We start from the raw sequence: 72,089 nt of genomic DNA, 5'->3' as shown, positions 1-72,089 counted from the left end.
TAGTCTAAATTAATATTATATCTAAAGTCAATGTGAGTGAGTGAGTCCTGGTAAGAGTCATGTAGGAGGTCTGCGAAACCCTGGGGTTTGCTCTAAGGAGAAGTGGGGTCATCATACCTCCCACTGGATTACTCGTCCTGTGGGGCGAGCACCCACAAATACCCTTCCCTATTGCCATCCCTAATCTCAATTCAAGGTCGCTCAAGAGTCCAAGCCAACTATTTGAGGGCCAAACAATTTGTTTATTAGTTAGGAATATATGGGAGCATCAGGGAAGAAGTGTTACAGTGTGATGTATGCAAAAGGTGCAAAAATGTGCATGTGCAATATCCTAACCTTCTCCATCCCCTACCAACACCACAACACTTTTGGAGTCACATTACTATGGATTTCATAGAAGAGTTGCCCAAGTCAAAAAATAAAGATACTATCATTGTAATAGTGGGTAGGTACATCTAGTACTCCCACTTCTTTAGCCTTGCCCATCTTTTTACTGTTGTCATAATGGCCAGAATCTTTTTGGCACTCTATGGACTTAAGCCATCACAACTGGCTCTAGGGCCATATTTGCAAACCAATACGGCTGCTGTGAAAGACTATTTGTAGCAAAAGAAGAAGTTAGACATTCTGCTCAAACAAAACCTAGAATTGGCACACCAAAGAATGAAGATGTATGTAGACAGGAAAAGGAGTGAAAGGGAGTTTGCTGTAGGGGATTGGGTGTATCTGAGACTACAGCCTTACAAGGAGAATATAGTGGCTATGAGGGGGATGACACAAACTTTTTTACTAAGTATTATGGACCATACCAAGTTCTAAGCGAAATTGGGAAGGTAGCTTATAGATTGAGACGGCCAGATCAGTCCTTAATTCATCCAGTTTTCCATGTCTCTTTACTAAAATGCAACTTGAGTAAGCATGTTGTTCCTATCACACAACTCCTAATTACTGATGGAGCTGGAAGAATGAGGGTGGAGCCTATTGCAGTGATGGATAGAAGGATGGTGAAGAGGAAAAATGTTGTAGTTGTGCAATGGTTAGTGCAATTGTGGAATTTATCACCTGAAGAAGCCATAGGGGAAGATGCTGAGTACATTGAGACAATTTTTTTCAAATTTCCAATCTTGAGGACAAGATCTTGCTAAGGGGGAGGCATTGTCATGGTGAACAGGTCAAAATGGAACCTCGGAACTGGAAGACAGAGATTGGGAGAAGGCATGAAGGTTGGAGGCTAGTTTCCTAAAGGTGTGAGTTTGAACCCTTGTTTAGAAGCACGCTTTTGTGGATCAGAAGAAAGAGTACAAGTAGCAGCTAGAACTTTTTGTTTTGTCATTTATGGAAACACATCCTCATTCAATTAGTTAATGGGGAAGGAAGTTAGAGCTACATAGAGCCTACGAGCTCACATTTTTTCATCCAGATTTAAGTTGTATTTTGTTAAATATAGAGTTTGCTTAATAAAGTGAATTCCTTCTTCATTTCTCTTGAAGTTTCCTTCATAATTTTCTTCACCTTTTGATCTTACGTAATTTTCTATTTCTCTGTGTTTCCTGAATTGATTAATGAGAATTTGAGCTTCCAGTTTAATCATTTCACTATTACATCAATTCATTTGGTAGTTGCTTACATGATTTCCATTCTCCTAGCCTGTACCATTACACGATTATTCTTTCAAAACCATTTCTAGGCAGTCAAATACCCCTCACCCCCTCCCGACATCCTCATGGTAACTTTCCAGAATACATTAACATCTAAGACAAAATGGCAAAATCTAGATCTTAGATAGTGGAATTAGCCCGATCTACTTAGTGGAAACAATCAGTTGAGAAGAGAAAAACAAGAACACTATCTAGTAAGGACGAGCAAGACCTGTGGACGAGTTAAGGAGAGTGCGCAAGGAGGAAACAACGGAGATGGTGGTAGTTTTGTGGAGTCGTTGTAGGGATGGTGGCAGCGGCAGGTGCACAAAGTCTTTGGCCGAAGAGATAGGTGGTGTGGTTGATGGTAGGTAGAATTAGTCATGAGCTACTTTTGCACTTGAAAATATATGAAATTACTTATTTTCTTGAGGAAAAATTTTCACAAGAAAATTTTTTTACACCCAATCAAAGATACCATCAATATCTATTTTTTTTCCTTTCTTTAATTAAAAGAATTCGGGTTTTGTTATGTAGTAGAAAAATGGATATGGATTTTTCTCCATTGATATTTCTATTATTTATATCTAAATCACCTTAACTTGTACGAAATCATCCACCTGTGTCATTAATTTTCTCTATCTAGATCAACATACTAAAAAATATGATTTGTTTAGAACATTTTGGCATCCAATTTACATGAAACATTTGAACGGTGAAAAATGGGTCAAAATTGTGAAAAAAATTGTAATGATTAATCAGATGATGAAACTTTGTCAATTTTGTACCAAATTTTATGTATAACTAACACAAGTAATAGAATATTTTATAAACAATGCTATTAATTTTTTAAAGTAATTATTAAATTAATTTTGTGGGGATGTAATAGAGAGAATTCTATTCCTGTAGAGAAGACTAGTCCAATATCCTTTTTTATTTTAAGGCAACGGCCCTAGCATAATTTGTCTAAGGGGATCATGCAAATGAATTTAGGGTCACATCGTTGTACCTAGTGTAATTCATTGCAAATTAAGTTGTACAAAGTGTGACAATTGACAAATATGCGATAATTAACTCAACAAATTGCCACAAGGATTTGATAGCTAACTCATGTGACGTTCTTGGACCAACTTTTGGGCTATTTGGACAAGACGACCTTAGCGGGCGACGGTGACCACCTCACTTTTCTCTTGTAGTAATGAAAATAGAAAACAAATTTAAATTTTGGTGGACTTTTACATTAGGAATTGTGATCAACTATATTTTTTAAAGTTAGTTTCTTTTTCGTGCATATTCACAGGCACTTTTTGATATTCTATAATTTTTTTGAACAAAAATTATTTAAAAAAATTAAAATGTTATTTTATAAATTTTAATATGCTAATTGTAAGACAAACATTAAAATTAAACATATTGAAAAAGTAAACATATTGAAATTGATTAATTTATAACAACTTAATAATTAGTTTCAGTCGAATCTTATCCCATTATTGAATTATGTTTACTCTAATTAATGATGGCATGTCAACATATGAATGAAGGAGATATGTTAGAAAATAAGTGCAATTAAATATTTGATTCTTTCACAATTAAAAATAATGTTAGAAGCAAAGTAATAGATGATGGACTTATTATTTGTTCAAATTATTTAAAATTAAAAGAGTCATTTGGTAGAATTTTTACAACCACATGTTTATGTGAATACTACTTTGGCCTAAATTGAATTTGAATGGAGCGAGCATAAAAATTAATAGAATATTTTAGGAAAGAATGACTATTTATACAATCTAAATGGACTTGTTTTTAATTTAAATAGACTTGTACGAGTAATGCTAAAATTGTGTAGTGTGGATTCATTAAAAATTGAAAATCGCCAAAACTTTAGAATTAGAAATAAATAATCAAGTATAATAATAGAGATAGAGTGAACATAATTGAAGAAAATTAAGAAAATAAAAAATTATGAGTTGATTGATTAAAAAAATCAAGAAAGATATAATTAATGTAAATGTATAAAGTAGGGAATTAATAAATTGAGATTTACTACAAATAAAGAAGTACAGAATGATAAAAAGAAAAGTTTGTCCATATTTTAGAAATGGTAATAAATAATCAATGTAAACATATATAAAGTAGGGAATTAACAAATTGAAATTTACTATAAATAAGAAGTATAGAATAACAGGAAAAAAATGAAAATTTTCCATATTTTAGTAATGGTTAAAAAATACAGCAACTCAACAACTTAATAGAATAGGAAGTGAATAGCAAAAATCTCCTTCTAAGTAAACCACTCTCTAAGTAGTGGCTTTCTCTCTCTAGTTTGAGATTCTCTCCCCAAGGTGGGAGCTTTCTAAAATTTCAAACTTTCAAAAAAACAATTGCGCTCTTAAATTCAGCAAACAACACTATCACCACTGTGAGATCCAAGAACATTAATCCTTGGGCTTGTACATCAGAATCATCGGGAGAAAAACTCTAGGTTCCTTCTGGTATACGAATTTCTTTCAGAAACGAGTATGCAGAGGGAATAGTTGGAGCTTCGCCAGAAAATCCAAGAAACAGAGGAAGTGGACTAACCTGAAACAATTCAGATGACCATCTAGTGCGGCTAGTTGCAGGATTTGCAGGCCCGAAAGCAGGGAAGAAACAAAGGCTACTAAATAGGCGGTAAACATGCTAGTTTACAGCTATGACCCATAATATTGTGTAGTTCTCATGAGCTAGGAGGTTCTTAAACCGTTAACCTTGTTTGCTTCTGTGTTTCTTTTAGTATTTGCTCTATTCTTCTTTTATTCGCTTTTTATAAGTTTTTTCTCCCTTGTTAGCTTGTGGCCTTTCTGATTAGCTGTTGGGTAGTGTCCTTTATGAACTGAAGTTTGTTTGGTGTTAAATTGTCTTGCTGTCCTAGTTATATTAGTTTAGGTGTGTTTGGATCTGTGACGTTTGTCTGTGTTTAACGAAAGAATCCCCTAAGTATTCGGACTGCAAGTCATGGAGGACGACCTGGCAGAAATAGTTCAAAGATTTGCACTGTCTTTGTCAGAAATGCAGGGGGCTGTATTAGAGGTAAAGGATGCTGATTGTGGAATACTAGAGTGCCAGAATAGTCTGATTGGACGAATTAAGGGGGAAAAAGTAGCAAATTTCACAGGAGTAAAGAAGTTTGTGACAACGGCATGGGGGTACCCAAAGGAGCTGAGGATAACAGAACTGGGACCAAACTTGTTCCAGTTTCTTATCCCGAGAGTGGAAGAAAGAGAAAAAATCCTAAACGGTGGCCCGTGGATCATGGATAATCAGATCCTGGTTCTTAGATCATGGAGAGCAGGGATTGAAGAGGATGAAGAAGCTTTTAACTTAGCTCCTTTATGGGTACAGGTATGGAATTTGCCGATACACTGGATTGCCAAGGAAGTGGGAAGGAAAATTGGGAGTATATTTGCAGAAGTAAAGGAGGTAATCATACCACAAGGGGGAGGAAAAGAAGGGAAACATTTGAAATTGTGGGTTACAGTGGATTTAAGCCAACCCCTGCCTAGAGGAACAGCTATGAAACTAGAGGGGGGATATAAATGGCTACAGTTTAAATATGAAAGAAGCCCGGATTTCTGCTACCACTGTGGACTGATTGGTCATAGTGAGAGAAGCTGCAAGACACAAATTATACTAAGTAGAGGACAGAGTGAGAACCAATATGGTCCTTGGATGAGAGCAGGGGGAGGGAAACTGTCGCCTCAAAAGGAAAGTACCTACTCTCACAGTAAGGGTAATGATAAACAACATTGGCTCTATAGGAATGGAGAACTCATCCCTAAGTTCCAAAGCCCCCCAGAACCACAGAAGGAACTCATAGGGAAGTATCTGGCAGCAAGTAACAGGGAACATAGAGAAGAAGGAGACAGGAATAAAGAACCTTCGACATCACGGGTGCTTCCAGAGTGGAACAGTGGTAAAGAAGATGGAGAAAAGCAGATGATGGGGAAAGGTCAATTGAGTTGGGAGCAGGAAGAGGATGAAGGGATGCTAACGGATTCTGTTGACAATCAAGTGGAACAACTGTTGAACATTCCATTAACGCAGAAGCCAGGGAATGTAGTGATGCAGGAGAAAACAAACGAAGGGTCTAACACTGACCTGCTACTGGGGAACAAAAATAAAGATACAGAACACATGCAGGTAGATTCAGGAACAAAAGAGACAGGTGAGGCACAGAAATCAAAAGGAACAGGGAGGAACAAACGAGGAATAAAAGTGCATTACAGAAAAAGACAACCTTTGAGGGATATCACAGAACAACAGAATGAGCCTCAAGAACTGGGAAAAAGGAAATTTCAGTTGAGGGATGAAGAAATGGAAGAGTACTCAGATCAGGAACAGACAGGTAAGAGGATAAGATGTGAAAATGCAAATGACCATAGTGGATCACAAGGGGAAGGGATGGGGATCAGCCTTAACTGGTCCTCCAGTGTTCCATGAAGATAATGGCGTGGAATTGTCAAGGAGCAGGGAGCCCCTTGACAGTTCCCCAACTGAGGGAGTTTAAAAAGCTCCTCTCCCCTGACATGATCATGATGAGTGAGACCAAGAATAAGGAAAACATGATGCAAAAAATAAAGAAAAAATTGGGTATGGAGAATAGCTATGTAGTAGACGCAGTCAATAAGGCTGGCGGAATGGCATTATTTTGGACTGATGCAGTTCATATAAAGGAACTTCAGCATACTGATTTCACCATCGAAGCTTTGATAGAAGACGATGAAACAAGGGTGAATTGGAGGATAATAGCAATCTATGCTAGTTGTGATAGACATGTGAGGAAACAACAATGGACCATTGTAACTGAGAGAAAAAGACTTTGGGGTGAGAAAGTGATGATTATAGGAGACTTCAATGATATAAGGTGTAAGGAGGAAAAATGGGGTGGAAGGAACAGGGAAGAATGGATTTATAGAGACTTCAGAGAATTCATCAACAGGAACAACTTGGTGGACATAGGATTTGAAGGAGTACCATGGACATGGAGGAATAGTTGGGATGAAGATGTGGAAATAAAAGAAAGACTAAACAGAGGCTTATGCTCCCCTGAGTGGCTCGAGGTGTTCCAAAATGCAAAATGCACACATGTGGAAAATTGGGCATCAGACCATAGTATACTGCTGCTAGACACATGCCCAGCAAACAGAAGGAGAAAAAAAAGATTCTTTTTTGATAAAAGATGGGTGCAATATGAAGATGGATACCAGGTAGTCAAAGAGGCATGGAAAACTCAATGTGAAGGATCCAGGATGTTTAAAGTTACAAAGAAAATCACAAATTGCAGGATATGTCTTTTGAAATGGCACAAAAACAAGATTGGGAATACCAAAAAAAAGATAGATGAGATCAAATGCAAATTAGAAGGAAAAAGGAGGCAGGAGAGGAAGTTATCCAAGGAGGATGTGAGGTCATTGAAGAAACAATTGAAAGAGGCATACCAGGAAGAAGAAAAATTCTGGAGTCAAAAGGCAAGATTGCAATGGCTGAGGGAGGGGGACAAGAACTCTAAATACTTTCATGCAGTTGTTAATGGAAGAAGAAGAGCTAATAGAATGAACCAACTGCAGAAAGAGGATGGGAGCTGGACAGAATCAGAGGAAGCAGTGGGACAGGAAATAGCCAAATATTATAGACAGTTATTCACTGCATCAAAGACACCAACAAGAAAGAACAGCATTCAGGAGATACTTGAGGGGATTCCAACTAAAATCACAGACCAAATGAACAGCATCCTTATCAGACTTGTGGATGAATATGAGATTAGGACAGCTGTGTTTTCAATGAATCCCAATAAAGCTCCGGGTAGTGATGGAATGTCATCCCTTTTTTACCAAACTTATTGGGAAATCATTAAAAATGACATTGTTGAGGCTATACAAGCTTTTTTTCATTCAGGACACATGCTAAAATCCATTAACCATACTCTGGTGTCTTTGATTCCCAAAATCCCCATTCCTATTGGCTTAATGCATTATAGGCCTATTAGTTTGTGTTCTGTTTTATACAAAATCATCTCAAAAATCCTAGTCAATCGCCTTAAACCTGTGTTAGACATGTGCATAAGCAAAAACCAATCAGCTTTTGTGGCAGGCAGACAAATTCTGGATAATGTTATCCTAGCTCATGAGTTTCTTCACAATCTGAAAAATAAAAGGAAAGGGCAGATGGGATGCATGGCTGTAAAATTAGATATGTCTAAAGCCTATGATAGGGTCGAATGGGATTATTTGAGAGCTATGATGAGAAAGATGGGCTTCTGTGAAACTTGGATAAAGTGGATAATGAAATGCATTACTACTGTGTCTTACTCTTTCAGTGTTAATGGAGAAGCAAGAGAGCTCGTAAAGCCAGAAAGAGGGCTAAGGCAAGGTGACCCTCTGTCACCTTACCTGTTTCTAATCTGCTCAGAAGGATTCTCAAGTCTGCTAAGGAGAGCAGAGGCAAATCAAAAAATGAAAGGCATGAAGATCAGCAAATATGGACCTGCACTAACTCATCTTTTTTTTGCAGATGATTCACTGATATTGAGCAAAGCAGGGCAACAGGAGGCCAATGAATTGAGGACAATTTTAGAAAAGTACGAGGCAGCCTCAGGCCAGCTAATCAACCTAGAGAAATCCTCAGTTTTTTTCAGCAAAAATACTGATCAGAAAACAATGGATTCAATAAAAAGGGAGCTGGGAAAGATACAGGCAGTAAGTCAAGGGAAATATCTTGGATTGCCTATGATTGTCACAAGGACCAAAGAGCAAATATTTAGTTTCATAAAGGACAAGATCAGAAAGAAAATGGACCACTGGAAGACAAAATTGCTCAGCCAAGCTGGGAAAGAAACCTTGATGAAAGCAGTGACATTGGCTACTCCTACGTATGCTATGTCCTGTTATAAACTCCCTAGGAAGCTCTGCAAGGACATTAGCACCATGATGGCAAGATGTTGGTGGGGACAAAAAGAAATGAAGGACAAGCAACATTGGATAGCATGGGATAAATTCACCAGGAGCAAGGCAGAAGGTGGGATGGGATTCAAGGATATTCAAATGTTCAATAAAGCTTTGCTGGCAAAACAGGTATGGAGAATAATGACACAACCAAATCTGTTGGTAAGTAAAGTATTGAAGGAGAAATACTTCCCAGGAGGGTCTGTGCTAGAAGGAAAAGTGCCAAAGAATGCATCCTGGATTTGGCAAAGTCTTATGAGTGCCAGAGAGGTGATCAAGGATGGCTGTCAAAAGAAAGTGGGAAACGGAAAAGGCACTAACATCTGGGATGATAAATGGATTAACAATGGTAGAGATGGAAGGATAAGGACACAGAAACCAGAGGGCAGTGAATTGAAAAAAGTCTCACAACTCATGGCCCAACACAGGTGGAACAGAAATCTGATTTACAAGGTGTTTCACAAGGAAGATGCAGAACACATTTTGAGCATTCCAATAAGTTGGTCTGACCAGGAAGATAGCATGATATGGAAGCACAACAACAATGGTCAATACACAGTGGCAAATGGATACAAAATCCTGCAACAAAAGGAAATGGACAAAAAGGAAAAACGAAGCAGAGAGGAAGGATGCAGCTATCAACAAACAAACAAGGAACTGTGGGAAGCTCTATGGAAGATGCCTATCAAACACAAAATGAAAATATTTGTGTGGAAATGCATCAACAATGGACTACCAGTCAAGGCTCAGATTTTCAACAGAACAAAAAAAGGAGAACCAGTATGCTGTGGGTGTGGAGAGAGTATGGAGACCATCGAACATGTACTACTGCAGTGCAAGAAAGCAAAAGAAATATGGAAATTTGCACTGGTACAGTGGGATGGACTTCAAGACCAAACTGGATGCTTCAAACAGTGGTGGACTATGATGATGAATGCAAGAGCTAGGAACGAAGGGGATGATCGCATAGCCTTAACAGTTAATGTGCTATGGCAGATTTGGAAAGCGAGAAATGCAAGAGTTTTCAACTCATTGCAAAAGGAGCCTTTTAAAGTAAGTGAAAAGGCAACTGCAGAATGGAAGGAGTACCTGGATGCAGTTCAACACAATCAGAGGAGGAGCACAGCAGAAACAAGAAGGCAACAGGAAAGTGGACAAGAGGAACAAGCAGACACGGAGGCGGTAACTCTGAAGCTTGCAATCCAACATCAGAAAGGAAATAGTTCCTTTGGCATTGGCATCACAGCCTTGAATGCTGCAAACCAAGGAATAGCAGCCTGGTCACTAAGAGAGAGATCATCAGGGAACAAAGATCAAGACCTGGCAGAGGCAGTGAGATTATGCATGGTCAAGGCAGCAAGGAAAGAATGGAGGAAAATCAACATAAGGTTTGAAAATAAAAACATGATGGCACAGTTCCAAAGAGGGAAAGCATGGAATATAGCGTTAGATGTCATTTTAGAGGATGTCAAGCAAATGTCATTATGGTTTCGAATGTGCTCTTTTGGAAGATTGAATGAAGACAATGATAGCTTATGCTATAGCTTGAGCAAAATTGCTCTGTTGAATTTTTGTGATTTGGAGTGGAATTATGCCACTTTGTAGTGCTAAATGCACTCTTGTAAAGATAGGAGCCTTTGCTCCAAAAGTGTAAAACTTTCTCAAGTTATAAAATTCTATCGTTTCGGAAAAAAAAAAAAAAGGAAGTGAATAGCAAAGTCATGCATGTATGTATGTATGTATGTATGCCTTATGAAGGTGTAGGAAAAACTAGCATTAATGTGGCATATTTGTTCAAATTTTAGTAATAGTACTAAATAATCAAACCAATATTAGAAATAAAGAATATGATTGAAAATGATTAGAAATGGAAAGATATGGGTTGATTGATAAAAAAAAATAAAGAAGTTACAATAAATACAAATTTATAGAACGAAGGTCATTAATAGATTTGTTGAAATGACTATAAATACGAAACTATGCTCTAAATAAGGATGAAAAATGGAAGGAAATTAATTGTTACTAAAAATATAGAAGAAGAATAAAAAAATAAAAATACCACTTTGTAATTGATTCTTCTTATTCTTCTAATGTATACTTTGAAACATTTAGAGTCAATCCTCATCAACATAATTGTTTCGCTATGCGCAATGCATTGTGCCCCTCCTAGCATAACAAAAAAGGGTGAAAAGACAAAGGGGTGAGGGATCAGGTGGCGGGCTATTGATATCACGTGATCTAGAATAATTTATTTTTTTTAAATTTCAATTGGACAGATGCATTTAGATAATGCGATTGCCTACTTTAAAATCATATAGATGTGTGTGTAAAATAAAATAATGTTCAGTTTCAATTTTCATAGGTTGTTGAATTGGCTACTCTAACCTTCTGCCTAGTGTACGGTGTATTTTTCGCCACGTAGACGTCTTTAATGTTTGTGGCTCCATTTAGATTAGGTGTTGCGTGGATGTTTTCAAAAGCTTTACTGTAGTAATATATGTGAAAAATTTTTACTGTAATTGTTTTTGAGGATATATTTTAAAGTGTTTTTGAGGATATATTTTAGGGTATTTTTAGGATTTAAAATTTTAGTGCGGTGTTTTTAAAAATTTAAAAAGTTTCACTACCACCCACTACCGCCGCCAACCCGCCACCACCATTACCCCTTCCCTTCCCTCCCCCTTTCTCTCTCACGCCTCTCCCTTTTCCTCTTCTCATCCCCTTCTTTTCTTCCTCCCTCTCCTCCCTGCCCCTTCCCTCCTCCCTCTTCCCCTTCTCTCTCCCGCAACTCCCGTCCCCCTCCCCAGCTTTCTAGTCTTAGCTTGCAACCAGATCTGGTTGTGACCCTGCGACTAGAAACTAGTCATTGGCCATCATGATCAAATTTGGTTGCGGGTTACAACTAGAAAGGGGGGAAGAGAAGGGGGATCTCAAGAAAGGGAAAGGGAGGAAGAAGGGGAATAAAGAAATAGAAGAAAGAGAGGAGAGAAAAAGGGATGAGGAGCAAGGAGGAAGAAGGAGGGAAAGGAGGAATATAATTAACGAAATATAGAGTATAAACAAAATTTTCCTTAAAATTTGTTGTGAAGAGAAATTCTATCTATGAAATCAATCCCCCTATTTATAATTTGGATAAAGATTTTTGAACCACTATTATGATAAAACCCAAAAAGGAGAGAGAATTAATATATTATAAGTGTGTTGTTGTATTAATAGCATCATAACTTTAGTTGTAACCAAACCAAAAACAATCATAATGCTTCTAGTACTTTAATAATGAGAAAAAGTTTAGAAAACCACTAAGACCTAGCACAATCTTCAACATCAATATAGCTTATTATAAACTTGCATATTTTTCTTTCTTTTTGATAGAAGAAGCTAGTTCATCTATTTAAATTCCTTTTAAAGGTGACAACATTATCCCGTAACACCAAAATATAAATAGCAAGGTTAGATAAATATATGAATTGCTACATTTTCAGATCCACATATACAAATTTGAACCGAACCATTTTTTTGATTGCAAAAACATCTTCCTAATCAAAATTGAATTTTCTAACAATTTTTTGTCAAGTTACACTCTAGGTTGAAAGTCTCAATTCTAACTTCCACCACCAACTACAATCCTTGTATGCCAACCCAATTGATACTACAGTACTTGAGTAATTAAAAAACAAACAGACATTAACATTAATTTAAATATATACAAAATCTTATTGGATCCTTCAATTAAATTGAATAGACCATAAAGTAATTACAAAAAAGGGGAAGATGGAGAGGAAAGAAAAAAACAGAGAAAAACAGAGGTCGAAGAATGCCTAATTAGAAATATTTTGGTGAAACATCACATGATATATCTTTTCTCCTAAAAAATACACAAAAATTGTAGATAATTACAAAATGGAACCAAAAAACAAAGAAAAAGAAAAAAATGTGAAGTAAGAAATCAAATCCTAGGAGGAAAAAAGAAAAGAATGAATTTTTGTTTTATTCTTCATAGAAGATGATCACTGGTATAAAATAAATTTTAAGATCTTTTTACATTTTTTAATATTTCACCTTTTATCCATGAAGAAAATAAAAATGTCATCCTATAAAGTTAACAAACAAATGCCAATTGGCTATAACATTATGATCGAAGAATAGAGCAAACATGAAAGATTAGAGATGAAGAAAAAAGGAAGAAGAGAAAATGTAAAATGGTATCAAAGAAATAATAAAAACTTTTCTTTGCTAAGTAGCTAATAATCTCGCGGAAAAAAGAAAAATGAATATGGCAATAATCTTAGTTAAATTAGTTTTAAAAAATAAAAGAAAAAAATGTGAGAAATGACAGTAGTTGCTGCAAGAAAACGAAGAAGAGATGTTGTTGATTTTTTTAAGGAGAAAAAATATTTTAATCCTTTGGCCCAATTGAATCAAAAAAGGGGAGGAAAAATTTAGGTAAAATTAGCAAGATTCCACTTGTTAAAAATATAGGCAAAACATGTGTCAAAAAGATGAGATATACAGTAACTTGACTTTTTTCTTATATACAAGGTAGATAGCATTGTTTGTGAAAATATAATTTATAAAAAACAGCCCAATCAAAACAGAGGAATCTACTTGGGAGGGGTGTCTTTTAGGAGTTTTTAATAGAAATTTTTTTTACAATTTTATTTACAAAAACCTTTTTAAAATATCCCAAATTTTAAAATACATACTTCAAAATATTCCAAAATGCCACAAATTTTTTTCTTATTGTCTTTCTTTTCTCTCCTCCTACTCCCCCTCCTGTGCCGACGCTAGCACCACTCTCTTTCTCCCTTCCCAAATTTTTTTTCTCCTTCCCTCTTTTCCTTTCTCCTTTCTCCCTCCCTCCCCCTCCTCTTTCTCCCCTTCTCTTGCCACCCCCTCTCTCTCTTCACCCTTCTTGCAAGGTGAAAGGAGGAGGGGAAGAGTGGGTGGCAAGAGAAGGGGGAAAGGAGAGGAGGATGAGGGAGAGAAGACAGAGGAGGGAGGGAGGAGAAGGGAAAAGAATGAGGAATGAGGAAGGAGGAAGAGCAGGTGTGGGGAAGAAGGAGAAAGGGAAAAATGAAAGAAAGAGAAAGAAAAGGAAAAAAAATAAAAGGAAAGTTTTTCAATTTTTTTAAACCCTAAATACACAAAAGTTTTTCTGCAATTGCTATTGTAAGTTACAGTAAAATTATATGTAAACACCAAAAAACACACCTTTCAAATGGACCCTTAGTTTACACGATAAAAAAGCAATACGGAGAAAATGCTTATATCATGTATAAACGGCACTTTAACAAGGCAAAATTAGGTGCTACGCGAAGCAAGGAAAGAACTACTTCTATGTTGAATGCACTCTAGTCCTTTAGTTTTGGCTTTAGTAAAACATTATGGGTGTTAATCAGCTTTAAGCCAATGTATTGGAAAAAGTGCGCAAGTTTTTGTAGTGAAACATAGTTATTTTTGCTTTTTTTTTTTATTTTGCATGTTTTTCCCAGTTAGAATGCCAGAAGTATTCTGCCATCAGCTTTTCAATTAGTTTCGGCTTGTTTAATTTGACATCTTCAAGAAACCAAAGAACAGCTAATCTATTCTTCTACTTAAATGTTGGGGTTAATTACATTTACCTCTCCTGAGGTTTGACCATATTACCAATCAATCCCTGTAATTTGTCCAAATAACGGTCTTACCCTTTGAATGATAAAAAATTTAACAAAAACCCCCTTAATGCCGAAAATGCCTTTATTGAGGCCATGTTTCATTAAATAAAGAACATATTTTTATTTTATTAACCCTGAAGCAATCCAAAAAAATAGAAAAAGTTTTTACTTATTATTTTATAAAAACCATATATTTGCTTCCATAAATAGTTTTGAATCAATACTTATTTTAAATCTTAAAAATGAATATTAAAAATTAGATAAATTGAAAGAAAAATAAAAAAGAAGCAATTATTTTAAATCCTCAAGTATGGTTCGAATTTGTGGTTCAAGGCATGTTGTGAAGAGCACAAGGCATGTTTTCCTCAATTTGAACCATACTCCAGGAATTAAAATAATTTCTTCTTTTTTTATTTTTCTTTCAATTTATCTAATTTTTAATATTTATTTTTAAGATTTAAAATAATTATTGATTCAAAACTATTTATGGAAGCAAAGATATGATTTTTATAAAATAATAAGCAAAAACTTTTTTTTTTTTTGGATTATTTCAGGGTTAATAAAATAAAAATATGTTTTGTTTTTTAATGCAATATGACCTCAATAAGGGCATTTTCGGCATTAAGGGGATTTTTGTTAAATGTTTGATCATTCAAAGGGTGAGACCGTTATTTGAACAAATTACAGGGACTGATTGGTAATATGGTCAAACCTCGTAAATGTAATTAACCCTAAATGTTGGTTTGTAGTCCCATTTTGTTCATTTAAGATTTAGAAGAAGTACATTAATTTATGTACTTATCTGGTATGTTGAATTTCACATCCAATAATGATATTAGTTTCTAATTTCCTGCTCAAGTCAAGTGAAGATTGCTTTAATGGAATTTTGTAACTGCTTGATATGCATTGAATATCATGACAAAGTTAGAGTCATTAAAAGTGCTTAAACAATTAGCAAGTTGTGGACCAAGGTGGGTAGTTAATAGTGGACCAAATTTTCATGATTCAGCATCACAAATTAAATGATTGCTGCCGTAAGATTCACGTTTAAACCCGTGGCAATGCAGCAACTCTAGATTTGTTTGGATTTCTTGCAGCCATGTACAGTTTGATTTGCACAGCAAAATTTTAGAATCCTAAGAATCCAACAAATTTAATTACATAAGCTAAGGAAAAAGGTGATTAATATTGTTTACCCTTTAGGCTTTCCACCGACACAGCATAACTGCATAACAAAATTAATGAAAAAAAAGAGCAACAAAGTTAACTCTTCTCCTTAGGTTACTTGTCCTCTTGGCAAACTTGAGGAAACCAAAGGTCCAAAACAAGATTCGTTGAAGATTAATCTCAAGTTATTCTTAGTTTATATCGTAAACCTATTGATTGCTAAACTTGATTATTTTTTTGAGTTAATTTTATATATACTGATAGTATATATATTATCACGACTGGATATATAATACATATGTAAATTCAAATTCAAATTATGTATCATGCATTCAATAATAAAAATGTATATATTGTTAGTGTATGGAAAATTAATTCTTTCTTCTTTTTTTTTTCATGTTGTCCCAAACTTTGCCAACCAAAATTGTCCCTTTTATTCTGAAGAGCAAAGATGCATCCCGATTGTGTACTTTTAAGTGATGATTTTGGTGCATGCATACTACTATTCTTTTACTCGTACTATTATCTATTCGACACGTGTCAATTAAAGTGTGAACAATGACAGCGGAAAAAAAATGGAAGAATGAGATAACAATATTTGAAAATTTGTTTTAAAGAAAATATGAAAAAGTACAAATGATAAAATTGGGCATTTATTATTGGACACTTGAAAGTTTGCACACAACTAATATTTTATTCAATTAAAAAGCTTAAAACTAAAAAAAAAAAAAAAAAAAGAAGACAAATTTTAGATGGGCTGTAGATGGGTTTTTATCATTTTATTCCTTTAATGTTTAATGCACCTTTCATTTTAGCCCTTCACATTATTATTTGATCACGTTATTTCTGGACTAAGGATCAAAGCGCCCTTCAATTAAGAAAGACTTTTTTAACATTTGACACCTATTTTTTAATGCCTCTCTGATGTTATTTATTATTGGTGAGCTAAAACCAAGAAATCGAGAAAACCATTAGGAAGAAATATAAAATTTATTCGGAGGAGTTTAAAACCAAAATCAATATACCACTGGAATCCGTGCACCGGAGAAATCATTTTGACGTTTAAATCTTCAAAAATAGGTAATAAAATTGACTTTGATGTAGAAACTCATATTTAGCCTACATTTGCGATTTTCAAATTCATTGTTAATGGTTTGGCTATATGTGATTGTGGTATTTATTCATGTTTCTTGTGCAAAAATGATGGATATTGTAAGAAAATGGTTTCATTCAAGAGTTGATATACACTACTTAACCCAATCATATGGCTTGAATTTTGTGGATATCTTGTCAATTGTGGGTAGTTTCATATTTGCACTGACCATGAGGATCATTTCGATATTTACATTCTTGAAATTTCATGTGATTTTGGTAAGGGAAAATAAAAAAGCAAGTAAGAAAAAGTAAGTAGCAGCAGCATATGATGAGGCTGCAACACTTCTAGAGAATGTTTTTGGTTTAAAATTCTTTGATGTATAAATGGACAATCCCCTTTTCAGCAAAACCTGTGGGTACAATTAGCCATCAATTAGCAAGAAATAGAGTGTGAAAGAATTTAAATTGCTTAATCCCAATGTGGCTAAAGGAACTTTTCGTCCGTTGAAATTGCAAGCAAATATGATCTACTACTAATTGCACTAGTTTTTTTTTTTTTTTTGTTTGTCTTTCCCTAAATCAATAGCTAATGGTTTTTTGGCTTTTCCATTTTTAAGTGCGGGACCTTTATTGTTGTCCATTTTTCCCCCCTCCCTCTCGATGTTTTTGGCACTCCTCCCAGCCATAGTATTCTTGCTCAGTCAAACCAGAAAAGAATCGTTATTAAAAAATTTAATAATGTGTTTGTTTGATAATAAATGATAGGTCACATTTCTAAGTAATCAAAATATTACTATTATTGTGTACTTGATGAGCCACTGATTCAAAGGTGGAAAACCGTTGGTCCATTCATTAATGATATTAGACTTTCTACGGTAGCTTCTTGTCTTACTAAAGTTAATTGGATTCCAAGGAAAATCGAATAAAGCAACTGGTGAGATAACTTATTTTGCTACGTCAGAAACTTCGATTGATTCTCTTTGACATCCTCTTTCAGATTTTGTAAAACAATTGGTACTGAACGATTTTCAACAAATTTAGTAATTATAGTTCTACCCTCATTTATCAAAAAAAAAAAAAAAAAATCAAAGGTGGAAAAGATTCAAATCACAACCCTCAGAATAAGAGATTTCAATTTCGAGATTTAAAATTTGAGTAAATCTTATATACATTGACAGTCTATACACTTTTAGCGTTGAATGAATGATAACTATGCAAAATTTGAAAAAAAAAAAAATCGAAGGTGGAAAAGATTCAAATCACAACTCTCGGAGTAAGAGGTTTCAATTTCGATATTTAAAATTTGAGTAAATCTTATATACACTAACAGTACATACACTATCACTATTATATTCATGACACATGTATAAAAATTGAATTTCAAATTCAAATTTTGCATAGTTCTCATTCATTCAACATTAAAATTGTATATACTGTCAGTGTAGAAAAGATTAGTCCTTAAAATTTTATAAATGTGAATTATATGCTCAAACTTTATTCTTATTTCTTGCGTGTTACATAGTACCATGACATGTAAATCATTGTAATGGCATTATACGTGCCTTGTGATTCTACAAATAAGAAAAAGTGCCGTGCAAACTCTTTCGTTGTACAACCTCCAACACTTGTAGAATCCTATGGATTGCCTGTCGTTTCTGAAAAAGTCAGCATTTGCCCTTAGCCGCTTAGATTTAACTTTTCTGCTAATTTTCCCATGAACTAATTCAAAATGTACACGTATATATAGAATTTGCCATTTCAAAGCCCAATTAGTAATTTCTTTTGACCAAAAATCGCATTCATATATATGAAAGTACTGAAACAGCCGAATCACCAAAGGTGCAAGGCAAGATTCATTGAAGGTTTATCAATTTCAATTTAGTCTCGGTTCATAGTTTAAACCTATTGATCACTGATAATGATTGTTTATCTATCTACTCGGCGCGTATCAATAAAAGCGTGAACAATGATAGTTTTTTTTTAATTAAAAAAGGCAGAATGGATTATTAAAATAAGTAATTATTTGTCCAAAAATATAAAAGTCAATATGATACAATTCGGCATTTATTATTAAATTCTACACTTGAAAGTTTGCACACAGCTAGCACTATATTCAACCAAAAAGCCAAAAACAAGAGAGCCGTAAAGTCCAATTTTAGATGGGTTTTTTTTTATCACTTTATTCCTTTTAATGTTTAATGTGTCTATCATTTTAGTACCTAACATTATTATTTGATCAAATTATTTCTTGATGATCAAAATTGACTGTGTATAATTTTCAAGTATCAATTAAGAAAGAGTTTTTTGACACTTCACTCTTAATTTTTAATGCCTTTATCACTTTATCCCCTAATGTTATTATTAATCAGCAAAAATCAAGAAAGCAAGAAACTACGAGGAAGAAATAGAAAATTTCATCGGATGAGTTTAAAACCAAAAGCAGTATATCAATGGAATCCTTACATCATGAGGAGTCATTTGATGTTTAAATCCTCAAAAATGGGTAATAAAATTGACTTTGATTTAGAAACTCACATTTAGCCTGCATTTGCAATTTTTAAATTCATTCTCAATGGTTTAGCTATATTAGATTGTGGTATTTAATCATTGTTAATGGATATATTGTTAATTTCTTAGTTAATTGTGAGCTTCATTTGCCACTCATTATAAGGATCATTTCAATATAGGGGCAGAATTAGAAAATACATTGTGAGGGGCGACTTTCACACTCATGCATACTTTGAAGTCAAGAAAAAGATTTTTAAAAACTTTTGTGGAGGTGAAGTTTATTTTATGAAGGAGATATTTTTTAATTTTGAAAATTTTAAGGAGAAAAATTATAAATTTCAAGGACTGAGCCCCGCCCCCTTTCCTCCATCCTTGTTTCAATATAGTATTTGTGGCATTTCACGTGATGTTCGTAAGAGAAGAAAGCCAAGGAAAAGTAAGTAGCAGCTGTATATGGATATTTCTTTTTTCTAGCAGGGAAAGGATAGAATTTAAGAAGTGGGGAGGGAGACGGGAGAACATAGCATATGCACTGCTGTGTAAGAGGGGTGGAAAAATCTTTTTACAATTTTGGAACAAAAATAAGTGCCAAAACAAGTGTATTTCGATACAAATATTGTTTTTAAATAATATTTTATGTGTATCATAAACACTTTCAATTACTATTTTATAATCACAATTCTCTTTTTATTTTACATTTATCACATTATAAAAAAATATTACAGTAATCAATTCAAATAATATTCTATCCAAATATAACATTGGGGATTTAATTAATGGAAACAGTGGAAAAGATTCAAATCACAGGTCTCAGAGGGAGAGATTCCACTCTCGAGGTTCACTGTATCATGTAGAGGTGGCAATTATATCCAAAACTCAACAACCCCTCCAATCCACCCACTAATTTAGGAGGTTGGACTGGATAAATTGGGTGTTGGGTAATAAAAACCCACATGTATTTTGGACGATTTGGGTAATTAAGTTGGATACCCATTACCCAACTTCAATGGAGGCCTCTCGTCTAGGAATTTTCAATCCAGCACCTTTTATGAGCTTTAAGCATTTTGGCACATTCTTGTCAACTGCATCATCGGGCTTGCTGTTTTTTTTTTTTTTTTTCCCCTTTAAGACAGCAGACTTGCAAGTCTATACACATCTTGTTCCTTTACTAATTGGTTTTAGGATTGTGAAGGTTACTGTTCAACTGCATGTTAATGTACATATACATATTTTTTCCCATTGTTATCTTTTGGACGGGGAGATTCTATTAGCAACTCGTGTTTTTAAGCACTTACTAGTCCCTAAAAAATCTAGCAAAATATGCAGGCAATTTTTTAATTGCTTTCATAAGTTGCTCAATTATTAATTAAATTTTGTCAATTAGATCATTCATGGGTCCAATTTTCTTTCTTCTTCATCTTTTTTTTTGCCCTTTTTTGGCCCTTGACATGAAGGTTTATCACAAGACAAGATTGATATTCAACCACAATAATTGTGTAAAAAGTGCAAAGTGAGGTTATTTAATAATGAATAAAAGGAACCCAAAAGCCACAAATCTCAAATGAATTGGATAGTGATATTTGAACTAATTGGTTGAGAATTGTATCTCTCTTATCAAGTTTCAATTTAATTAAGGCGTGATTGGATCTTGTTTAATATTGGTATAACATTTTTTCATGCTATATTCAACATGGACCAAAATTGTTTTAGTGTGTGAAAAAAAAAATTTTGTATGCAAAAATATATTTGAGAGAATTTATGTATCAAAATCTATTAATTAATATATTGGATCATATTTGAGTTTTGGGTTTGAGATGACCCAATATGACCCAACCCAAAATTAACCCGATTTAAAGTTGGGCGGGTTGAGTATAACTCATTTAAGTAAAAACCTAATATCAATCCGCCCAAAACCAGCCCAATTGCCAGGTATAGTATCATGGATGACGGTTACATGCTCAAAATTTTAGTCTTGTTTTTTGCGTGTTACATGGAACCAACATATGTAAATCATTATAATGGCATTAAACATTCCTTGTGATTCTACAAATAAAAAAAAAAAAAGTGATGTGCAAACTCTTTCATTGTACAACTTCCAACACTTGTAGAAAACCTATGGATTGCCTGTCGTTTCTGAAAAAGTCAGCTACATTTAACTTCTCTACTAATTTTCCCATGAGCTAATTCAAAATGTGCATGCATATATAGAATTTGCCATTTCAAAGCCCAATTAATTTCCTTTAAATTAACCAAAAATCGTATTCATACGAAGGCACTGAAGCAGCTGAATCACCAAAGATCCAAAGCAAGATTCCTTGAAGATTTATCAATCTTAATTTAGTCTTCATTGATATATATATATATATATATATATATATCAATCTTAATTTCGCCCCTACTTTGGCCACCAGAATTGCCCCTTTTATTCTGAAAGGCAAAGATGCATTATGTAAACTGTGTTCTTTTAGGTAATGGTTTCGGTGCATGCAGTTTACTATCCTTCTACTAGTACTACTATCTGTTCGCACACGTATCAACAAAAGTGTGAACAATGATAGTTTAAAAAAAAGGCAGGATGGGTTATTAATATAAGTAAATATGTGTGCAAATATAATCAAGGATTAATCTTGTATACACTGTCAGTATATATACTATTACCGTTACATATATGACGCATGCGTAAAATTTAAATTTGAAATTCAAATTTTGCTCATGTATCATTTATCCAACCGTAATAGTATATATACTGACAGTGTATATAAGATTTACTCATATATAAAAGTAAAAATTATATAATTTTGCATTTATTATTAAATTTGACAATTGAAAGTTTGCACAAAGCTAGTACTATATTCAATAGGAAAACGAAAAGCGAAAGAGAAAAAATAAAACAAAAGGCTGCGAAGACCAATTTTAGATGGATTTTTATGCCTTTATTCCTTTAATGTTTAATGCGTCGTCCGTCATTTTAGTCCGTATTAACATTTCTCTAATCTTGTAGAAGGTGATTTTTATAGAATTAATTCTTAAATTTTTTGGATGAGAGATTATTTGCAAAAAATTATTTGATTGCATCATAAACACGATTTTCAATGTGTTTTTTTATCGTCTCAATAAATTTCTTATCTCATGTATATCACATAAAAAAAATATTACATTAATCATTTTAAATAATATCTCAAATAATACTCTATCCAAACAAACCCAATGGTCTAGTTACTTGTTTTCTAACCCATCTTACACAACGGTCCATATGCTGCAATTTCTTCTTCTTCCTTCCTACTTTTTAAAATTTTCTCCTCCTATGCTCCCAAAAAAAAAAAAAAAAAAGGCGATGTGCTGTTGTTACATACTTTTCCTCACTTGTATCTCTTCTCTTCCAAAATCACGTGAAATGGCATAAATACTATATTCAAACAAGGATGGATGAGAGGGGATGAGGCTCAATCTTTGAAATTTATATTTTTTTGTTTCCAAAATTTTAGAAAAATCTCTAGGCTCCTTTGGATAGTGTGTTTTTCAGAATTTTGTTTTAAATTTTACTATAAAATTTTTACAAAAACTTTTGTGTATTTGAAATGTTTAGAGAATATTTGAAAAAACTCCGCCACCCACTCTTGCCACCACACCCACAACCAAACATTCTCCAACTCAGGCTTACCCTCCCCCTCATGCCTCTCCTTTTTGATGACCAGATGTGGTTGTGAACAGAGGGAGAGGGCAAATGGGAGTTGGAGAAGAAGGGGAGGGGGCTAGGGTTGGGAGAGGTGGGGCAAAGGCAAGGAATGATGGGAGAAGAAATGGAAGGGAAGGAGAGGGAAGAGAAGGATGGCGGTGGCCGGTGATGGGTACAATGGGGTAAAGAGGGGTAGGGGGTAGGTGGACGAGGTAGCGGCGGCAACAATGAAAGTGGAAATGGTTAGGGAGAGTGATGGTAGAAAAGAGAAATGGATGTGTGTTTATGAATATTATAGTGTATTTTTTTTAAATAAAATTTAAGGTGTTTTAACAAGTTCATTTAAGTTGAAAAAAACTTTTGTCTATTAAAAATATGCAAAAAGCAGGAGTGCCAACTTCACCTCCAAAAATTTTTTATATATATTTTCAAAATATGCATAAGCATGAAAGCCCATCAAAGTGTATATAATAATAATATATATATATATATATATCCCTGCTCATAATGAGTGGAAATATGAAGCTATATCAACAATTAACTAAGAAATTAACAATATATCCATTAATAATGATTAAATACCACAATCACATATAACTAAGCCATTAAGAATGAATTTGAAAATCGCAAATGCAGGCTAAATGTAAGTTTCTAAATCAAAGTCAATTTTATTACCTTTTTTTTTTTGAAGATTTAAACAACAAAATACTCCTCATCATGTAAGGATTCCAATGGTATATTGCTTTGGGTTTTAACTCCCTCAAAGAAATTTTCTATTTCTTCCTCATAGTTTATCGCTTTCTTGGTTTTTGTTGATAACATTAGGGGATAAAGTGAGAGAGGTGTTAAAAATTAGGAGTGAAGTGTTAAAAAAACTCTTTCTTAATTGAAGGGCACATTTGGCATTTTTGCTTGAAAATTGCACACCATCAACTTAATCCTTATGGAGAGATAAATGATCAAATAATGTTAAGTGTGTTTGGATACAAATATTTTTTAAATAATATTTTACTTATATCATCAACACGTTTTCAATACTTTTTGATAATGCCAGCTCTTTTTTTTTTTTTTTTTTACATCATTGTATAAGGTGATTGTGGATTTCCATCAACAAAATTATGGTATGTTTTCGTTGGAGATGTGTCCATGTATAAAAGAATATATTCTTTTTCCTTTTACTTTTTGTTTCGATTTTTTTTTTAATTTTCTAGAATTATCTTTTTTAAATAGGACCAACACTAGTTCTAGGGCTGTCAACGGGTCGGGTCCGGGCCGGAATTCATTATTCCGGACCCGGACCCGAATTACTATGCCGGATCCGGACCCGACCCGTTTACCCGACGGGTCTTTTATTATACTTTCCGGATCCGGATCCGGCGGTCCCGGATCCGGATCCGGGTCTACCCGAACAAATTTACCAAATTTTATAATTTCTAATAAAAATGAGAAAAAAATATACTTGTAAACTAATTTCTAACTAATGCAAAGAAAAAATCAAATAAGAAAAGAAATCAAATTAACTTTATTAAAATACATCACCCTAATCAAATTATATTGATAAATATATATTTTTTAAATTATTAATTCATTTATATCCGGATCCGGGTCTAATACGGGCCGGAATACAATATTCCGTATCCGACCCGTTTTTTTGTTTGACAAAACGGATCCGAATCCGGATCCGGGAAACGGAATTAAATCCCTACCCATACCCGCAATAATTTCACGGATCCGGTCCGGATCCGGGTCTAGACCCGACCCATTGACAGGCCTAACTAGTTCCCCTAATCACTTACTTGAACTCGTGACTTATTAATGATAGATGCAGCGTCTTATTAATTAGGTTGTGCCTTGTTGTTGAGAATTTTATTTTTTGTTTTTCACTTTCATTTTTTCTGTTGTTATTTTGCAAATGTCGTGCTACCTTTGACGCCCATATGAGAATGCAGGGAAGCATTAAGTTACTATAAAAAACCAATTTTAGACTGATTTGTCTGAATGGAATTCCAAATTGGCAAAATGACCACTGTATGAGCACGTGATCCGCGCCCTTCTGTTCCCCCAAAGGGAAGGAAAAACTGTGGACGGTTAATCTTTGTCAGGTTACACTTACACCACAACCAGCTGGTTTCCCTCATTCTTGCGGGCGGGAAACATCAAGAAAACTGCGCCTGTTTTCTAGTCAATTTTTTCCACGAAACAAATGATTATAAAACTTCGCATTCCAACTCTTGCCATTCAAACTCCCCCCATGGCCGCCCCTGGTTTTCTCCCACCTCTTTCTATACATATTCCTGTAGTCGTATACCTTGTATACATATTACAACCGTTTTTCTTCCACTTATTGTCAATTCCATGCACCAAAATCTTACGGTTTTACGCTAATTTAATTCTGACCCATTTATATTTAGCCAACTCCCACCTGAAATCTGCAAACAGATTTGAATTTGACAAAGGAAGTCAGTCAATATATATACCCCTTACAGGGTTAGAGTTAGTCCAGTTCTGTAAGAGGGGAAGAAGATTCGATGACCATGGAGGCAGAGGCAGCGGGGCTGGTGAGAAATCCGGGAGATGTGATTGGGAAGGTACAGGATAAAATCATAAGGAAGAAGAGATGTAGTAATAGTAGTAGGAGGAAGGTAATTATAAGGAGGTCATTGCGGCCGATTTTGGGTCTCCAACAGCTATTTTTATCGTGTCAGGAAGTGTTTAAAGGTCCTGGTACCGTGCCTTCACCCAATGATGTTCAAATGCTCTGCCACATTCTTGGTGAGTCTTTGATCTATTCGTTTGTCCTGCCATTCTCGTTTTGTTTTGTTCTTTTTCAGAATTGAAGTGGTTTTTTGGCTTTTTGTATCATCAATGTTCTGATTTAATTGGCATGTTACATCTTAGACAATACTGGTAGTGGAATCTTGTCTTTGGTCCTAGTTTTTGGCTTCTTCAACTTGCTATTGGTGAAATGTTTGAGCTGTTTTTCTTTTCTTGCCTGTTTTTTAATTTGTTTCTGTATTGATGGCTGATTCATCCAAAATCATGGACTTCAATAGGAATGAAGATTTTCTTTGTGCCACTTATCAGTCCTAATCATGTTACTTTGGCAAAGGGAAAATAAAATATATGTGTTTAGCTGGGGGGAAAAAACTGTTAGGCCTAATGTGGTTTACTGGGGAGGGATGTGTGTACAGATTGTAATTTTTTGGAACTTCAATAATGAAGATGATTCTGTCAGATTTTTTTGGATAATTTCAGAATATTTGCCTGAAAGATTTGCGCAGTTGAAAGTTGGGTTCAAAACATTGCAGTTGACAAATAAATACGCTTTCTTTAGGGATTGTAAATAATGACATATAGTATGAGGTATAGAATTCTTGATTTATTTTAGATTGCTATGAGGGATTGGAATTGTGACTTGAAACTTTACAAATAATGTTGTATTCACTTTAGTTTTTTGTAAACCACATTGCGTTGGATTTTGCCGTGGACTATTTCTGTTTTTTTGGAAGGGAAATTGTCAAAGTGCAAGGGGGACTTCTTAAATATGTTAAGTGATCACAAATAGTCTAACCGATTTTGTTCTTTACGTTATTTATTTGATCCTAAAGAGCACTTTTATTTCTTTGGTATTGTGATAACTGAACTTCATTCTTTCAGTATCTTTCGAATGAAAGAAATGATTTAATTAATGCATGTTTTATTGCAAACTTGTAGCAGATTATAGACTATCAAATTCAGTTAAAATCTGGATGAGGATTTGAAAGTTTTGCTTCATTAGTTGTGTACATAATTGCTTACTAGTTGCTGGATCTAAATGTGCTGCATTCTGTAGCTTTAGAAAACTAAATAAATAGTGAACACGCAAAAGAAACTTGAACAAATCCTAGTCATATATTGCTCTATCTCTGTTACATGAATTTGACCTTATGAACAAACTGTCAAGTTATGCTGACAACATATAAGCCCATTAAATGAGATAAAAGGTATTATACATGCTCTAACTCAATATAAAAGAGTTAAATAATATTCATTTTAGTTAACAAAAAGTGTCATTGATCTCAACTAATGGCAGCATGATTGGATTACATGAATTTTGTGCTTTCCACTCATGCACCGACTTGATCATTGAGCAGAATGTGTAAAACGTGAATCACACGTTTGTGAGCTTTGTTAATGAGCAGTGGTAATTAGCAAACATGAACTTTGTCAACACAATCAAGACATGGGCATTCTGAACATTAACTTGGCTGACCCTGTGAACACAATGTAAAGTACTTACAGGCATAGTTGTTACTATTCCTAAGGAGCCTTGTAGCATTATAAGAATATGAATTGAGAGGAAACATGGATCTTGAGTACTTTTATTCTTCTTTAGATTTTGTCTTTGAGATTGCAAAATTCTTAGAGATATACATGTTTATGTATGTTTATATATGTAGATATGTCCTTTTCTATATTTCATGTCCCTAAGTCAATCTTAAGCTACATATTTAGTGCTATTTTATTATTTGCTGAACCTGTTGCTACGATCCAGATCAAATGACGCCACAGGACGTTGGGCTAAGTAGTGATCTCCATTTCTTTAAGCCCAACACTGATGTTAAGGCCCATGAACGAGTAGCATATGCAACAATTCACCAATGCAAGAAGTTCTCGGTAAGACTGCCTCTGTTTATTTGTGCTTTTGTTAAATTTGATGAGCAGTGATGAGTACACGATTTTAGTGAACACAAGTTTGATGTATTTATGCACCAAGCATTGTCATAAAGTCATTATTTGCTCTCTAGTGTGTGGACAAAAGTTCTTGGCATGATTCATGTTCTATAATCCATGGGATAACTGCATAATTATTCAAAACAAGGCAGTAAATAATTCAGAGTTTGATATTTATCTGAGTGCTTTCGAGCATTTTGTAACGAGTCAATAACTTGAACTGTATAGCTGTGCAAGCACAGTTGCTTTTAGAATTTCTGTTTTACAGAATTATTTGTGATACTTGAATCCAAATGAAATGGGTCAAAAAGCTGGTGCCTTCTTTTCAAACTTTAGTTCTTTGGTGATCCATAGTCAAGTGTTCATGATCTAGTGCAAGTTAATGACCGTTATTCTTGAATCATCTTTTGAACTACACTGCAATATATAGGCATATCATTTTGATGCTCAAGGGCAAGCTTGGGTTGATTAACCTTGTGAATTGCTTTCTGCAGTTGTGCATCTTCTTTCTTCCAGCAAATTCAGTCATACCGCTTCACAATCACCCAGGAATGACTGTTTTCAGCAAGCTTTTACTGGGGTCGATGCACATTAAATCTTATGATTGGCTTGATAATTCAAGTTCAGATAACCATGAATCAGATCCTAAATGTATGTGGTTGGTGTCTCTCTGTCTGTCTCTCTACGTTTATCTATCCATGTATCGATGTATCCAACACTCTTCATTCCTTCCACTCTATAACCTACATATATTGGTTCATAATTTATCAACTTTCTCTGACAAATAAAGATGATTATTTCAGTGAAGAGATTGGCACGACTGAGAGCGAATAGGATCTTTACAGCCCCATGTGACACTTCTGTGCTATATCCTACATCGGGAGGCAATATTCATGAATTTACAGCAATGACACCTTGTGCAGTACTTGATGTGCTTGGACCTCCCTACTCAAAAGATGATGGCCGTGACTGCTCATACTACAAGGATAGTCCCTATGATGCTACGCTAGGTAAGCCTTTTGTTCTCCCTGTACAAGTTTCGTTATTGTATTTGCTAATTCAGTATGGTGAACTTTCTTGAATTAATTTCATCCATGTGTGAAAGAAAAAAAGTAATTGCAAGAGCTATATTACTCTATGCTAAGTAGCCCTTTTATTTAAATATTTTTGCCTTCTCCTGATGCCATTGTTGGAGATCTTTCGCTCCACATCTTTTTTGTTTTTTGGGCTAACTGTTCTGGACATTGAAGTGGAAAAACTTTTTATTGATCATACACTGGTTAAATTTGCAGTATAAGATTGTTATGAATAGAACTTCCACAGTTTTCACCTGGAGGCTATACAATTTGCCTTGTGATAGCCAATGGGAGATTAAGCCTTCAGAAAGTTTGTAGTGAACTTATCAAGGCAATTGGAATTTGGAAAAGATTAAATGTGAAGAGGAAATATATAGTCAAAGCATGGTTGAATTTTTGTTATAATTGAGAAGGTACGCTGTCAACAAGAAAAAAGAACTTGAATATTTGCTATAATTGCATGGATTTTTCCTATTTCTTCAAAAGAATCAACCTGCATTAACACTTGTAGTTCAGGGAATCGTTGTTACGATTATATTGAGGAGTATTTTACTTGAAATGTTGGGGAATATTGTCATTTCTTCAACTTGGAGTTTCTTAGCCACTAGACCAGTTAAGTTTTGAAGTCAGGCAGAGTGTCCATGCTATCATGAGATTACATTGGACATTCTGAGCTTAATTTAACATTCAACATTAGTTTTACAGTCGATCTTCTTCTCATTTTGTTGTGTTTTTAGCTGCCATATTGATTATATGCTTTCATTGGTTGTAGATGTAGAAGTTAAAGAGGCAAAACAAGATGAGTGCTATGGGTGGTTGGAGGAGATTGATTTGCCAAATGACTCAGAGATGGATCCGATTCCATACTTGGGTCCACAGGTTTCTGTGGCTAGTTAGTCATCTAATCCAGTGGATATAACTCTTTTTTTTTTGGTTTCCCTGTATTCACTTGTTTCCTTGCCTTAATTGGTTTCTTTGTACCTTTTCTTTGATTTGGTGTATCTTTACCACGGCCCTTAATGTATAGATGGTCCCCTGGATAGGTTGTGAAGCGTCTTGTGAACCCGGATTCATAGCACACCTGTTACTGTATAAAAGTACCACTTCTACTCAGTTTGGTGGAGAAGTTCAAGTTTCATAAAGCACACAAAAGCTTTCCTAGTACAAGTTTCATAAACCGCAGTAAAAGCTTAGATTTTAGGTATTCAAGGTGATTCAATGCAAGATTCAATGCAAGCTTTTAGGTTCATAAATGCAAGATTCAATGCGAACACATCCTACTCTATCAAATTTTAGGTTCCCAAACTATTTACTGTATCACTTATCTCCAATCTTAGAAACCGCCAAATCAAACATTTACTGCTTTTGGTCCCTTAAAAATGTGGAAAGCACTGAAATCTCAGATGATTCAAGATTTCGAGTTACATTAGATTAATATACAAGCTTATAAATTTCCCGCAGAGAATAAGTCTTGCTTTGGCATCCAGACAACCCCTTAGGAGTCAACTTCAATCTAGATTTGCTGATAATCATTGTCAATGAAAATGCATTATAAACTGCAAGAAAGATAAGACATTCATACTTAATAATAAACAATCCCAGTACAATCCCAGTAGTTTGAGGTATTCCTAGGCACATACCCTAAAGTTTTAGAATTACTGTTTACCTCTGTTGAACTTGATTGAAGACTTATGCTGGCAGCCCAGGAAATAGTGGATCTATTCACTCTATCAATAATCGAGACGAATCTGGTAATTCAAGAAATGACTGATCTATTTACTTTATCAAAAACTGAGACGAATTTGGTGTATCAAACCCAAACTTCTCTTGGGCAAGATAAATAAGCCCTGCCAATTGGGCAAACCCTAGTTGGCATTTTTTAAAAAATTTTTTTTGGCTATCATGGTGTTGATGTTACGTCTGAAATGAATGAAGCTAGCTGGAATTGTATTGCTAGGAGTTTGTTATGCCACATCAGAAAGATGGTTGGGTTAGTTATGCCATGTTAGCCAATTTGTTAATTAGTTAGTAACCGAAAATAGAAGGCTTGTGCAGAAAGGGAAAGTTTGTGCGGGAAGTCTGTTACGGAAATGGAAAGATTGTTGGATTAGAAACATGGTTGTCAAAATCGCAATCCGGATAGTAGGATCGTATGATCCTACTATCCGGATAATCAAAATCGATCCGGATCGCATTCAGAATCGCAAATTGCATTAATCGACCATAAGATCGAGTAGGATTGGTAGGATCGTATAGAATTGTACGATCCTACATCAATCCTACAAAATTTTGCTAATATGTGAAATACGAGACTCCATTTTGCAAGTAAATGAAAATATTTGGGGTAGGCTTATAATTTATCAAAGAATTGCAGTCTTTAATTGCAATGTTTTAACAATATTTGCTCAAAAAGTCAAAAAAAGCACCCAAAAATAGGTCCAAAACCGAGATTCAAAATAAAAACAGACACTCCCGAACAGCTCAGCGACACGTAACATAATCGAATTGCTATAGGTTGAAAATCTGATTCAAGGCATCCCAACGATGTCATTGCTTAAATGGCAGCCATGTGTTTAGATTTTATCATTGGAGGTTGATAATTATTTTATATTTGGATATTATGATTGTGTAAACTGTAAAGCATTTGATTTTAAGACTTGAAATCATGACAGATAACAAGTTTATGTTATCTTCTTTATTACTTGTCATATAGTAAGTATAAAATGTTATATATTTATGAGTAATTTATTTATTTGATATCTTTTAGGAGGTACAAAATGGTATATGAATTTTAAATTCATTAATTTAGTAAATTCAGGAACTTTTGGTGGGATCTTACGATCCTACGATCCGATTCTGTGAAACTAAATCGATTCTACGTAGGATTCCGATTTTACAAACCTTGATTAGAAGTCGGTTAGCTGAAGTAGTATAAAGGAAGCCAGGGAATGGGAGAAGGGTAGTCTGAAGTATTCTTTCCAATTGTATCCATTTCATTTCTCTGTTCTCTGTTCTCTTTTCTGTAATAACATTTTTCTCTCACTCAAGTTGTCTTCTCCAAATTGCAACTCCTGTTTGAGAGTATTTTCCAGTGGTCTCTACTATCCTTTGCATTAGTGCTATCAGAGCTGGGGGACAGACCAGCTCATATAACAATGGTGGAGGGTACTGGATCGCAGGATAACCGAAGGTTGGAGGAGAGCGTGAAGGCTATGATGAAGGAGCAAAAGGAGCAGTTTGAGCAAGAGATGGCAGTCCTTAGGAATTTGGTGCTGGAATTGCACTCTCAAAGAGGACAATCCGCAAGGAGTTTGCCATCTAAAAATGAGGTATCTCAGGGGAGGACGTACCAAGGCCCTACGCTTTTTTCTCGTCTGGAATTTCCCAGATTCCATGGGGAGGACTTTCAAGGGTGGTTGTTCAAGATCGAACAGTTCTTTGAGGTGGATGAGACATCAGTTCATGTGAGGGTGAAGATGGTTGCGATGAATCAGGAGGGGAAGGCTCTCCAATGGCATCAGATTTTCATGAGGTCACGCGTCACATGAGAATTACCTGCTTGGGAAGAATATATCAAAGAGATGGCCTCCAGGTTCGGGGGATGTTTGTATGATGATCCAATGGGGGAATTAAAGGCCTTAAAACAAGAAGGAACTGTCCTGGAGTACCAAGAGCAGTTTGAAGATCTGCTAAATAGGGTGGACCTCCCTGAAGATTACACAACCAGCTGTTTCCTCAGTGGTTTGAAGACCGAGATACAACTAGCTGTAAGGATGTTCATGCCAAAAACACTGCAACATGCCAGGACCTTAGCTAAATTGGAAGAAGCCAAAATTTCAACTCAGCAAAAAAAGGGCGTGATTAAAAATAGTTTCCCCTCTGGTGTGGAGGACAGGTGAAAGAGAGAAAAGAACTCTGAAGGATCATGGAAAAGGGAGATCAACCTTGATCGAGAGAGGGGTGAAAAGGCTCTTGAAGGCCACACCAAGAGACCATTCAAAAGGCTGACCTCCACTGAGATGGATGAAAAAAGAGCAAAGGGTCTTTGTTTCTGGTGCGATGAAAAGTATGGGATTGGCCATAGGTGTAGGAACAGACAGCTATTTTGATTGGAAGTATGTGCAGAGGATGATGGTGAGGAACTGGAAGTAGAGTCTGAGGGGGAGGGAAAGGCCTCACAGGGTAACTTGGCTCACATTTCTTTAAATGCTATGACTCTTACTGGTGTCCCTAAGTTTAGGACAATGCGGGTAACTGGTCATGTAGGGAAGGTCTCAGTAAATATCTTCATTGATTGTGGGAGTTCTCACAACTTTGTTCATCCAGATTTAATTAACAAGCTGGGGCTGAGGGTGCAAGTAGTACCATCTCTTGTGGTGGAAGTAGCCGATGGCAACAAAATCAACAAAAACAAGTTGTGTCGTGACTTCACTTGAAAAATGCAGAACCAGGCGTTCAAGGTTGATGCCATGGTGTTGCCTGTGGGAGGTTGTGAGTTGGTACTGGGGGTGCAATAGCTATCAACCCTGGGGGATATAAAATGGAACTTTGGCGAGCTGAAAATGGAATTTCTACAAGGGCAGAGGAAGATAGTGTTGCGAGGGAAGGGTCAACAGGCCATTCAGTTAGTAAAAAGAAGGGTCATGCAGAAGATCTTGCATAAACCTGAGCAGATTGCTTCTGCGCAACTATGCTTTATTGTACTTGTACAGGTAGCAGCAAGTGAACTAGCAAGCAGCTGTTGCCAGATAGAAGGGAATTCCCAGGTAGCAGATTCAACTCATAATCTTGAAGCGAGGGAACTGCATGAGCTGTTAATGCAGTTTGAGGACATTTTCAAAGAACCTTCTGAGCTCCCTTCATACCGAAGTCATGACCACCAAATTATTCTCAAGGAAGGGACAGTACCAGTGAATGTAAGGCCTTACAAATATCCTGTCTTTAAGAAGAATGAGATTGAAAAATTGATTCAGGAAATGCTACAATCTGGAGTCATCAGGCACAGTACAAACCCATTTTCTTCCCCAGTGGTTTTAGTAAAAAAGAAGGATGGAACGTGGAGGATGTGCATTGATTATAGGGAACTAAATGCGGCTACTGTGAAGGACAAATTTCCCATTCCAGTGGTAGAAGAACTGATTGATGAGTTGTTTGGATCTCATTTTTTCACCAAACTGGACCTCAGATCTGGTTATCATCAAATAAGAATGTGTGCTGAAGATATTGCCAAAACTGCCTTAAGAACTCATGAGGGGCATTATGAGTTTGTTGTAATGCCCTTCGGTTTGACTAATGCACCTTCCACTTTCCAAAGTTTGATGAATACTGTATTTTGGCCTTATTTGAGGAAGTTCATACTGGTTTTTTTTTATGACATACTTGTGTTTAGCTCAGCTTGGTCTGATCACGACAGGCACTTGCAGATCACTTTTGACACCTTAAGGCAGCATAGCTTAAGGGTGAAGAAAAGCAAGTGCTCTTTTGCCCAAACACAGGTGGCTTACTTGGGGCATGTGATCTCAGGAGAGGGAGTACAGGCAGACCCTCAAAAGGTACAAGCCATTCAACAATGGCCTATACCCTCTAACCTGAAGGCGTTACGGGGCTTCTTGGGATTGGCAGGATACTATAGGAGGTTTATAAGGGACTTTGGGAAGCTGGCCAAACCTTTGATGGACTTGTTCAAAAAGAACAGTTTTGTGTGGACAGACCAGGCTACTGCAGCAATCGCAGCATTGAAGTTGGCTATGAGTTCACCACCTCTGCTGGCTCTACCTGATTTTTCCCAGGTCTTTGAAGTAGAGACGGATGCCTCAGGTGATGGTATTGGGGCAGTCCTGAGTCAGAAGAGGAGACCCTTGGCTTACTATAGCCAAGCCTTGGCCACCAAGCATAAGGGTCTATCCGTGTATGAAAGGGAAATGCTAGCTATCGTGAGTGCAGTTCAAAAGTGGATGCCTTACCTACTGGGCAGACACTTTGTCATTAAGACTGACCACCAGAGTCTTAAATATATGATTGAGCAAAAAGTATCCACGCCTATGCAACAGAAGTGGGTAACTAAACTTATGGGGTATGACTATGAGCTTCAATACAGGAAAGGGGTTGACAATATGGTGGCGGATGCATTATCCAGGCAGCCTTCTGACAATGCAGCAATATTAGTCCCCATCTCAGTCATTCGCTCAGCATTACTTACTGAGATTCAACAGAGTTGTGCTCAGGATCCCTTTTTGCAAGGCATTATACAACAGTTGCAGGACTCTACAAATGATTCTCAGCTGGTGCACTACTCCCACTAGAACCAGCAACTGAGGAGGAAAGGGAAGTTGGTAGTAGGAAATGATTCTGCTTTGAGGAAGAAGCTCATTCGATTGTGGCATGATACCTCCATTAGGGGGCATTCAGGCGTGCAAATGACATATAGAAAACTTAAGAAGCTGGTGTACTGGAGAAACATACAGAGGGATGTCGAACAATACGTGGCTTCTTGTGATGTTTGTCAGAGGCATAAGGGGGAGAATGTAGCTTATCCAGGTCTGCTACAACCCTTAAGCATTCCAGAACGTGTGTGGTCTGACATATCCCTGGACTTTGTGGAAGGACTGCCTCAATCTCATGGGAAGGATACTATCCTTGTGGTGGTGGATAGACTCAGCAAATATGCTCATTTCATTGCCCTCAAGCACCCCTACACTGCCCTCTCAGTGGCACAGGCATTCTTGGATAACATCTATAGGCTCCATGGCCTCCCTAAAACTATAGCTAGTGATAGGGATGCAATTTTCATTAGTCACTTCTGGAAAGAATTGTTTCATCTGTTGAAGGTCCAGTTGTGTTTAGCTACTGCTTATCAACCTCAGTCAGATGGCCAGATTGAGGTTGTTAATTGCTGCTTGGAAAATTATCTGCAGTGTATATGTAGTGATCACCCCAAGCAATGGTGTTTTTGGTTACCACTGGCAGAGTTCTGGTACAATACGAATTTTCACTCAGCGATCCGGAGCACTCCGTGTGAGGTTCTCCATGGTTAGCTACCTCCCTTGCACATCCCTTACATGTCGGGCAGCTCATCTGTTGATAGTGTGGATAGGAGCCTGGCTGCCTGAGAGGCCACCCTCCATCTGCTGAAGCACAACTTACAAAAGGCTCAACATCGCATGAAGCAATAGGATGATCAACACAGATCTAAGAGAGTTTTTGAGCTAGGAGATTAGGTTTATGTTAAGATCCAACCATATAGACAGCACTCACTCAGGACACATTCTTGTCAGAAGCTGTCTCCACGGTATTTTGGTCCTTTCCAGATTATTGCCAAGATTGGTTTTGTTGCCTACACACTCCAACTTCCCTCAGATGTCAAGATACATCCCACTTTTCATGTTTCCTTCTGAAGAAACATGTAGTGGATCATCCGATGTAGCCACACATCCTTGTTCGTGTCACTGATCAGGGTCATCTGCTTGTGGAGCCAGTGGCTATTTTGGATAGGAGATTGGTTCGCAGGGGGCTGCTACACAGGTCTTGGTGCAATGGAGCAACAGTTTTCCAGAAGATGCGACGTGGGAGTACTGGTTTGATCTTCACCAGAAATATCCTCACTTCAGTTCTTGAGCACAAGAACTCTTTGGGGAGGGGAGTATTGTTACGTCTGAAATGAATGAAGCTAGCTGGAATTGTACTACTAGGAGTTTGTTATGCCACATCAGAAAGATGGTTGGGTTAGTTACGCCATGTCAGTCATTTTGTTAATTAGTTAGTAATCGGAAGTAGAAGGCTTGTACAGAAAGGGAAAGTTTGTGCGGGAAGTCTGTTATGGAAATTGAAAGATTGCTGGATTAGAAGTCGGTTAGCTAAAGTAGTATAAAGGAAGCTAGGGGAATGGGAGAAGGGTGGTCTGAAGTATTCTTTCCAATTGTATCCATTTCAATTCTCTGTTCTTTGTTCTCTTTTCTGTAATAACATTTCTCTCTCACTTGAGTTGTCTTCTCCAAATTGCAACTCCTATTTGAGAGTATTTCCCAGTGGACTCTACCATCCTTTGCATTAGTTGATGACTTTATGTGTTATTTAAAACTGGCTGATACGGGGGCTCCTGCTCTAGCCCTTTGATGCCATCGCTTGTTAGTCGTCGCAGTGAGGGGTTGTAGTTCGGATTAAACCAGGTGGGCTAATGTAACATCCCGAATATTAGGAGGTTGTTTGTGAAGAAAATATTAAAGTGTATTTCTTTGGGTTTGATTTAAAACCTAATTTTGTTTTTAAAAAAAAGACTAGAAACCCTAATATGGTAGCCAAAAACCCTAGTTTACTTGTGACTAACCGGTTTTCCTAAATCTCTCATATTTTAATTGAAACCCTAATTTTAATTACTGGAATTGGAAAATTCCTCACGTCTTCTTAGAAATTTCCTTTTATTTGAAAATTATTATTTATTAAAACTCTACTATCCAATTGTTCAACTATAAGAGTAAATAAACCTAGAAAATAAGGTTTTACACTTCGGTTTCAAGATTTGAGCAAAATTAGGGTTTTGTGATTTTTCCGCCGGATGAATTTTCGGTACTGGCCAAGGATCAATTTGATGATTAAAAGTGACTTTTAAGTGAGAAATAATATGTGAGTAGTAGCAATGAGGTAAGGTTAGTGAATGGAAAGTAAAAACTCTAGTACGGGTGTTTTTAAGAAAAACGGCGCGAAGCGGCGGGTCCCGCGCATTACCGATTGAACGCACCGCTTGACCACCATTTTTGCTTACCAAACAAATTTATTGAACTTGAACAAAATATCTTCCCCCTCATGATTATAGCTTGACCGAAATTGTGGCTCAAATACAAGGAAAGAAAGAGAAAAATTTTGTGGACAAGAATAGGCCAAGTGTTGGCCAAAAATTGTGGACACAATTACCCTTAACCTCTTACTTCCATATAAGACAAACCAAGCCTCATCTTCCTCCATATTTCTGCATAAGAACCGAGAGAGAGAGAGGGGAGGAACAACAAGAAGAAAAAAAAAAACTCCTTCATTTCATCTTCAATCCAACAACTTAGGGAGAAATCAAACAAAATAAACCGATTAAACTTGTTCTTGAGTGACTAGCTAGTGAGTTGTGGTGTGATACTTGAAGGGGAGAGCTTGTGCTACTCTTGGTGACTTTTATTCAAGGTAAGAGAGTTTATCTCTCCAAGTTTTACTTCTAATCTTGTTATATTAAGCCTAGTAACTTGATTTTATGGATGATGAGCATGTTTTAGTAGTTTTCCCCAATTTATTTGATGAACTAGGGTTCCTGATTTTCTGCTCAAGTTGATGTATGATGCATGAATGTTGCAATTAAAGTTATATAAGGTTGTTTAGTGGTGATTGGAACCAGAAATTTGAGGAAACTACACTTAGAGCTAAAAATTCCAGATTTCTGGAAAATTTCCCAAGCATTCTGTCCGAAATTGTATCTGTATGTTAGAGGCCGAATTGGCCTTTGGTGAAAGAAGAAAAGTTGTAGATAATGGTGTTTTATAGGTGCCTACAAAATTTCAGCTCAATCGGAGCAACGCAGAACGTAAAAAGTCCAAAATACCCCTACTGCTTTAAGAATTTCCCAGTAGTCCGTTTCTTCAGTTCAGTCCAGTTTATCACGATTTTTGACCAGGATCCATTCTGATTTAGCTCTGGACCAAAACATGAAAGTTGTAGTGCTCTGAAGTAGCTTTAAAATACCTCTAAGAACACCTGATTCGGACTTGTGTACACTGAGTTATGTCCATTACAGTGTTCTGCATTTAAACAGCCGGTGAATTGATTTCTGGTTTGGTAATTGGAGAATTTGACCAATTTACATTAGAAACTGGACTAAATGACCTTCATGAACATTGTAGCTCTGTGTCTTAGCTTCGAAACGGCATAGGTTATGCCTCAATCCGATAAGCGTAGCCTCGGATATGTTATTTCCGCATTTGTACGTCAAATCTGTTTTGTGCCACATTGAACTTCTGTACTTGCTACTGTTGTGAATCTTATTATTATGATATTGTGAGCCTATGGAACGGCTCTTGACATGAATGGCTGAGATGTATAATGTTGGGTTGTGTTTGAGAAAAACAATGAAGCCTAAAAGGCTGGAAAATTAGGTAAACACAAAGGGCATGCTGCCCAAATTTACGCTCGAAAACTAGAGAATTACTTGCAACTTGAGTAAGGGTTAAGAGTGATTACTGCTTGAACCATCTAGGGTACTTGAGTATTCTTGTTCCGAGGTATATAAGGAAGGACTTGGCCGAGCTTGTACCCTTGAGAAATGAAATAATGACTATTTGGAATATGTTTCTCTTGTACTTTCGACTCGCATGGCATTTTCAAGTATAAATGTTACAAAGTTTTACCGTTTAAAAAAAGTGAGCAAGTGTTTCACGACTACTATCCGAGTGAATTTCAAATTCTTGATTTTATTGAACGAAACGTCTAAGTTTCGAACTCTAGTCATGTTTCAAAGTTCTCAAACTGAGTTTTATCGCAGATTTGGACTCCGAACTCGGAATATAACCTGAAAGTGACCAGTAAAGGCACTATATCTTTTGGTGAGTGCTTTCAAATACTGAATTGAACTTGATACTTGTACTTGATACGTGCCAATATGATTACATGCCACATGCGTGAATTGTTAGGGCAAGAGTATACTTTATCGCACTTGCCCTTACGTGATATACTTGTTTATTGTTGCAATTGACTTGATATACTTGTTTATGATGCGCGCACTTCCTGGAATTCCAGAAACCCTGTGGCGAGTTACTCTAGTCGAGCCGGCAAGGGCTTGGTCGATTGGGTAACGAACCCTGGGTCTCTTGTATTGTCGAGTGGAGTGATATCTCCTCGACTAATCGGTATACTCGAGTATTACCACCCGTGTTCTTGAGGATTTTGGGCCCAGCTGGGGGTTGAACGGTGGACGGAGAGTCGTTTAAGTGGTGTTCTACTGGATCGGTTTCTTTACTTGAAAGTTGACGGAGTGTCAACTACTACGTGATCAAGCTCCTGATGATGAATGGAAGTTGGCTCCTGAGAGATATCCGTATCCTTATGCTTGAAATGATTATTGTTTATTGGATGATTGTTTCTTATGAAAATTTTTTATACTCGCTCATTTTGAGATTGCTACTTGAAGTGTTATTGCTCACTTTTATGAACTCTTCATGCTCGTTACCTTGCTAAATCGAAAACTTGTATTTATAAATAATGGTCAATTTGCTATTTGGAACCTCACTGGGCTTTTAGCTCATACCACGTTATTTGTTCTCCTTACAGGGGGTACGAGCGAGGCATAAGAGATGTAAAGGCTAGCGTAGTCTAGTTACTTTAGACTGTGTTTTGAATTTTGGTTTTGTACTCGCGCTATTCCTCGAATGGAACATTTGTACTTGGATTGTATATATTTTGAACTAGTTTAAGTATATCAAGACTTTGTACTTTGGTTTCTATCAATGTAAATTATAAGTTGGGATTGCGGATATTATTAATGGTGCTTGGGGTGTGTGCACATGATTTTAGTGAGTGAGTCCTGGCGAGAGCTGGGCAGGCGGTCCGCCAAACCCTCTGGTACGCCTTAGGGGGAGGTGGGGTCGCAACAGCTAACGCACATATTGAATGATTTTAATTATGGTGTATCGTTGGGCTAATGCCCTAGCAATCCCTGTATGTTATTATTTCAAATTCCCACTTTATTGCATTAGGCCCATCTTTTTATGCTTCCTTTAATTTAGAGAATATTTCTAATTGACACATTAGTACATAATATTTAAACACTCAGATTTAATCCACCTCTACATTTAAAACACCTTTTCAAATTAGTTTCATCGTGGTCAAAAAATTAGCACTTGAAACTTCTCTTAACAGGTGTTTCCAAGGTATTACGTAACCAAACCCTAATTTAAATCAACACTACCTAAGGTTAACTAGTGGAGACTATAGCTAAAGTAATCACGACCTTCCTAACTCCTAGCTCGGCCTTTAAATTTTCTTGTGCAATTGCTAAACAACTTTTTAGTCAATGGCAGATTAGAATCTCACCCAAAATCGGTTTGCTCATTGGTGGTTCAGTGGCAAAGGTTACCGTTGGGCAATGTGGGGTGAATATAAGGGTGGCAATTTCCGACATGACCTAAAAATATGACACGAACCTAACACGAAATTAATAGGTTTGGGTTGAGATTTCGTGGGTTCAGATCAGAATCGGGTCGAACCCGATGAACCCGAAAAGAAAACGGATCGAAGAATAACCCGTTTACGAATTAAAAATAATTTAATAAACATAAAAATTATTTTATCTAACTAAACTAAGTTATTCGTTTTTTTTTCAAAGGCATTAATCACTTAATTCTAAATGAATTTATTTAACTTGTGTGAAATTGAAATTATTATATTTGGACAAATAATTTATTATATTATTTTGGGTTAATTCCACTTTGTCCCCCCAAACATTGGATGATTACCCACTTCAGTCCCTAAACTTCAAAATGGGACACTTAAGTCCCTAAACTTATAAATACCTTCCACTTAAGTTCCAAAATTTAAAAAAAGGGACACTTAAATCCCTAAACCCTTATAAAATGGGACACTTCGACCACCAACAGCATTCAGGATTTGTTAACAATTTTCCTTAAGTGGGAGGTATTTATAAGTTTAGGGACTTAAGAGTCCCATTTTGAAGTTTAGGGACTGAAGTGGGTAATCGTCCAAAGTTTGAGGAGACAAAGTGGTATTAACCCTATTATTTTTTACTTTTATACTGTTTTAATTTATTTTATATTTGATTTAGCACAAAAAACTTTTACGGTGTTTTTAATTTATTTTAGATTTGGTTTGGGATTATTTATTTAAATTTTTGTTACTTGATTATGTAATTAGTCTTGTGCGAAATTGATTTTATTAGAAATTACAATGATAAATTAATAAATTAAAATTAAGTTTCGAGTCATGCGGGTCGACCCGCCAACCAGAAATTTTCAAGTTCGGGTTAGGTATCCTGACCTGTTTTGGATTGGCGGATCAGATTCGGGGTCAACGGGTTTTCTGTTATACTCGGGTCTCAATCCGACCCGCAACCCGATTTGGACTAGATTGCCACGCCTAGATGAATATAAGGATTATAAGGTATAAGCCGTGCATGAAGGAGGATAAAAAGAGAAGGAAATAGGGGGTTAAAAAACGAATCAAAGTACTCGGTATTTGAGATTTTGTAAAAACTCATTCAAGTTTGATACGGCAACTAGTTAAACCAAATTTAGACAGCATTTTATATTCGATGGCATTCAAACTCGTCAACTAATCAAACCAAATTTGAACAGTGTTTTGCGTTTGATAACATTCAAACTTGATAAAAGTTCGTTCAAACTCAATTTGACAAATAAATAAGCCAATTTTGAATAAAATTTTAATTTTGTTAAAAATCAAATAAAATTAAATATTAGGGTGTTTGATTTGATTAGTCTCGTTTAGATCCTAGGAGGAAATCAAAAAGTTGATAATAAATTTGATACTAAAAGAAAATGTACAAATATTTAGTAGCCTATGTGGAGAAAAAGAAACTATCCTGGGTGGGTAGACCCATTTGGCCCATTCCTTATAAAAGCCGAACCAATCTCAGTCAATCACGAGCGGGCAGCTTCAACATGGGATTCGTAGTCTCTTTAAACCAAAATTAAACATGGGATTTAGCATCATTTTCCCATATATTCTTTGGATTCTAATAGTATCAAGACATATATCAGACTCCTCAATCGCTATTCGTATCTTTTGAAATGTTAAATACTCGTAAAAGTGTCTGAAATTCAGACATAAAACTATCTAATATAAAAATAAAGAAACAAAATAATGATAGATTTGAAAATTTTTTGTAGTTAAAGAGTGATTTTCAAAATCAGCATCTCTAGCATCATATTCTTTTTTGCACCCTTCTGGGATGCTTTTCTACCATAAGTTATGGAAGTAGGCCTCTATTGCATACCATCAAATTGAATTCTTAAAAGATTGTCTTTTAAATGTTCAAATCTTGTATCGGATCAATTGTCACTAATACATGACTTCTACTAAATTGAAAGAATGTGTAATAGTGCGTCCCTTTAGATTACATGTGAAAATAAATCCTCCTAATTCTCTTGATTCAACTGGACTTTTCATTAAATAAGTTAAAGTAAAAGTAAAAATAGAATTAGTGTAGAAGTTGGTGATTGCCGTTAAATAGATTAAGCTAGAAATAGAAGTAAGATTAATGTAGAAGTCGTTGATTGAAAAAAAAAAGGATGGTTGATGTAATATATGGTAAGAATAGAAGTAAGGTTAACGTAAAAGATGCGGATTAAAAAAAAAAAAAAGGATTGACGTAGGATACATGGTACATAGTACTATTTCAAGTTGAAAAGCTAGCAAAGTTTGGACAAATTCAAACAACTCTGAAAAGGGACAGATGTGGTGATTCAATTCCATCAGTCAATAATCAGTCAATAACTGAAAACCAATAATCACTTGGCACTGAATTCAAAGCAAATGCTTAGCGACGGAGGAAGAAAGAGTGCCAAACAAACGGTGCCAAAATGAAGGGGCCACCGCTAAAAAAGCCAAAGCTGGCCAACCTCAGAAAGTGAAAGCTTACGCTGCATGACAAATCCCATTAAGGTATTGCTTTCTTCCTTTTTGCCAATTAAAAAAAGGCAAAAAAGAGAAAAATTCTGCTAATTCTAGTTTTCTGGATCTTGAACTTAGATTATCAGTATTAATTGCACCATAAAATATATGCAATCATGCACTAAATCCATCAAATATAGACCTGTTTGGATTGCAATTTTTTTTTTTTTTTTTTATAGAAAATGTACTACAGTGATTTTATATGTGTGAGATAAAAAGATGATTGAAAAATCTATTTAAAAAAAGGTCGAAATTTTTTGAGGAAAGATGGCTTTTGAAACAAGGCCTTGGTGTAAAAATGCAATGAATGTATCACTAATAAAAAATTTTGATATTTAAAATAGTACAAATTCAAATTAAGCCTATGTAGCCATCAATTATGTGGTACTAACAATTATAAAGAACCCCACTCCCTAATTTTGTATCCAAGAAGGTCAACATCTCACCCAATGCGAACATTATTGTTGTCAAATATAACAAGTGCTATTACATAATCTGAGGTATAATTTTTGTCATGAGATAATACTTAGCTAATCTTTTTCTATTGGGTACATACTCAAAAATTTGTAAATCTTAAATGTATAAATGTAAATTCAATTTCATAAATAACATGAAAATTGCAACTTGTATGGCCCTAATCCATAGTCCACTAGCTTTACCTCTTAAGGTTGCACTAAAATCCCCTTTCTTTTTAATTTTCTTCCATCTTCCATCTATAGTACTCATTATATTGAGTACTTAGAATGGACATTCAACCACTGAGTTGCCAACCAGAGTGACAACACTCATCCACCTTATAAAATTCCACCACGTTCCTTGACAAATCTAGAACAAGTCTGAAAAGGAGAAATCCACATTAGCAAAATCTAGTCCTGTACGTCCACTGATGTCAATAGTTAAAGAAACATGCAAGACTAGATGATGTACAATAGAGGTCAAGAGAATAAAGGGTTCTCTTCAGTAAGCATCTTTCCTTTTGTTTTTTTGCTTTTCTATTGGGAGGCTCATCAGTCGAATCAGTCCAACTGGAAGAGACCCTTTAGAGCTTAAAAGCAATAGTATAATTTAGCAACATTGTGTCCACACCCCATATGAAAATATTGTCGGCTTATGAAGTAATTATGGCACTTAAAAGTAGTATAGCTCACAAGTGTGGCACAGAGTTTCATGTCTTCATCTGTGCTAGCAATAGATGAATTGTTATGTCTCACAACTCTTGTTCAGAGAAGGCTCTCTGAGTTTACTAGTAAGATTCAGGGGTTTTGTCTCCATAGACACGACATTTATTGCTTGAGAGTGAAAGGAAGATAGAAAGATGAGAATGAGAGAGTGCTGATGAATTTTTTGACTATTGTGTGGAAGATGTGGTAGGTTGATATGATTATGGTCAGCCTTTGTTTCTAAGCTACTTAGGAAGTTGGGATGTTGGAACTGTAGTTTATTTCTTCATTTGAAGGAAATGAAGGTTAAACTTACTTCACCAAGGAAAATTGGAGATTAACATTTGGCTTCTGTTTCTCAGTATAGAGGTTAGCCTTCTATCAGCTTCAAATTTTCATTTCAGTTGTTTCTTTTGTTTATAATGCAGACAAGATAGATTAGTCCCGTTCAGCATATGTAATTGTTGTAGTTAAGTAGATATCAACAAAATCATTTGAGAACCAAAGAGTAGCAAGTGAAGGTGAATAATTTTTTCTACCTTCAGGTATCCATGATGAAACAATAACTTGCTCCTTTTCCTATTGTCCCTTTTGTGCTTTCAACTGTTCCGCTGTTGCAAAAGTTGAGTTTTGAAGATTTTAGTGATTCATGTGTGGAAACAAGTGAATACTTAAGCTTTGAATTAGTCAGCTCTGTTTGTGGGATCTCTTGTTCTGTTGTTCTGCAGGATGGGAAAAGAGGTAGGCCATGCAGCGCTGGTTCTGTTTTTTGCATTGTCAGTCTTAGTTGGCCATTCAGAAAAATTGCAGTCATCCCAGGCACAAACTCTTTTAAGGATTCAACAGTTTTTGAATTTTCCTGAGTCTTTGAGTGGCTGGAAGAATGATACAGATTTCTGCAATCCAGAACCAAGGTCCACTCTTACAGTAGTCTGCTATGAGGAAAGTATAACTCAGCTGCATATAATTGGGGAGAAAGAGACTAATAAGCTTTCTAAGAACTTCTCTATTGATTCATTTGTTACTACACTGGTTAAACTTCCCAATTTGAAGGTCCTCAGGTTGGTTTCTTTGGGTTTATGGGGGGCATTACCAGATAAACTTTCCCGCTTGTCATCTCTGGAAATATTGGACATAAGTTCGAATTTCTTTTACGGTACCATACCTCGAGGAATATTGTCATTAACAGGTCTCCAAGCTCTCATATTTGATGGCAATATGTTTAATGGTAGATTTCCTGATGAGCTGGGATCACTATCAGTTTTGACAGTTTTGAGTATGAGAAATAATTCTTGTAGTGGATCTCTGCCCGATTCCCTAGGAAGTTTGGAAAATCTAAGAATCCTTGCCTTATCCAATAACAATTTCTCTGGAGAAGTGCCTGATCTTAGAAACTTGGAAAACCTTCAGGTTCTAGACTTGGAAAACAATTCTCTTGGACCTCAATTTCCTCCAGTTAATAAAAAAATTGTAAGCCTTGTACTGAGGAAAAATAAATTTACCTATGGCATTCCAGATGAAGTGAAATCCTTCTATCAGCTTGATCACCTAGATGTGTCATCCAACAAATTTGTGGGGCCATTTCCATCATATCTTCTGTCCATGCCATCAATTACATACCTGGATATTTCAGCTAATAGATTTACTGGAATGCTTTTCGAAGATGTGTCTTGCAATACTGAACTTAAGTTTGTGAATTTGTCTGCTAATCTGTTGACTGGGATGGTGCCTAGCTGTCTACTGTCCAATTCAAGAAACAGGATTTTTCAATATGCTGCAAATTGTTTGGCAACGAAGGATGTAACTCAACAACCGAACTCATATTGTCAGAATCAAGCTTTGGCTGTGGGAATCCTGCCTCATCATAGAAGGCAAAAGGAAGCTTCAAAAATAATCCTGGCCTTGAGCATATCTGGAAGTACTATAGGTGCAGTTCTACTACTCGCTCTAGCTTTTGTTCTTGTAAGAAAATTTCTTGCAAAGAATGAAGCACAAAAGCTTCCTGTTAGAATAATTGAAGAAAATGCCTCAACAGGGTACACCTCAAAAATACTTTCAGATGCAAGTAAGTCGTCAATCTTTTCATCTGCTAATGGGAAGTTTATTTGCTGGTGTGAAATGTGATTTTTACTTATAATAATGGAATTTGCTCTTTTTAAATTCACAAAATATTGTGCTCAATGGACTGTGCTTACAAAGTACAAGTTTTGCACATTCTTGAATTTTCCTTTCATTGGCATTCACCATACCTGACAGGTTATCTCAATGGACCAAATCCAGGACTGGTTTACTGGTTATGTAATGTGTGATCAATCTTGCATAGAAAAGCACAAGTTTTTGTAAATTCTTCATTGTACATTGAAACTGTTGTAACAGCACACTCAATTTTAAGCTTCTGCAGTGGCAAGAGCTGAGTTTAAGGAAACAAAATTCTTTATCTTTGACCCTAAAGCCCAAAAAGGTGAAAGCACAACGACAACGTCACAAATTTGGCTTTAAATTTGCCTCTCTCTCCCTCATCCGATAGTCTGCACCCACCTTACAGGTTGATTAAACTGAATAACCATCTGGTCTCAGAAAGAGATGGAGTGATTCAACTGAAGAAGGAGAATGTAACAATCGTACTAATTGATTGCAGTTCTCTTGTTTTAACAATATTTCTTGGATCCATGAATATTCAGTCTAGAATAGAAATATATCTAGTCATCTGGATATCTTTGATCCTAAAGCAGCTATGAAGCATTAATGAGAGTCTTAACAACTAATCAGCAAGTTCTCCAGGATATATTACACAAGCAATGAAGCTTGGAGCAATAGGTCTTCCAGCCTACAGGACCTTTTCACTGGAAGAGCTTGAGGAGGCAACAAACAACTTTGACACATCATCCTTCATAGGGGAAGGCTCTTGTGGTCAGGTAAATGTGTTATTCATAACAATTTCCCAATGCAAATTGAATTGTTGTACTAGCATCAATATGTTGGCTTTCAGTGTCTTCACTTCATCTTAGGGTTCTCCCGAACCGTTTATGAGAAGACAGTTGAAGAAAATATGAAACTGAAATTATTTGAGTATGAGACGTTGGAGTAATTCCCTCCAATTGATATTTCTTACTAGTATTCAACTCATTGTTTGTCTTTACAGTCGCCATTTTTATCTTACCCTCCATACTATGTGATGATGAAACCAATTGTGTAGAAAAGTTTAAGTTCACTTATATAAACCCTATCTGCCAAAAATGATTCTGCCAAAAATGCTTTGATCAATACTCTTTGTTCCATTGCTTTGTGTCTGCTGTATAGACAACTCTTCTCCTGAAGCAAAATCTACTTCCCTTCTATGCGAGTTAGGGGCGAATCCTTGCCATTGTCATCCGTAACCACAAGTTCTATCCTCTGAGCTACATTCTGATCTCACACTGATTTCTTCCAGAACATAGCTCAGTAAAAAGACCCACATCTCACCAATCATTTCAGGTTAATTTGTAACAGATATTTTATCTAATCGGTAATCAACTTTCTGCAGGTTGTGAAGTTGGAGAGAATGGTTTTTTGGATATAATCGTAAAGAATTAGATATTTAATCTTCATGTTTTATATTCTAAGAACTGGTAAAAATAAAAGGTACAATTGGTATATATATTAATGCGTGGTTAATGAAACCTGAATCTGAAAGTTATATGCATACACCAACTTTACTTCTGGCATAAATTGACTATGCAGTATGGCCGTCACCTGTTCTTCACATGTGGAAATTAGTCATATAGACTAATTCAAAATTACAGAAACTGTTTGCTGTGACACCTGCTGCCTATTGTGTTTTTGGGATAGTTCTTCCCAAAATATGAAGCCATAGACTACTTAAATGACTATGCAGTATGGCTGTAACCTGTTCTTCACATGTGGAAATTAGTCATATAGACTAATTCAAAATTACAGAAACTGTTTGCTGTGACACCTGCCGCCTATTGTGTTTTTGGGAAGTTCTTCCCAAAATATGAAGCCATAGACTACTTAAATGACTATGCAGTATGGCTGTAACCTGTTCTTCACATGTGGAAATGAGTCATATAGACTAATTCAAAATTACAGAAACTGTTTGCTGTGACACATGCCGCCAATTTGTGTTTTTGGGATAGTTCTTCCCAAAATATGAAGCCATAGACTACTTAAATGACTATAGCTGAAATTTTCTTTGCCATTGACTCAGATGTACAGAGGCCAGATGAAGGATGGTACCTACGTTGCTATTAGATGCCTGAAAATGAAAAGAAGGCACAGCACTCAAGATTTCTTGCATCACATTGAATTAATATCGAAACTAAGACATCAGCATCTGGTCAGTGCTCTTGGCCACTGCTTCGAGTGTTACTTGGATGATTCAAGTGTGAGCAGAATATTCCTTGTCTTTGAATATGTTCCAAATGGGACATTGAGGAGCTGGATATCAGGTATTCCAAATGTTTTATGATATCAGTATGCATATTCAAATCATGTTCTTTCATGAAAAAAGATTTGGCTGGATGCAGTAGATAACATCTTATAAGCCGACATCTCTTTAAAAGAATACCACTTGCATTAGTAGCATGTATAATTTTCTGATTTCAGTGAGTCATCCACCTAGCGGATTCACCATCAGCTAACTTTTTAAACTCTTTTAAGAAAAGCACGCTGTCTAATCAAATTAGGAATTAGTTGATTATCTATGCTATTCAACTTGCAAACTGTTTTGATTTTCTGTTCTTTTACAATTTTAAGTGGATCTCATTGTTATATGACAGATAGACGTGCCAGATCGAAACTTAATTGGACACAACGTATTGCAGCTGCAATTGGGGTAGCAAAGGGTATACAATTCCTGCATACAGGAATAGTGCCTGGTATCTTTCCAAATTATTTGAAAATAACAGATGTTCTATTGGATCAGAACCTTGTTGCAAAAGTTAGTAGCTATAACCTGCCTTTGCTAGCAGAGCATATGGGAAAGGTATGAAACTTGAATGAAGAATTTTAAATTCTAGTATTGTAAGATGTTTTCTTGCACAAGATAGGTGTTGAAAGCTACTTAATTTTACAGGATGATGTTCATAGTTCGAATACATCTACACAGTTGAAGAACCTAAGGTTTGTTCTTGTCCAACTTTCTGCATTCTGGTCTCTGCTTAACGAGACGAATAGTTAACAACACAGGACTTCCTTTACTTGCAAGATTTCTGGTTACTGCTATTCATCAATAGCCAAATTCATACCTTTACACTGTAAGCCTTTACTTGAAAACCTTGTGCTCAAGGGGCACAACTATTGATCTGGGAATTTAACTTTCTCAGCAACTTTTTCTGCTGCATCTACTGTTTTTGACTAACCATTCATCTTTTGTATTGTCTTCCACATATATTTTCATTGGCATTTACTCAATATTCATTTTTTTTTAACTTTTGGAAGTCAAATACTTGAGAAAAATCTGCAAACTATCAGTTGTTACAAGTCCTCTTCCTTTTGTATAAAGTCACAAGTGCTTGGACTTGTACCGTCAATTACATGACTGATACCAAATAGGTGGTGCACTTCTTAAAATTTCGATAAGAAATGCTTAAACTACACTCTTGGTTCACAGGGTAATGCATCAAGAAAAGTTCGATATCTATGACTTTGGGATAATATTGCTGGAGATCATCTCCGGAAGGCTAATAATTTCCGAGAGAGAAGTGGTGGTTCTCAAAGATCAGGTATATAAATGTAACTTTATCAGATCTAACTTGTCTTTGGAGCCAAAGCTCAGGTTTGGACTAGTTACAGATACTACTCAGCATCAATATTGCGAAATTTTCTTTTCTTTGTTCTCAATTTGCGTAGTGTTGGATTCCATGTTTTGTTTGTTCTCAGTTAGCAAACTCCACTTTGCAGAATGTTCTTCTTCTTTTCTTTTCTTTTGAATTTTTTTAGGAGTTATATGATACAGAATCCAATTCTGCTGAAATCTAATAGCGAAATGCTAAATTTAAAGGAAATTTAGAAGCTGTAGACAGGTAAAAAATGCTCCATAGGTCCTGAGGTTAATGAGACTTGTGCTCTCACTCTTGTCTGGTGCTGCTGGCTTTAAGTATATTGCTTTGCCCTTGAGACATTAACTCATATAATCATATCATACATAGGAAAAAGAGAATAATACAAAGCTGCTATTTTGCTTTGAAATAGAAGCTATAGACAGGTACAAATACATTGCTTCCCCTTTTTTGACAATAATTCCTATGATACACCAATTAGGCAGGAATAGTTGGCTAGTGCAACCTTTGTTGAAGGTTGACAATGATTGGCCCAGAAGAAAAAAAATGCAAGATTAAGATCATGTAGTGTCCATCCTTTTTAACACCATACGTCTGGTCCATAAAATTAATCCAAAATTACCTTCTATTCAAAGTCATTTGCATTCTGAAAAAATCAACTTATATTTTGTTGAAATGAACAAAATCTTTCCGGAACAGTTACATTTTCCCCCCCTCCCTGTCACACTTAAGGGAAAAAAGAACAAAACAAAACTGCAATTTTGTAATGACAGTGAAGACAATATAGTCATGAAGTCCCTGCAAGTTGTAAGACCTTCAATTAGGGTAATCATATTTGCATTTAGCAATATATGGCATCTCAAAAGGACCTTAATAGGAGTGCCTAGGCCAGGACATGCCATGTAATCTCTAATATCTGTAATCTGATAAACAAACATGAGACCTTCACCTAATCAAATTTAAGCATTTTTGTTCCACTTATTGTGCGTGTGCGGCCGCATGAGAGAGAGAGAGAGAGAGAGAGAGAGAGAGATGCATCATCCTAATAGGTTTCTCGATATCTTGGGGAGATTTTCTTTATTTTGAATCCACAAGTTGGCATTTATAGAAAAGCAGAATCTGTGAGCCTGACTGATAATTATTGACTTCCATCAGTTGTAGGTGTACAGAACTGAGTGTTCTACCAAAGTTGTTCTCAACGCCCATGAATGAAAAGAATTTGTTTTTTCCTGTCATGCAGCTACAAGCAGTCATTACAGCAGATGATGCATCCAGAAAGAGAGTGGTCGATCCGGCTGTTAGTGATGCATGTTCGGACCAATCACTGAAAACTATGATCGAGATTTGCTGCAAATGTTTGCTCCAGAATCCTGCAGATAGACCTTCAGTTGAGGATATCCTCTGGAATTTGCAATTTGCTGCTCAGGTTCAGGATGGATGGAGAGGGGAGTCCTTCCACAGCAGTGACGGCTCTCCAGTTTCATCCTTCAAACCTCCACACCAACGGCTCACAATTCCTTGGCATTAGCATTTAGTACTACTATTTTGTAAAAATCAAGTGTTCTAATATGGAGTCATTTGACATAAATCAAACTCTTAACTCAATTAGAAGATAGCATAAACCTGCTTTTTGGATTTTAATTTGGATCTTTTACAAAGGCAACTTTACAAAATTCAAAAGCAATAGAGAACTGGTCACATCATCTCAAAACACAAAATCTCGTTTTAGTCTGATCATGCTTACTTGCCTAAAACCAAACGATACCAATTTTATAAATATTAATACTTGATATTACAAGAGTTAATTACAAAAAGGGGTAACTACCCCCATATCCTTTCTAGCTAGTTCTGATAACCAAAATGGGAATGCTCCCTCCCATTCAATCATCCTAACTGACTTAACTGCAAATTGAGCCATAGCATGGCTACAACTATTAGCAGTTCTGGGAACGAACAAAAACAAACAGCTTTCAAAGTTCTTCTTCAAGTCTTCAATGTCTTCCAGGATCGTTTGTACCTTACAATCTTGCACATTGCTTGAGTTGATTAGGCTCACCACAAATTTGCAATCAGATTGGACCTCTATTGTAGTCCACCCTGCAGTTGTGGCCTAAAAGCTCTATTCATGCTCGATAGCTTTCACAGTTCCAGCTTATGTGTTTAAACGGTCTAAGTGAACCAAATACAAGACTAGTTTTACTGGTGCCATCCTATTCTTTATATAGATTACCTAATCAGAAATGGTAAAACTGGTCAACTTTATATAAAGAAAAATAAAAATAAAAATTCCCGCCGTCATAATTAATATGGTTATCTTAGAATTGGACTAAACATCCACTTATCCATGTCTACAACTGCACCTATTCACACTGCCGTAATAATCATAATTGCAAAATGTTTACACCTCTCCATCTTTGCACTCCATACCCTTTACCATGCATAATTCTTTTTTTCCTTCCTTAATTTACTCTAATCATCTATTTATGACGAATATAAATAGTCAATACTGTACTTAAATGGCTGGAAAATAGACTAAAAACACTGCTTTTGCACCAACAAATCCAAATAAATAGAAATATTGACCCTTAAACAAAAAACTCAAACAGGATGGTTGAAAATTGCCTTATACAAGAAACAACAAATGTCATTAAGAAAAAGGAGCCAAAATTGCAGAATCTCCACCCAACAATAATTTGTGGCCTGAAGAGTTTAAGATAATATTGCTCCACCTTAAACTCTTAACTTCTGAAGAATATATCTTCATCAATTTAGCATAGGCAAAAATTGGTAGAACGTACAGAAGACAAACTCAAAAAAAAAATTAGAAAGGCAAATGCTCCTGAGGGATTCTTTTGTCAACTTTACCAACTCTTTGGGGAGGCCAGACAATATGTGTGACCCTTCCATGAACCAAACCCAAAGGAATCTGGAAGTAAACCATCAAGAAATTCATTAGCTAACAAAGCCTTTTTCTACAAATGCAGACATACAGAGACTTAATCCAGCAATAACCATTTATGTCAAAAGCAGGAATCTCAAACATTTATTTTGGACTAAAAATGTTTTCACAACTTGTTGCCCTACTGTGGTCAGCAAACATGTATTATCATATGCATTCAACATCTTTTTTTGGGTAACTACATGCATTTAACTTTTGTCCGTTCAATGATCTAAAACATCCAGTACAACAGCATTTCCAGACATGACATAATCTAAGCAGGCACTTTGAATTGTAAAAGAGCATGATTATTGATAATTAAATGCTACGAACAAACCATCAACAATTTAACAAACACAGACGCAAATCCCGTGGAAATACACATAAATATAGGTGAATAAACACAAAGAGGGCATCTTTTTTTCTTTTCTTGTTAGTACTCTACATACTCCTTAAACTGAATTCAAAAGTACGGTGAAGAATGTCTATACCGGTCCAAAGGATCTTGAGTCCAAACTAAACACTGAATTGTCTCCCTCAACCCAGCAATGCCCTTTCGGGACCACAATAGCATCGTAAGAGTGAGGAGTACTGATCCAGTCACCAGGTAGGGCAGTTATTCTCTTTATATGCATTTCCCTATGATTACTAGGAGAGCTGCACAAAGCCATGATTTAAAAAAAATCACTATCAACAACATTCCATGAGATTAACTCCACTAAGCTAAATTTTTAAAGGCAAACACAGAATGCACCATAACATCTAAAATTAGGCCGCCAACTCATTTATCAAGTCTAAGCTTGGCATCAAATCATGATTTTCAACTGCAAATTGAGTCCCAAGAAATTTTTGGTCTACAGATCATCTATAATAAATTATGCTTTGTATCCATGCAATGTTCTCCATTCCATCTATAGTTTTGTTTATCCACTAAGCCTCAAAGTAATATTCTTTTAACCAATTACCATTATAAGTCACTCAACAAGTTTGTGCATATTCACAACGTAAAACTGCTTTTCTAAGTTTATGTATCAGCTTAAGCATAGCTCAAAAATCATGTGGCTCAAGCACATATTTACACCAGCAGGAAATAAGAGGGAGAAATTCTCTCATCCAGAAGTAGCAAAAAGGAACCTACCAGAAGACCACCACATCACCACATGAGAACTTGTACTTTTCGAGGCAAAATTTCTCCACAAGGACACGGTCATCTACAATAGACTTATCATTAACATTAAAAGTTAAGCATATAAGTGCAAAACTTGGTGCATTAGCATACTTGTTCAGAAGACAACAAAGAAGATAAGAAAGTTACCAGTCAAGGATCCTGTATAACTGCTGATTTGGGGATTAAAAGTAGGAGACATTGAATAACCTCGAACAGGAACAATGCTAAAATACCGGTCAGATACCGTAAGGCCTATGAGGCCAATGGTGAAAAACTTCTTAGCCGAGTTCCATAAAAAATTTCGAGTCCCCATATGCGCACCAAAATCACCTAAGCCCAGAAACCATATCTGAAATACATTCACCAAAGGAATAAGACTCTGCAATGAAAGGGGAAAAAAATCAGAGAAAAAGTATTGCTCCGTTATTTGGTGGACGCATTTTATTCGGACTGAGTCGACTCCGGAACTCAAAAGAGCGGCCAAGTCTACCGAGTAACGGAGGCTTTCACCATGATTTTCAAAGAAAAAAAATTACCCGTGTCCAATTTGTGAGAAATTGCACAGAAAGACAGAAATAGCAAATCAATCTTCAACCCAAAATGCTCTCTTTGCAGACTCTTCACCAAACAGTAGATGGGTGGCAGAGGTTCAAGAGAAGGAGGAACAAAAATAAAAGGGCGAAGAAGACAAGGAGGCTCTCATATCATACGCAAGGCGGCGGGCGGTGGTGAAATTTGGAAAGGAGAAGGAGGAAAGAAGAATGAAAGGCTGACTCGAGGGAGAAGACGGCTACGCCTACGGTATAGGTCAAAGTCAAGCACGGTGACATAAGGGGATAATTGCAGAAACCTCCCCTGAGGCTTCTAACATATCACTTGGTACCTTTAAACTTTGAAAAATGTCACTCGCCTCCCTTATTTTGGAATTTTTTTTCTAACTTGTGCAACCCACATCAAAATATAATAATTAGAAAACTCATTTTAGAATAGATAATATAATCTCATTCTATAATTACCCTTTTCTTGTGGAATCTTAATTGTCATATCACATTAATTTTATTTCTCAATTTTTATCAACTTGGTCAATATGATTCTTTAATTGAAATTAAAAAGTCGGTAATGGGTTCGAAAGACTCTTAATATTGTTTTATGTCACGAGTTCGAACAATAAATATTAAGATATTTAAAATTATAGATAATTTACAATACTTGTAAAAATAACTTGAAAATTTTATAGTAATGAAAATAATCTTTTTTGGAAACATCACAAACAAGTTTATATATAATTTTTAGCATTTTTTTATTATTCTAGTTTGCAAGCTATTGACTTGGATTAAAAAAATTAGAAAACTTAGAAAATATGAAGTATTTATAAAACTCTTTAAATTAACTCAATACACTTTACAGTAAAGAAAATAATACTTTTGTAACTTGGAAAGTCTTCAAATACACTTTGAAATATTTTGTGTTTTAAAAGCGCACTATATTTTATCCTGTTAGAATTAAAATTTCATGCTTTTGGATTTTGTTTTTAAATTATCATTAATATACTCAAGTTTCTTAAATTATTATATATGTTAAGGAGTAGCACTCCTTTTTTATTTGGCTTTTTTTTAATCCCCATGTACTGAAAACTTTGGTCTATTCCCCTACAGTCCTTGGTTTAAAAAAGTTTTTATACTAAAAAGTAAGATAACAAAAGGGTAAATTCAGAATAAAATTATATTCTCTCTCCCAAAATGAGTTCTTTAAAATTATATTTTGAAATAGATTTCAAATGCTACAAAAAACTTAAATTAAGAGAGACAAGTGAGATATTTAAAAATTGCTGCCAAGTGATTCTATTAGAAACCTCCGTAGAGGTTTACGAAATTATTCCAAAGATAAAATTATATGTCTTTAATTTGCAAGTAATGGATGAATTGAATTAAGTAAACAATAGAATTAATAAACTACTTGGGCCTTTTTTCGCTATGTGTCATGGTGTAAGGGTGGCAATGGGTCGTGTCGTGTACTTATTGTGTTTTGTCATTATCATTTTCATCTCAGAAAAATCTCAACCCTAACCCAACCCATTAGACTTTCATTTTGTGCTATGTCATGATCTATTTGTTAACGAGTTGATTCAAACGAACTCGCGTAACTCGTTAAATACTCTACACTTATCGTGTCGTATCGTTATCGTGTTTATGTTAGAAAATCTCAACCCTAATCCAACCAATTAGACTTTCATGTCGTGTCATGACCTGTTTGTTAACAGGTTGATCCAACCCAACCCGCATAACCTATTAAATACTCTATACGATTAAAATAGTTTTGATGTGATGCATTATTTTGCCAAATCAACCTATTGAGCTATGCAAGAAGCACTCTAGCATTTTAATCACTTATTTTAACCCATTTGATCATGTAATCGACTAATGTTACTATTGTTAAAACTCACTGTAAATTTTTTGAAATACATAGTCAACATAAAATTTAAAGTTTTCAAAACATTAAAAAAATGATAGATGATGAAGCTTCCCAAGCATAATATAAGTTACAAAGTCAACCTTATTTGGATTGCTATTTTTGAAAAATTTCTCCACATTTTGTGAATATTCCTTCTACACATATTTCAATCACCCTTTATCTCACATATATAACATCCTATAAGAAGTATTAAAGTAATTTTTCTCCAAAAACTCTCTAGAAAGTGAGATCCAATTAACCTTTTAGAAACATGGTAGGATATTTCCATAAATGAGAAGATACAAAATATGAGTTTTTAAAACATCTAATTGAAATGTTCAAGCCAAGTTTAATCGTTCTTAGTTTTTACAAAATACTCAAAATGGCTTCTATAGTGTTAATTATTATTATAAAATAAGCACCTTATCGGGTTAGTGTGTCAACCTGCTGGTTGACCAAACCCAACTCACTTACATTCGTGTCACTAACAAGCTGACCCACTAATGATCCATTAAAATTCATTTCGTGCTAAAACCTATTAATTACGGATCATGTTCCAGTCGTATTGTCGTGTCGTGCCAGAAATTGCCATCCCTATCGTTGGATGTCTCTATTGGATAATGATTGCCTGAAAACTCATATATATAAAGTGGCAACAAAAAAAGAAAAATAATTTTAAACCAAAAAATTTTTGTCTATAGCACAACACAAAATCAAGTATTGAATTAATTACATTTACCTCTCCATTTTGACCAAACTACCAATACCTCTTGAGGTTCAAAAGTAACAGTCATCCCATTTGACTTAACAATTGGTAGATGGCATTAAGCATTTTAAAAAACTAGTATAAATACTCGTGCTATGCACAGCAGATTACATTTTTGAAAAAAATTACAATCTATGGAGGAATTTAAAAATAGTAAAATATTATAATCACGGGCACATGAAAGTATATTTAAAAAAATGAAATATTGTAACAATAGTTCAATATATGATAAAAACATCTCCATTATTTATAAACTATCACTTTGATGAAGGTTGGATCTTGAAAAAAAATAGAAATCTATATCATAAATTGAGCGACATAAGGGTCCAATTAAATATAATTGAATATTTAATTTGATAAATAAATGAAATACTTACAAACATTTTGCCTTTGATTTGATAATCTTCTACGAAGGTGTTAACATCCTTCACACCGATCAACTCTGAGCACGAATGCCAGTATTTGGGGGGGGGGTTTAATTAATTCTGTTGATTTTTGTGGAGTTTGTACTATAAATGAGAATGTACGATTTTTGCATGAATTAATGTGTTGGTCAAACAATGCACCTCCATTTTCCTGACAATTAAAAGCATGCATAATTCAAAATTATCTTTTGTTTTAGACAGTTTGTAAATAATATTGTATAAAAATATATACATATAAATAATGTATACCTTTGTTTTTAAATCTCTAAGATAAGAAGCATCACAACAAAACATGAATCATGCATGCTTGTCTTGAAGAGCAAGGTATAGGTTACCACTGGAATCTCTAACTTCTATGTTAACATTGTATCTGTTCAGAAGAAATTGTGATATATGATGCAAAAAATTATATTAAAATTTAAAATATATGAAAATAATTACCTGATAATAGTGTCGACTACGTCATTACAATGGATACACACCAATTTTGCAAAATGAGATTAACATGATTGTCCACAATTTTTGCATAACTCATGGAACATATTGTCTATGTTGATACTTTGAATGTAAGCAAGTATCCGAAAATATTTAACCTAAAACCATCCAAAGAATGTATAGATTACATTAATTCGAAACTACATGTAGATACTCGTTCATTACTTAATTAATTGAGAGGAATTGTACTGTAGGTATAACTGCATATTTGGATATCCATATTCTCTTAGCATTTGATATCAACAATGCTAGGGACATTGTAAAATTGCATGACTGCAACCACGCACTAATTTCTGAGCACATTTATCATTCTCAAACCTGCAAATTTTTCAAATACATATTCGTAAGGGTATGAAATATTATTAATAATTTAATATTTTGGTATTTGTAAAACTTACCAATTATGTAGGTATTGAGCAAAGTCCAAGTAGCAATTCACATACAATTTGCTTGCTTGAATAGTATAAAGTGACGGTCCTGCACAATGTGCTATATTTATTGATAAACTATAAAAATTAAATAAAATAAAGTGAAAATAAATTGAATTACCTTTATAATTTCTCACACAAATACCACAGGCTAGCAAAACATTTTTGTAATAGTTTGATGCAAGTGTTCACCATCATCAGTTGCAAATTTATCACATAAAGTCAACTGAACTACTGTCAAACTTCATTTAGAGAATTTTGGTAAGTATAAATCAAAATTTGTAGAATATAAAATATTTCAAAGATATTGAATCTATTAACTAACCTTTTGTCAAGTAAAAGTATGTCACACTTAGTTTTATCATTGATAGATGTTTGATAGTGTGAACCAACAGATACAATTAAACCAATTACATCTGCAAAAGATCAAAAAGTATAAGTAATACCAGTTCAAATATACAACTTAAATAGAAGTATGGTTAATTATGAATGAAATACCTATCAATTGCAAATCATTGTCCATGTGCTGTTCTGTATCTCTTAGTTTGACCAGATTAAACTTGAAACGGGGTATGGTTCGACAATCATCTAAAATATTCACTATCTTCGTATCGTTTCCAAACGATAATTGGTACTAATGCGGTGCAAGCTGTTATTTAAGATCTGTCGAAATTATATACATATATTTTTTGAAACCAGTATACCTTGCCTTCATGGAGATGATCTGCGAAAATGTTTATTATATTACTGCCTCTTATAAGTCCCTGCATGACAAATTTATGATAGTTTTCAACAGATTAGTAAATATTCAATATTCTATATTCAATATAATAAATAACATACGCTCTTAATTATTACCTGATCATCTACAAAAAGTATCTTGATACATCCCGAACGTTGAAGCACTCCATATATGGTCATATTTATTAATCGAAACAATCTAACCTTTACATTCCATCAGTATCCGCAAGGATCTAGATAGAGAAAAGGTATACATCGAATACTGTAAATTATTATAATATAGCATGAAGGTTAATTATTTAAACACTGTAGTTGAGACAGCAAGTAACACAAATTCAAAGAAGTACAAAAAAATGTCAAAGTGTGAAGCATATATAGTACATATAATATGAAGTAAATATACTATTTTTTTAAACAAAGCGATGTCCACAATTTATCAAAGGGAGTCAAAAATCTCACGATACACAATATTTTTTGTGTAATTCCATGGATCATTATCTCTATTAACAATGAGTATTTTCAATCCAACTGGCGAAGTAGCACGGGACAGAGCAACATAAAGTTGACCATGTGCAAACACAGGTTCAGGAAGGTAAACGCCAACATTTTTCAATGTTTGGCCCTGACTTTTGTTGATAGTCATTGCAAATGCCACTTTCACAGGAAATTGTCTCCTTTTAATTGGAAAAGGAGTCCGTGCACTCTGTGGTGTTAAAGAGATATGAGGTATGAGTACTAAATCTCTAATATTAGATCCTGTTATGACTTTTGCCTTGAGAACTTTATCCCCTATTCTAGTAACGACAAGTCGTGTTCCATTGCAAAGACCTTCTGACTGATTGAGATTTCTCAAAAAAATTATAGGAGTTCCTTCTTTAAGTCCAAAAAATGATTTGAAAGTCTAGGAAAATTCAAAAAATGCAACATTTCAAGAGATTCATATTTTCAACAATGTCACCTTTAGTATTGCAAAAAGTATCAGCACTCATATAGGCACGTGATTGACTAAGAAGTATTGATGGCATCTTATCATTCAACTTGTCAACATCACCATTTTTTGGAGCCAAAATAGCACATTCCTTGAGGTAAGTGCTATTTTTGTATGAATTTCTCAAATTTGGATAGACAGAATCTATTAACCGCATCAAAGATTGACTGTCATTTTTTATGAGAAATTGCGACAGCATCCGAATCCAATTTGATTCCCCAAATTCAGCAAGTAAAATTGCTGAAACCTTTCCTTCACCAACAGACAACAACTAATTTGCAAAATCTGTCAATTGCTGGCGCATATTTTCAAGAAGAGGTAAATTCATTAATTGCATATTTATTTTAAGATCCAGTACTCTACAGTGATCCCAAATCGTTGATCTTTTATTGTAGCTGATACTGTTGCTTTTCTTCTACCATTAGAAACAATCGGTAATATTTGTCGAAAATCACCACCCAAAACAACCAATTTTCCTCCGAAAATACAATCCTCAGAATCATTTTCACTCAACTTTAAAATATCCTTGAAAGTTCTATCCACCGCTTCAAATCCATGTCAATGTGTCATTGGAGTTTCGTCCCAAATTATCAAAGATGTCTCTCTAATTAATTTGGCTAAGTCAAAATTTTTATTGATTGAACAACTTGATGACATATCCAAATTAATAGGAATTTTGAAATGTGAATGCGCTGTCCTTCCATCTGGTAAGAGTGTTGCAGCAATGCCTGATGATGCAACTGAAAGAACAATTTTTCTCTGCGATCTAATTCGAGCAATAAATGTTCTCCATAAATAAGTTTTACCTGTCCCACCACTTCCATACACAAAAAATAGTCCTCCGTGATTATGTGTGTATGATTCCATAATAAGATCATATGCTTTCAATTGATCCTCATTCAAACTAGCATATAAATTATCAAATAATTGTTGCTCTGATGTAAAATCGTAATCAAGCTCTTCTCTTATAAGTCTATTCATGGAAAACTGAGCATTTTCAAATGACGGCAATGGCATTGGTGAAAAATCTCATAAAGATTGACCATTTTTATTCAAAATGAGTTCGAGTTCAACTAATTCCAAATTTTGTAACTCATCATCATCAATGCATATTTGAGAGTTTCCCATATCCCTTCTGATCTGATATTGCAAATCATCTGTCATACTTTTCCAGTGACGCTACCATATATCAAAAGGGTTAGTTACTTCAGAATGCATAAGTATTGTACAATACATGTTTCGTAATTTTTTGGCAGATGCCCATGTAGATGCTTCAGCTAAAGCTTCATTCCACTCATTATAATCATCTGAAAGACCAAGTGTTGCACATGCAGCTTTGAATGTTGGATGCACAACTCCATCAATAGTTCTCAAATGTTCAAAACTTCGTCCATCACGAATTTTATGCAGCAACATTCTCAAATAGTATCGCTCACCAGAATGAGGATGTGCATATGGTAGCCTTGCAATCTGGACTCCCATAGACGTTTATTTTGGTTCCAATTTCACTTACTCGGAAACTCCACAAACATCAAGTTTCTAGCTGAAACATCGCTTTGATTTATTTCAAACCATTTCGTCAACATTGTGTCATGTATGTGATCACGATCAAGAACGTCATAAAGATGATTATCATCGTTAAATATCACAAATTGATGATCAGGAAGATGATACTGCAATCTAATCACTAATGGATACTGTCTGTGCATTTCGAAATCAAATATCTTCCAACATGACTCAATTGGCGATAAATATCGACAATCTAAGTACTATTTAATCTCATCAGCGCTTCTGTAACGACGATGACCACTTTTGTGAGGACTCGAAAAGTTCTTCTTATTTTCTTAAAATATCCTTTTATTTTGATTAAATTACTTTATAATATCTTTACTACTCATTTACTCCCTCAATAGTTACAATAAATCATAGAATCAAGGGTTGTACCTTAAGTTTTATAGTTAGCGTAAATTAGGATTTTCGCGTATTTTGACCGTGTGATTACTTGGTGAACTGTGTGTACTAAATAAGAAAAAGTGTGCGATTAGAAGTGATAATAATAAATTAGTGAACCATAAGTAAAAACACAAGTACGTGCGAGTTAAGGAAAAACAGCTCGAACCGACGTACACCGTTTGCTACCGAGTGAGTACACCACTTGAACACTACTTTATTATCTTAATTTCCTTTCTTTTATTTCAGCTAATTACCCCTAAAATATCCTATAAAGAAGCCACCATTTTTGACCAAAGGAAAGGAAAGAAAAGAAAAAAACAAAGAAAGGAAATCTTGGCTTGACAAGTATCAAGGATCCAACCAATTTTGACCAAATTAATTTCCTATCTTCTTATCTTTCTTTTGGCTTCATTTCTTCTCCATTTCCTTCACCTTGGCTGAAATTCTAGGGAAAGAAAAGAGAGAAAAACTTCCAAAAATTTCATCTTGATAGCTTGCTTGATTCTTGAGAAAAGTAAAGTAAAACTTGAATCCACTCCGATAAATCTACGGGGAAGCTTGGAGGTAAGCTTGGTGCAACTTTTGAGAGGAAGAAAGTTCTTGTATCACAACTTATTTTGGGATTTTTGAGGTATTATACTAGAAACCTCTCTTTTTCTTTCTTATTTTGCAATTGAAGCAATGCATGACTTGATAGTGATGAATTTTATGGAAGATTTCATGGTCTTACTTATTAGCTTATAATTTTCAGCTAGTTTGTAATTTTCAATTGTGATTAAAGTTGTTTATCTTGTATATGATGTTTATGAGTTTGGATAGGGACTTGGCGTAATGATTAAAGGCATGGGTGTTAGTTTTAAGCATTGAAACATCAAATTTCCAATATTAATGATGAATTTGCCCTATTTTTGACCTATATATTCGTCCATGATAGAGGCCGAATCAGATTTAGATCAAAACATAAAAGTTGTAGGGAATGGAGTTAACTATCGGCCTGTAAACTTTCAGCTCAATCTGAGTACTGTATCATGTGAAATAACTAAAATACCCCTGACTGCCAAAAGCCCTATTTCACAGGCAGCTTTCTGTTTTCTCTGATATTGCACATTTTAACCCTGAAAATGCACAAACTGGGTGTCGATATCTTCATAGGAAATGTAGGTCTATGTCTTAGCTTTGAAACTCCATAAAATTTACCCCAATCCGATAAGTGTAGCTTCAAATGTGATTAAAACGCCGGAAGATGTCAAACCTGCTACTTAGCCATTCGTCTTCAAAACTGGTTTCCAACTTTGATTTTTATGGTTGCATTGCTAGAATTGCCTTGTATTTGGATGACATTAAGCGTAGTTGAAGGGTTATTGTGTTAAGATTGCTTATGTATGAATTTGGGCTGAGTTGAGGAAAAAAATGAACTCATAAATGGCTGAAAAGTGGCAAAATACAAAGGGCATGCTGCCCAAATTTCTATTACTTGCTTTTATAAATATTAGTGAGATGTAAGGTTTGAGTTTAGGGTTAGTTGGATCTTAAGTTACATATGTATCCTTGAATGCATTTCAATATTAATATATCAATTATTTTGACCAAGATTTGATATCAACTAAGATGAAAAGTGCTAGTTTTCTTTCGAAAACTTTGAATTACCTTTGCTCACTTCAATTTAGGATTGGTCATTCTTAGGGTTTGTCGGTGATTAAGGGCATAATCTGGAAGGAAACTTTTGACGTTATTTTACTTAAATTGGTGAGTGTTTTTTGTAGGTTATGCTTCAAATGACCATGTGGATTATTGTGAATGTTTAATTAAATGTTAAATATTTTCAATGATTGCTAAAATGAATTTTTGTTAGGCGAGTGTGTACTTTATCGTACTCGACCTAAATAAATGTGAAATTTTCAATGATTAAATGCTACTTGTGCATGAATGTAAGACTTTTAGTTGAATTGGCCCTTGCTCTTTGTTGCCAGTCGGCTCGAGTCAGAAGCAGACTCGGTCGGACGATTGGTGACCCTGAGATAATGTTTGGTATACTCGAGTATGACTACGAAGATTGGTGGAGACTATCCAGTGAATTGGCTAGTGGCGGGAAATGAAATGAATGAATGAATGAATGTCAAAAACATTGGAAGAGTTTTCATTTGCAAATGTTTTCTAATGTTGGAGGAATAAGAAAAATGGTTGGCGAACGAATGAACGAATGGCTCCACGTGAGCATATATCCTTTTAATGAGTGGGTTATTATTGATTTTGTATGTTAAATATTTTTTGGATTATTTTCTATTAAATGATTAATGTCCTGGATTTAATTGCTCGATTATGTGTATGGAACCTCACTGGCTTTTAGTTCATTCTTTTAGTTTTGTTTTCCTTATAAGGGATACGAACGAGGTGTGAGACTTGTACAGGCTAGCGTAGTCTAGTTTTTTTGGATTTTACAATTGTACTCGCGCTAGTGCTGGACTAGAGTTGGTTGCACCTGGATTGTAAACACCTTGATATATTTGGGTGTGTATAAGTCTTGTAACTGGATTTGAGTATTGATGTATATGTTAAGTTTGAAATCGTTGTTTTATTTCTTTTCTATGGTTGTAAGTTCTTTTCTTGAGTTAAATGTGAGTGAGTCCCGACGAGAGTTGGGCAGGCGAATCGCTAAACCCTAGGGTACGCTCTAGGAGGAGGTGGGGTCATCACAACTTTCATTTGCAAGTACAACGTTATTCTCAATCTGAACATTTACTCTACCAACCCCCATTACTCATGTACTTGTACAGATATTTAGTGATTTCCGGACGTGTAACTTTGGTCACATTGATATGACCATCAAACATCACAATCAAATCTCGATTATAAGAAACAACCCATCTGTTGCCAAATGTAAAACCATTAATAGTTACCCTCTTATTTGAATCATCTCTACGTCTGTATGATACAAATTCATTTTCATCAATAGTGGTTTCACTACAAAATTTTTTTGGATAGTGTTTAGAGCACTTTCCATTCACCATACACGGAGCATTTGGATGAGTATCACCACAGGGTCCGTGTAACATGCACCTAATGACCGTATCATAAGCTAGTGTGTCAGCATTTTTGTCAGGTATTTCAGCACAAATGATATCATCAATTTGCTCTGGAGTAAGGGGCTTATCATCCGGAGCTAATGTTAGAGTGATATGAGTATGTGGTAAATCACGTTTTTGAAATTCAATGACAGAGATGTCTGCACATTATGGAAGTAATCTTAGTGTATAGTAGAATATAGGGATTGGAAAAAAAATTAATAATTTAAATAAAGTAAAATTTGTACCTGCAAGCCCTTTTCCAAATAATTGGGTATTTTTTAAAACATCCATCAAATTTTTTTGTCTTATCCGAAAAATCGAACCGTAATATCTGGTCTGTCCTCAACTTTCTGTCCCGATATTCTTGTCAACTCTTGTTTAATTTCTGGCCAACTGGGATTGCAAGTAAATGTAATGAAAAGATCTGGATTTTCAATTGTCCTACAAATTGCCATCGCATCCTGTCCTTCCAACTACTGATTCATCTGTACCTCCAGCAAGTACAACATCTTCTAAACCTTGATATATATCAGCATGTAATATAGATTGATGGGTTTTTATAAAATTTAATCTGTAGTGTTCAATAGCTGCATAACAATCAACAACGAATTGTTGAAATAGTTTGGCACCTTTCAAAAGTTTGTGGCCTTCATTTTGTCGAAATTATATACGATACGCATAGAATTCGCGCATCGACACAAATTCTCTCTTCCTAACGGCAGAGGGTGAAAATCTTATTGCACAATGCCATCCGTCTATTCCATATGAAAATAGTAAAGGGTATTGAAGTGGCATATATGATGGATGTGTCTCACTGATTCTTTTCAAATTTCCATCTCGAGTGACAAGCACAATATCACGGTGTGTGACATGACCAGTATCTTCACCGACAATCAAAGCAGCAACTTCATTTGCAGTTGGTTGGATATATTGTCTGTCACCTCGAGCACTAATTATCTATACTTGCATATTGACAATATTTTGATTTCGAAGCATGTCTCTTGCACTTCGAAAAACTTGTACATATGGATTTATTTCATCTAACATATTTTGCAATCCTTCAATTATTGATGCATCAATCCCAATTGGATTGCCATCATGACTATTCAGAAGATTCATACGATTCTGCAACTCATTGTCAATATCATGAATGTATAATTGTATGAATCTACTTAATTCTCCAAGAGGTGGCAAAAGCGATCCGATTAGATGATAATTTTCTCCACTAATTCGAAATGAATATGGTCCGACAGAATTGACTACAGAATGATCTATTTTGCCTCCCATGGATGTAAACCCGAATAGTGCATTCAGCAATCGAATCTTCTCTTTCAATGTTGAAGTGGTAAATATATGTTGTAAAACTTAGGGAGTTTGAGGCAAGAACAGTAAAACAACATTCCCATCTTAACAATATAAATTCAATCTTGGATTTTATTTTGTACTACCTTGAATTCTTTCTTCCACCCATATTAGAGATTGACATTTGTGACAGATTACTGTTCTTGGACCAAATGTCCATCTTCTTGTGATTCGATGTTGCCGTCGCGTTCGGCCTATTTGATCTAATTCATTAATAAAATAAGTATAATAAGGTACATACCTAAAACTATCACTGTATGAAAGACATATTGTAAAGTTATTGTATGAAAATAAAGCACATAATATTAGTATGCCTAAGAACATATAGCAAGAAATATTAATTATGGTAACATGAGAAAAGTATTAGTAGATTACCTATTTGTTCTACTCCAACTGTGTTAGTAGGCATAATGTCTTGTGTAGCAGGAACAAATTCTTCGGATGAGCCTGTATGTATAATGAATTTTTGGAAGTCAAATGCAAAAAATGAATTGAAAGAAATTGAATTGCATAAATAATAATTGATTACTTAGTCAAGATACATGAGAAAACTTGGACTTATCATCATCGAGACCATTAGATGATGACGTAGGTGTAATAGAAAATTCAGAAGTTGGTGAGTCATTATGTAATTCATCTACCATTATGTAATACAGAAAGTTAATATAATAATGTAGCGCATTAAAAAAAATTAATCGTTAAGCATGAATTTGAAATTGCGGATAAATTTAGAGTTACCATGATCACTGAGAATCGCAGCTGCAGTCGATGGATTTGAATTTGAAAAGATGTTGAGTAACCATTTGTTTGATCAAAAAGTACATTAAAATAATCTATATCTATTTAAATTTGAGAAGGAATTTTTAGTAACAAACCTTCACAAACCTTCCCACTCTCAACTCTATTTTTCTATCATTTTACATTTAATTTATTTCGTAAAAAACATTATGGGTACATTACACTCCCACGTTTCCCTCAAACAAGAAGTTAACTCCAACTAACACTCCTTACACACCTTATTTCAACTAATATTTCTCACACACCTTCCCACTACAATTAAAACTCTTCCAATTCCATGACAAGATTGCAATTAAAACTCTTCCAATCAAGAATTTCACTTACATTAAAACACTTCTAATTCCATGATAACAATGCATAAGATCTCTTTCCAATTGCTGTTGGTATCCTTATTAGCCCTCAAGTTAAATTTCACACCACACAGACCTTTCCACTACAATTAAAACCCTTCTAATCAAGAATTTGCGAATTTGCCAATGGCATATATTACCGTTTCTACTCATCCAATGCCATATATTGTCCTTTCTACTCTGCCAATTCCATAATAAGATTGCAACCTTGCAAGTACTCTTTCCACTTTATATTGGTATCGTTAGTAGCTCTCAAATTAATTTCACAATGGAACATGACCGTTTACAGGCATGTCAACAACGCCTAAATTTCAACCTCGCAAGATTGCAAAGGAGGAAACATTTGCTAACGAAACGAAACGTATGCCACAACGATCCCGCACAAGAATTGAAAAAGTTCCAACAACTTTGCATCGACGAAAGAGGAATCTGACATCAACAACGATGGATTAAATCTCCACTAACCGATTCAAACATCGCGCCCATCGAATTACAAGTTTCGGTGCTATTTATTCTTTAAATATTGGTATTTTCATTGTATTTTTAATTATTAATAATATTTCCAATATTATAATATTATTGTTATTTCTATTATTCATAAGAATCAAGTTAGAAGTTTCGGTACAATTCATTCTTTAAATATTCTCCTTCTTCACATGTTACTGATCCTTGCTGACTGAATCAACAAAGTATGGTACTATGGCTTTTCTATGAGTTTAGACATTTAGACATATAGTTCTCATTGTATTAGTAATTAGTCAGATTAGTCCAGGAACATGGTCATTGCTTTGATTAGAGAAAAAATATTTTTTCATGAAATGTCTATTTTATGAAATAGTCCCGTGACTGTATTATGAATAGTAGGCATAATGGAAACAAAGGAGATGAAGTGGGGAATTGGCAGGCAAATGCCAAGTGGGAGAATGAAGGTTGAGAGAGAACATGATAGCAGACTTTGGTTTAGCCAAAAAGAGTCATGAGCCTTGCAATTTAATGCGCGACAAGGACCTTTAATGGAGCTTCCAATTTCCAGTAGTATAAACTAGAAGTACGATCCTCAGCATAAACTAGATGGCATCTTATGGATGAAACCTAGATGTATAATACAATTGTGTGTATACAATACATTATAAAGAAAATTATAATTAGATGTAATAATACTCAAAAGAAATGTATTATTTCTACGCACAAAGGATTTTGTGCGTTAAAAAACATGGATTACAAACGGCAAGGTGAAGATGACGTCAAGAAAGCCCCAAACTCAGACGACAATGAGTAACAATTTTATCTCTATTTCACATGCATCTGCATAAACTAGAGGGTTTCAAGAAACAACAAAAAATTTAGCCTTTCCAGTTAAATTGAGGTAATGTTTAACTTAAGAATTGACTAAAATAACCTGGAGTCCAATTGATGGAGTTCGTAAAATATTAAGTTAAAAGTAGATTACACAATAATTGGTTAGGTAGATAGAGAAGGGATTTTTAGCAACAAACCTTCACAGACCTTCCCACTGTCAACTCTATTTTTCTAGCGTTTTACATATAATTAATTTCGTAAAAAACATCTTGGGCACAATACACCCCCATGTTCCCCTCAAACAAGAAGTTAACTCTAACTAACACTCCTTACACACCTTACACAAACTAACACTCCTTACACATCTTCCCACTACAATAAAAACTCTTCCAATTCCATGATAAGATTGAAATTAAAACTCTTCCAATCAAGAATTTCACTTACATTAAAACTCTTCCAATTCCATGATAAGATTGCACAAGATCTCTTTCCACTTGCTGTTGGTATCCTTATTAGCTCTCAAGTTAAATTTCACTCCACACAAACCTTTCCACTACAATTAAAACCCTTTCGATCAAGAATTTGCTAATTTGCCAATGCCACATATTGCCATTCCTACTCTTCCAATGCCATATATTGTCCTTTATACTCTGCCAATGCCATAATAAGATTGTAGCCGTGCGAGTACTCTTTCCACTTCATACTGGTATCGTAAGTAGCTCTCAAATTAATTTCACAATGGAACATGGCCGTTTACAGGAATGTCAAGAATGCCTAAATTTCAATCTCGCAAGATTGCAAAGGAGGAAACATTTGCTAATGAAACAAAACGTACGCCACAACGATCCCGCACAAGAATTGGAAAAGTTCCAACAACTTTGCATCGATGAAAGAGGAATCGGACATCAACTACGATGAATAAAATCTCCACTACACCGATTCAAATATCGCGCCCATCGAATTACAGGTTTCGGTGCTATTTATTCATTAAATATTGGCATTTTCATTGTTTTTTTAATTATTAATAATATTTCCAATATTATAATATTAGTGTTGTTTCTATTGTTCATAAGAATCAAGTTAGAAGTTTCGGTACTATTCATTCTTTAAATATTCTCCTTCTTCACATTCTTTAAATATTCTCCTTCTTCACATGTTACTGATCCTTGCTGGTTAAATCAACACAGTATGGTACTTTGGCTTTTCTGTGAGTTTAGACATTTAGACTTATAGTTCTCATTGTATTAGTAATTAGTCAGATTAGTCCCGGAACATGGTCATAGCTTTGATTAGAGAAAAAATATTTTTCATGAAATGTCTATTTTATGAAACAGTCCCGTGACAGTTTTATGAATAGTGGGCATAATGGAAACAATGGAGATGAAGTGGGGAATTGGCGGGCAAATGCCAAATGAGAGAATGAAGGTTGAGAGAGAACATGATGGCAGACTTTGGTTTAGCCAAGAAGAGCCATGAGTCTTGCAATTTAATGCGCAGCAAGGACCTTTAATGGAGCTTCCAATTCCCAGTAGTATAAACTAGAAGTACGATCATCAGTATAAATTAGATGGCATCTTATGGATGAAACCTAGATGTATAATACAATTGTTTGTATACAATACATTATAAAGAAAATTATAATTAGATGTAATAATACAAAAAAGAAATGTATTATTTCTACGCACAAAGGGTTTTGTGCGTTAAAAATTTTGGATTACAAACGACAAGGTGAAAGGTGACGTCAAGAAAATCCCAAATTCAGACGACAATAAGTAACAATTTTACCTCTATTTCACATGCATCTGCATAAACTGGAGGGTTTCAAGAAACAGCAAAAAATTTTGCCTTTCCAATTAAATTGAGGTAATGTTTAACTTAAGGATTGACTAAAATAACTTGGAATCCAATTGATGGAATTCGTAAAATATTAAGTTAAAAGTAGATTACACAATAATTGGTTAGGTAGATAGAGAAGGAATTTTTAGCAACAAGCCATCACAGATCTTCTCACTCTCAACTCAATTTTTCTAGCATTTTACATTTAATTTATTTCGTAAAAAATATCCTAGGCACATTACGCCCCCACGTACCCCTCAAACAGGAAGTTAACTCCAACTAACACTCCTTATACACTTTACTCCAACTAACTCCCATCACATACCTTCCTACTACAATTAAAACTCTTCCAATTCCATGATAAGATTGCACAAGATCTCCTTCCACTTGCTATTGGTATCCTTATTAGCCATCAAGTTAAATTTCACTCTTTACAGACCTTTTCACTACAATTAAAACTCTTCCAATCAAGAATTTGCGAATTTGCCAATGCCATATATTGCCGTTTCTACTCATCCAATGCCATATATTGTCCTTTCTACTCTGCCAATGCCACAATAAGATTGCAACCTTGCGAGTACTCTTTCCACTTTATACTGGTATCGTTAGTAACACTCAAATTAATTTCACAATGGAACATGACCGTTGACAGGCATGTCAACAACGCCTAAATTTCAAACTCGCAAGATTGCAAAGGAGAAAACATTTGCTAACAAGACGAAACGTACGCCACAACGATCCCACACAAAAATTGGAAAAGTTCCAACAACTTTGCATCGACGAGAGAGAAATCTCATATTAATTACGATGGATAAAATCTCGACTACACTGATTCAAACATCGCGCCCATCGAATTACAAGTTTCGGTACTATTTATTCTTTAAATATTGCCATTTCATTGTATTTT

The 72,089-nt window shown here is 35.2% G+C and overlaps 4 protein-coding genes and 2 long non-coding RNA genes across 8 annotated transcripts in view; 4 read left to right on the top strand and 2 right to left on the bottom strand.

Annotated features, from left to right (window-relative positions):
• Positions 1 to 26, top strand: part of LOC140008912 (uncharacterized) — a 2,358-nt gene extending 2,332 nt beyond the window's left edge. Inside the window, exon 3 of the long non-coding RNA XR_011816210.1 lies at positions 1 to 26. This exon is cut by the window's left edge and continues 175 nt beyond it. This is a non-coding gene — a long non-coding RNA (uncharacterized lncRNA).
• Positions 27 to 24,990: 24,964 nt separating this feature from the next.
• Positions 24,991 to 29,619, top strand: LOC113691848 (plant cysteine oxidase 2). Its single transcript, XM_027210172.2, has 5 exons — positions 24,991 to 25,489; positions 27,252 to 27,373; positions 27,925 to 28,081; positions 28,234 to 28,440; positions 29,279 to 29,619. Exons 1-5 carry the CDS (start codon positions 25,246 to 25,248, stop codon positions 29,401 to 29,403), a joined length of 855 nt encoding a protein of 284 aa, XP_027065973.1. The 5' UTR covers positions 24,991 to 25,245; the 3' UTR covers positions 29,404 to 29,619.
• Positions 29,620 to 38,768: 9,149 nt separating this feature from the next.
• Positions 38,769 to 39,975, top strand: LOC140008113 (uncharacterized). Its single transcript, XR_011815519.1, has 2 exons — positions 38,769 to 39,080; positions 39,805 to 39,975. It is a non-coding gene; the product is annotated as an uncharacterized lncRNA (long non-coding RNA).
• Positions 39,976 to 44,010: 4,035 nt separating this feature from the next.
• Positions 44,011 to 51,760, top strand: LOC113691852 (probable inactive leucine-rich repeat receptor-like protein kinase At3g03770). Of its 2 annotated transcripts, none has more exons than XM_027210177.2 (8): positions 44,011 to 44,708; positions 45,068 to 46,404; positions 47,121 to 47,254; positions 48,547 to 48,787; positions 49,118 to 49,323; positions 49,414 to 49,460; positions 49,951 to 50,062; positions 51,360 to 51,760. In XM_027210177.2, exons 2-8 carry the CDS (start codon positions 45,069 to 45,071, stop codon positions 51,645 to 51,647), a joined length of 2,364 nt encoding a protein of 787 aa, XP_027065978.1. In that variant the 5' UTR covers positions 44,011 to 44,708; position 45,068; the 3' UTR covers positions 51,648 to 51,760. The 2 variants fall into 2 exon arrangements, with proteins under 2 accessions (XP_027065978.1, XP_027065977.1); XM_027210176.2 differs by having other exon boundaries at positions 44,012 to 44,708; positions 44,885 to 46,404.
• A 904-nt stretch (positions 51,761 to 52,664) lies between these two features.
• LOC113691853 (uncharacterized) lies at positions 52,665 to 55,012 on the bottom strand. Of its 2 annotated transcripts, none has more exons than XM_027210180.2 (5): positions 54,762 to 55,012; positions 54,373 to 54,604; positions 54,196 to 54,268; positions 53,549 to 53,714; positions 52,665 to 53,045 (listed from the first exon to the last, which is right to left on the bottom strand). In XM_027210180.2, the coding sequence occupies exons 2-5, from the start codon at positions 54,536 to 54,538 to the stop codon at positions 52,941 to 52,943; spliced, it is 510 nt and encodes a 169-aa protein (XP_027065981.1). In that variant the 5' UTR covers positions 54,539 to 54,604; positions 54,762 to 55,012; the 3' UTR covers positions 52,665 to 52,940. The 2 variants fall into 2 exon arrangements, with proteins under 2 accessions (XP_027065981.1, XP_027065982.1); XM_027210181.2 differs by having other exon boundaries at positions 54,373 to 54,574.
• Positions 55,013 to 59,967: 4,955 nt separating this feature from the next.
• On the bottom strand, positions 59,968 to 62,001 carry LOC113693269 (uncharacterized). The gene is made up of 4 exons (XM_072053677.1): positions 61,726 to 62,001; positions 61,326 to 61,506; positions 60,482 to 60,771; positions 59,968 to 60,366 (listed from the first exon to the last, which is right to left on the bottom strand). Exons 1-4 carry the CDS (start codon positions 61,999 to 62,001, stop codon positions 59,968 to 59,970), a joined length of 1,146 nt encoding a protein of 381 aa, XP_071909778.1.
• Positions 62,002 to 72,089: the final 10,088 nt, after the last annotated feature.

This window comes from Coffea arabica, chromosome 6c, assembly GCF_036785885.1.
Source record: "Coffea arabica cultivar ET-39 chromosome 6c, Coffea Arabica ET-39 HiFi, whole genome shotgun sequence".
Lineage (NCBI taxonomy): Eukaryota > Viridiplantae > Streptophyta > Magnoliopsida > Gentianales > Rubiaceae > Coffea > Coffea arabica.
Note: the sequence above shows the minus strand (reverse complement) of the source record. Positions and strands in the feature narration are given on the sequence as shown.

Excerpts from the sequence above, each read along its gene's own strand:
- LOC113691848 (XM_027210172.2), top strand. The coding sequence starts at position 25,246 with ATGACCATGGAGGCAGAGGCAGCGGGGCTGGTGAGAAATCCGGGAGAT. Across the intron at positions 27,374-27,924 it reads ACCAATGCAAGAAGTTCTCG|TTGTGCATCTTCTTTCTTCC; the intron begins GTAAGACTGCCT and ends TGCTTTCTGCAG. Across the intron at positions 28,082-28,233 it reads CCATGAATCAGATCCTAAAT|TGAAGAGATTGGCACGACTG; the intron begins GTATGTGGTTGG and ends TGATTATTTCAG.
- LOC113691852 (XM_027210177.2), top strand. The coding sequence starts at position 45,069 with ATGGGAAAAGAGGTAGGCCATGCAGCGCTGGTTCTGTTTTTTGCATTG. Across the intron at positions 46,405-47,120 it reads AAAAATACTTTCAGATGCAA|GATATATTACACAAGCAATG; the intron begins GTAAGTCGTCAA and ends CAAGTTCTCCAG. Across the intron at positions 50,063-51,359 it reads TGGTGGTTCTCAAAGATCAG|CTACAAGCAGTCATTACAGC; the intron begins GTATATAAATGT and ends CCTGTCATGCAG.
- LOC113691853 (XM_027210180.2), bottom strand. The coding sequence starts at position 54,538 with ATGGGGACTCGAAATTTTTTATGGAACTCGGCTAAGAAGTTTTTCACC. Across the intron at positions 54,269-54,372 it reads TTATACAGGATCCTTGACTG|ATGACCGTGTCCTTGTGGAG; the intron begins GTAACTTTCTTA and ends AGTCTATTGTAG. Across the intron at positions 53,046-53,548 it reads ACTCAAGATCCTTTGGACCG|ATTCCTTTGGGTTTGGTTCA; the intron begins GTATAGACATTC and ends GTTTACTTCCAG.
- LOC113693269 (XM_072053677.1), bottom strand. The coding sequence starts at position 62,001 with ATGGGAGTCCAGATTGCAAGGCTACCATATGCACATCCTCATTCTGGT. Across the intron at positions 61,507-61,725 it reads CAATACTTATGCATTCTGAA|TTTTCCATGAATAGACTTAT; the intron begins GTAACTAACCCT and ends GAAAATGCTCAG. Across the intron at positions 60,367-60,481 it reads GCAATACTAAAGGTGACATT|TCAGAAGGTCTTTGCAATGG; the intron begins GTTGAAAATATG and ends AATCTCAATCAG.